Source organism: Sarcophilus harrisii, chromosome 5 (genome assembly GCF_902635505.1).
Source record: "Sarcophilus harrisii chromosome 5, mSarHar1.11, whole genome shotgun sequence".
NCBI classification, from domain to species: domain Eukaryota; kingdom Metazoa; phylum Chordata; class Mammalia; order Dasyuromorphia; family Dasyuridae; genus Sarcophilus; species Sarcophilus harrisii.
This window is the reverse complement of record NC_045430.1, coordinates 14,771,017-14,843,105: the sequence shown is the minus strand read 5'-3', so window position 1 is coordinate 14,843,105 and position 72,089 is coordinate 14,771,017. Positions and strand designations below refer to the sequence as shown.

General features: G+C 40.4%; 1 protein-coding gene across 1 annotated transcript; it reads right to left on the bottom strand.

The window, feature by feature from the left end:
• Nucleotides 1-24,462: 24,462 nt before the first annotated feature.
• On the bottom strand, nucleotides 24,463-42,626 carry PVALB (parvalbumin). The gene is made up of 4 exons (XM_003771132.3): nucleotides 42,210-42,626; nucleotides 40,415-40,547; nucleotides 38,871-38,980; nucleotides 24,463-24,695 (listed from the first exon to the last, which is right to left on the bottom strand). Exons 1-4 carry the CDS (start codon nucleotides 42,268-42,270, stop codon nucleotides 24,667-24,669), a joined length of 333 nt encoding a protein of 110 aa, XP_003771180.2. The 5' UTR covers nucleotides 42,271-42,626; the 3' UTR covers nucleotides 24,463-24,666.
• Nucleotides 42,627-72,089: the final 29,463 nt, after the last annotated feature.

Here is a 72,089-nt window from a genome sequence, read left to right as displayed (position 1 = left end):
CCTTTTGCTAATTGTTAGATATAGTCTCCAAGCACCTAACCTAAGAGCAAGTAATTAAAAATATATAAAATGCTTTTGGAGCATTATCTTGAAAAAACTCCCTAAGGTAAGTACTTGAACAGGAATTTTTAACCTGGGGCCTGTGAACTTGATTTTTAAAAGAACATAAAATCAGTACAATTGGTTTTCTTTATAATCCTATATATTTTTTATGCATTTAAAAGTTTTATTCTGAGAAAAGATTTATAGACTTCACCAGCCTGCCAAAAGGATCCATGAAACAGAAATGGTTTAGAACCCGTAAACTAGAGACATTATTGCTTCCATTTTGCAGATGGTGAAACCTTAAGGTTAAGAGGGCAAATGACTTGCTCCCAGATAGTAAGAGACAGACAGGATTAGAATTCAGGTCTTCCCTTCTCTACTTCTAGCACTCTGCTCATTATGCTACACTGGCAATGAGGGATAGTAGTTAGGGCAGTGTATTTGGAGTTGGTTTAAATCTCAGACTCAACATGCTATTCTCCTAATCTCCATGATCCTGGGAAGGTCATCCTTTCTAGACCTCAGACTCTCCCCTCATCTCCCATATGAGTAGGATAGACTAGAAGATTCAGAAATTTCCTTCCAATTCTAAATTGACGATCAAATGAACTGTGACTAAAGTTCAATGATGTCTCGTGGACTTTAGAACTAGGAGGATAATCCAGTTAAGTTGCACTTTATAGAGAAAGAAATCATCTTTTGATGAGGAAATCCAGAAGTGGGAAAGGTCTTGTGCAAATCACACATATAGGAAGCAGCAGAGTCTAGACTGGATTCCCTATTTTGAGTCCAAATTCCATGATTTTTTCCATTAAATCAGATTGTTTGCACTTTGTCAAATCCCACTGTCAAAGTGAGAGGTCCTGGGAACCTGATGACTTTGATGAGATAACTTCAATGTCGCTTTTAATGCTCAGATTTCCCTGAATTTGCTATCAATCAGGGTAATGTCTATCAAGGCAATGAGGTGGGAATTATTTTCAAAACTTTCTCAATGCTTTTAGTTCTTCAATTTCAGCTTTTCCTCAGATTTAGACAACTTTTTCTTCTGTTCATTGTAGGGGAATGAAAAGCTGTCTAAGAAATATGGGAAAACCAAGCATGAATAGGTTTAAGAATCAATGAAGCAAAAGGCATTTACTGAGATTCTAGCACATGCTTAGATGTCACCAGAATGACAAAAAAGGGAGATAGGGTATCTAACCTAGAAAAGCTTTTAATTTAATTAGAGAGATAAGACATTAATAATAATAATAGAGCATGGTTCTATAGTACTTTAAAGTTTGCCCAAAGCATTTTCCTCATTACATTCAATGAGATAAGTATTTTAAATAGAGGAACTTATGTGTGTCCCTTTCCCAAGGTCATAATAGCTGGTGTTTGAGGCAAGATTCAAACCCAGTTATCCTGACTCGGATGAGCATTTTATACATTTTACCTTGCAGCCTCAAATATATAGAAGCAGAGCAGTGGTTTTGTAGCTAGCAGTAATGCAGGGCAAATTCAGGACACTGTGCCTTGCCCCTCCAATCTTTAATAAACAAAACTTCTTATGGACCCAATATTTTTCTCTTTCTAAATCGAACCCAAACTGAACTGGCAAGAGTGTTCAACTGGATGGACTTGAAGGAGTTAAAATATTCAGCTTAATAACTAACCCGAGGATTTTTGGAGATGGGTTGACTTACTGAGGTTGTGGAGTTTAAATCACCCAAGGGTAGGGGTAAGATAGTCTAAGACCATATGCTGACACTCACTTATTTAGAAAAACAAAGTGGAAATTTAGCAGAAGATGGCAGCAGAGAGCAGCAAAGAACCTGAAGAGAACAGCCCAGGTAGAGAGAATCAGTAGATGGAAGCAGAGAGCATCCAAGTTATGGAGGACCAGTAATGGTCAAGTGGTAAAGGTCAAGCCCAGCAACCCAACATCCCAGAGGCATAATCTGGTCCAGTAGCCTGCTGCTCAAACGACTTGGGGATTAACTCAATGACATCACCAGTGCTGCTAAATTGGACACAAATTGGTTGTCTAGGAATATTTGCCATGTTTGTATATGTTTAGATTTGTGCTTTGTTCCATCCATGTTGCTCCAGACATATATATAAAACTATATATATTCTCTGCTCATGTATGTTTCTTATGTATGTGTGTTCTTTCTTACTATTGGGGAGATAACCTTTGGGAAAATATATTCCCCATTTGTATGGGGTAATTTTGGGTGTCATTTCTTGTATGCTACATATATACATATATATCTATACACACACATACATATATACACACATATGTGTATAGATATATATGCTCCAAATACATATAAATATATGTATATAACTTTCAACTGGTATCTTCTCAGATTGGTTTGGTTAAAAAACATTGGTGAGTACTCATAAACTTCAGTTTTGATTAGATGTTCACCTCAAAAATGTTTTGAACCTGGTATAACTCTCAGGGGAACCCCTATGAAGGATCCTCAGACTATACTGAATATACATAAGAGTACTCAACTAGGAATTGGGAGAACTAGTTAATATTTCTGGGGATCTCCTCCAATTTTCATGGGTTCAATTATCATCTCTAAGTCTACATCTCTGCCCCCACTTCTTGACTCATCTGTCTCACATAGATAATCAAACTCAGTATGTGCCAAACTGAGCATATCTTCAACCTGAACCTCCTCTTCATTTTCCCATTCTGTGTCTTACCCCAGATTTCTGGTTGTCCCAGAATCTAGCACAGTGCTTTGAACATAGTATTAATTATTTTAATGAATGTTAATGGATGCAAATTTCTCTTATGATATTGCCATCCTCCCAGTCATTCTTGTGACACTTTTTAGTCATTGTTAACTACTCCTTTTCCTTTGCCATTCCCCCGATCCATTCAATCCTAAAGTGTTCTAAGTCTTCAATATCCCTTAATTTATCTCTTCTGTTTCAATTATCACCATCATTCCTCAGCTTCTAGTCTTCCTTTTTATTTATTGGTAAAAAGTGTCAAATTAATCTTCTTAATCTTCCTAGATCAGATCATATCAGTTTTCTGCTCATAAACCTTTGATGATTCCCATTTGCCTATTTAATATAGTCTAAGTACTTTGGCCTGACATTTAATGTTCTGACCTGGACCTAACCTACTTTTTCATCCATCTCTCCCATCACTTCCTTTCATGTACTCTATAGTCCAAAGATGGACTGTGTAGCTATGGAATCTTGGGAAAATCTTTTCACTATTCTAGGTCTCATTTTCTCAATCTATAAAATGAGGAGATTGGGCTACATTATTTCAAGGGTTCTCCGACTTAAAATCCACATTTTAAGTTAAGGCTTTCCTTGCCATGACATTCTAAGTTTCTTTCAAGACTAAAATCTATATTCTCAGGCTTCTCTCATTTCTCACACTCGACATTCTAAGAATCCTCCTAGCTCTGATAGTCTATGTTCTAACATCTCTCTTAATTCTGACATTCTATAGTTCTGTCTGGTATTATTACTCTCTCTCTAATCTCCCTATTTCCTACTCCCTAATCATTTGAAGCTTCCCTGCTAAGCACATAGTATATGCTCAATGTATATCTGTTGACTGATCCTAAAAGCACCATGCCAATTTATAAATTGTGAACTCATTAATTGTCTCCTTTAAGCTGCCAACTTTGTTTACCAAAAGCCAGTCAGCGACAGATTTGCCATCTCATCTTTCCAAAGACTGTCTCACCTCTCAGCCTGCATCCTGCCTCTCCCAGACAGAAAGGGTCTTCAGATAATGAGTCTAGCCTCTCAATGCATAATAATGAACTAGGACTACTGGAGAAGGTTAAGACAGCAGGTCTCGCTTGGCTGAGGGGAAAGAAATCGTGACAGGGAAGAGCAATGAATGTTGACAAATTCATTAAGGGACAGAGATCAATGGTGAGTAGGACCACTTAATGGAAGAAGGAGCCTGCTTTAACTGTCACCAAGGACTATTGATTGGCACGGCTCGACCCCCGTTCGGGTAATTTCAAGGGCCTCTTCTAATGAAACTCTTTCCTGAAAATCACACGTCCAAAATATTGCAAAAGCCTTATACTCAAATTTATGTGAGCAATGCTGAAAGTCAGTTGCTTGAAAAGTAATTTTCATCAATCCTCTTAATACATTTGTGTGGTAAATTCTTTATGAAACAGAATTACAAGGATGGGAGAATGTACAAACCGAAACCCTGGAAACCTGAAATGAATTCTCTCTCCCTTCTCTCTCGTGCCAGCCAATTTAATCTGAGAATGATTTTGAACCCATTGTTCATGAAGCCATAATTAAGTGTTGTTCAGGATCCCTTAGTCTTGGACTTCTGAAGGCTACTCAAGGTTCAAGACCTTTTGGGGGTCATCCTCCACTCAAGATGGACAATTAAGTGGTGCAGTGGATAGATGACTGGGCCTGGGATGTAATCATACATGGAAAGAGTGCATGGGAATATACATATTTAGATCGACTCATATTCCTAGGGCTTCATGCCAACTGAAATACCCTCTCTATCTCCAAAGCCATTGTTTCTTCCTGTCCACTTCAACGTCGCTGCTGAACTCTCTGTTACACTGTCCACGTTGGGTTTCCACAATATGGTCATTTGTGGTATATTTTCTGGACTTCTCTCTTTTGTCACATGCTGCTTTCTTCTGCCATCTGTTCATCTTCTAAACTGCAACTTCTCTATGATCTTCCCCTCAAGGAAAGGACTCAGTTCTTTTAGCTGTAGCCCTGGAGCCTCTCTTTGTGAGTCAAACACACACCTGCACCCAGTCAACATAAGCTTTTAGGACTAAGCTTTAGCTTTTGCTCGACTTTTTGTGTTTCTGCTTCAGGCTCTTGCTCCTTCCACTTGGTTTGCTCTTTTCAATTACTTCTTGGTTGTGGGAATAAACTTCAATATCCTTGGTTATTGTCTGGGGCCATGAAAGTTATCTTAGAAGTTTTACTTAGGAAGATCAAACAGGCAGAATGGAATTAGTGACCTTTTTTTTTTTCTGCTTTGCTGCCAGAAACAAAATGGATTCTCTTCCTTTACAAATAACCAAGAAAGCATGGCTTCATAGGAGCAGAATAATCTCATATTTTTTGGATTTATTTAACCTCCTATTAATAGAATCTACCCAACTTTCAATAAAGCATTTGCCTGTCCTTTATATTATCCTTGTGGATAAGAGAATAGTATAATTAGGTACATTCAGTATTAGTTGAATGAATGAGCTTAAACCTAACATTTCAATGTCACCTTGGAGGAATATTTCTACTGGCATACCCTAGAGTTCTATCTTTGACCTTGAGCTGTTCAACACTTTTTTTTCCCATTTTCATATTATATCTTATTGTTACATTGTTTATTTTCCAATATATTCCTCCCTTTGACTTATTCCTTGCATAAAATAATAAGATGGGGGGAAAGCAATTCAGCAAAACTAATCTACCAGTCAAATCTAGTATACATAGTGCTCCATATTCATATTCATGTTTGAAAAGAAACGAGGAAAATGCGTTCTTGAATTACTTATTGGGGGCCAAGCCAGGTCATTATAATTATACAGTATTTCATTTCAATTTTGTTGTTAATGTCAATCTTTTTGTTTATATTGTTGAAGTTATTGTGCATTTTGCTTTACTGGTTCTTCTTATTTCACTTTATATTGATTCATATAAGTCTTCCAATGTCTGCCTCTACTTTTTATATTTATTGTTTCTTACAACACAGTAATATTCCTTGCCTTCTTGTACTTTCCCATACTTTCATCAGTGATGTTGATAAAGGCATAAAAGGATCATAAGATAGATTTAGAGCTGGATGGGATGATAGATGCCATTTAGTACAACTCCTATATTTAATAAATGAGGAACTGGGACCCAGAGACATTAAATGACAGCCATATTTATATTTCCAGATGACTAATGCATTCACTGACAGAATCAGTATTCAAAAAATATAATAACAGGTTAGAATAATGGAATTGAATATAGATAAATATGAACACTTGGATTAAAAAAAAAAACTACCACAGGAATTGTTGAGGGTGTTAGTAGGGAACAAAATAGAAAATGGAGGCAGGTATGACTAAGAAAATAACTTAGGAGAACTTTTGGGGGATTTAGCTATTTCAAGGTCACTAGGAATTAACCTTGTGACGTGGAACCCAGAAGAGGCAATGTAGTCATAGATTGTAATTAAAGGATTCAAGTCAGAGTGTCAGAGCTGAAGGTGGAGTTGGATTGGAGTTAGGGTTAGACAGCATTAAGGTGATAGCTAATACTAATGATAAAGAGTTGCAAAAGGAGTATCATGAAAATAATTGTAGCTTAGGTATTAACACTGGCTTGGGCTGAAGGAGTAGAAAAATTCTTTGGAAAAATTCAATAAGAACTTCCAAATCAACTCATACTCCAGTGTTTGGTGATATCACTGTAAAAGTAGAAAAATATAAGATTTAAGAGAGGCATTTGGACAAATGGAGATTAGGAGAAAGAAACAAGAGGGTATAAAAATTTTCAGAAGAGAAATCTCACTCTGCAAAGTCATGAACATATTCTTCAAAAAAGTATTGATAAGCACTGGATGTGGCAAGCACCAAATTACATCACAAGGAATGAAATTTACTCTTTTTTAATAGACACAAAAAAAGACTTATTATGGGCATGGGAATTAGCTTGGAGTCAGCTGTCTCTGCAGATCATTGACTCATCGGAGCTAAGATCAGAATTTATAATAAACAAGAAGAAAGAATAGTAATGAGGAAAGTATATTAAAAGTTATCCTTAAATTATTTAAACAAGTTATTTAAAATTAAAAATGGGAAATGGATAACAGAAGTGACATCAATATTAATAATAATAATTTCATCCAGAGCTGATACCCATTTAACTTAATTGCTTATACAATAGCCAGGAGTCCAAAAAGCCCAGAAAAAGCCATAGTCAGCAAATATTTAACTTATTCAAATCTGCAAAAATTGCAACAAATTGCTTTCATAATCAAAAACAGTGAAAACATTACACTTGGACCTTAATACCATAGTCTCGGAGGTACTTGAGGGGGAACAGAAATGTCATGAAAGAGAATAAAGATAGAAAAGTCAGCCAGATTGGATCAGACACACACACACACACACACACACACACACACACACACACACACACATTTCAGGCTGGAGGTGACAGAATTGTGAGGGTATTAAAATGCTGATCTATAAGATATTTAAAGGAGGTTAACATACAAAAAGCATGGAAAAAAATCTCAGACCTCGTTGACTCCCAAACAATATGACTAAGAAAATATTGACAATTACTAACTCACACGTTTACTCTCCTGTCTGTCCGAAATCCTTCCTATATATTGAGGACATGCTCAATGAAGGTATTACTAGGAATCCAGGAGATTTTCACAAATGATATAACAAACTTAACTTAGTTAAATAGCCTTTCAATAATAACTATCAGACAAAGCATAAAATAAGGGGTAGTATACTTGCCAACATTATTTACCACTGTAATGGAGGAGTAGAATCCAGGCTGAAGGGGAGGCTATGTGCATGATGAAGTCCTCTGAATGGGGGACTTGTTTGCAAATAATATGTATGTCAGTTATTTCAAACTCCAAGATTTTGTAGAGTTTTCTGAAAGAGAACTATAATCACTCAAGGAAATTTAGCCTGAAGAGAGATCAAATGGATGCAGAATATGTATTGCCCAGATTTCAACATATACCTGAATAGAACTTACCCTTTAGAACTTGTCCGATTCTTGTATGGCTGTAGATGTTTATATTTTCTCCCTTGAGTAGATGGCTAACTCATTGATGATGGAGAATTAGGGACTGTTTTCAGTTTTGTCTTTCTATCTCCAGTGAGTAGCACAGAGTTGGTGCTTAGTTAATGCTTGTTGATTGTTTGGCTTCATCTCTCTGAGCTCAGTTTTCTTATCTCCAAAAGAGGGATGATAATATTTGCAAGAACTCTTTCTTTCATGGTGCTAGGAGGGAAGTGCTTTTTATAAAACCTTAAAATGTTGCAGAAAAGGGCATTTAGGGGATGAGTGGATAGGCTGCCTGCCCTGCCATCAGGAGGACTCAAGTTCAAATTTAGCCTCAGACAGTGACAGTGGACAGGTCACTTAACAGACTTGCCTACCTCAGTTTCTTTATCTGTAAAATGAACTGGAGAAGGAAATGGGGTCACAGAGTCAGACATGACTGAAATGACTCAAAATGAATAACAAAGTGTTTACAGAAGTGTTAACTATTTTTCTTTTTTTTTTTCTCTTCTCCTCTTCACATCTGAATTTCTATCTGTCCATTAAAACTTAGCTAATATTTCCTCCAAGAAGCTATTCTTCATTCTCTTCCCTGAGGACAGCTTTTCCCCTTAAGATTTAAATAGCACTCTGTACCTTTATAATGAAGTAACCATATATTATTGTATAGTATAGTTACAGATGTGGTTCCATCATTAGATTGGAATCTCTGCAAGAGCAATCTTTGTCTTTCTGCTGTTCCTTGAACATGCTACTCAAACTCCATGGCTTTGCCCTAGCAGTTCCCTATCACTGAAATGCTCTCTCTCATCATCTCTAATTCTGGGCTTTTTTTGAGACTTAGTTGAAATCCTACCTTTTGAAGGAGGCCTTTCCCAGCTTATTTCCCTTCCTCCATATCCAGAATATTTTCCTCTCTGACATAACCTCCCACGTATACTGTATATATCTTGTGAGCATATAATTATGTTTTGGCTACATTATAATGGGAGCTCCTTGAGTGCAGAGACCCTGTTTTCACTGTTTACACCTTTCTTTGCATCGCCATTAATTAGACTGGGCCTAGCATACAGTAGGTGCTCAATAAATGTTTCTCATTCACTGGACCAAATCAATACTTGTTTATTGGACCAAATCGTTTCCTTTATTCTTCTTATATAGAAAATAGTGAAATTGATCCAAATGAACTCAAGAGATGAGCTAAGAGACAGCACCATTTACTAGATAGGACACTGTCATTGAAATCAGGAGGAGCTGAATTCCAATTCTGTCTCTGATACTGCTTAGACCTCAGGCAAATCACAAATCTATTTCTGCTCTAGTTTCTTCATCTCTCAGTTGAAAATATTTGATGTGATTGGCCTAAAAGGTTTCTTCCAGCTTTGGGTCTGTGAGGCTATGCTCTCATGCCTTATATTTGTTAAAAAAAAAAACAAAACAAAAACCAGACCAAGCACTTTTATGTAACAGTTAAATGCATATCAATGGCAGGAATTGTTTCTGTCCACTGGAATGGTTCTGAAAAATTAAATCATCCCAGAAGGGCTTATTCACTTAACCAAGGAAGAAAAAGTTTGTATCAAGATGAATATAGTTTATTTTTCTTACAAAATGTGAGTCAACTTTGAAACAACAAAAGATATGAAGTTAAAACAAACAAAAAAACAGACCCAGAAAAAGTCACTTAGTCTAAGAGATTTTACTTTCTCACAAGTCTAGTCCTGTTGAATCAGATGGCTCCAAGCACTGTTCCAATTCTGAATGGCCTCGTTTTACATTTTTATGGATTTAAAGGAGGAATGGATTAAGCAATAGAGGGAAATATCAAGGAGCTTTACATTTTTTATAGGTTCAAAGGAGGAATGGATTAAGCAATAGTGGGAAATATTAAGGATGCTGCATTCTGTAGTTCCCATATTGCTACTCTGTTAGAAATGCATTTTCATTCCAAAGCATTTTGCCTCATAAATGTCCTTATGCTTTCATAAGCATGTGTTTGTTACACTCATTTTAATTGTGAAAATTGCCTCTGCATGGAGTCAGTCTGGTTGCTTGTCATGTTCTATAAATCCTTTGTCCAGTGGGGCACAGTACAAAGAAGAGTTGCTTTGGAATCAGGAAAAATGGGGGTTTGTATGAATCCTGGCCCCGACTCTTACTAGCTGGGCAAATAACTAGCCCTCTCTGCCTATTTCTCATCTGTGAAATGGTAATAACACAGCTATAGTACATATTTCCCATGTTCCTGATCAATTAAACTTCACGAGCACTTACTAAATACCTACGATATGCTGGCCATTATGCTAAATGATGGCAATACAAAGACAAAAATGAAATAATCCTTATCTTCTAAGGGCTTACATTCTACTGGATACACTATATATGTGGAAAATAAATAAAGTTATCTTAAGCAAAAAAAAATTCATGAGAGGAAGAATAATCAAATAACTGCCAAGAGAGCCGTCTTGAAGGAGTTGGCATGGACCTGAGCCTTGAAGATACTGCAGGAGTCAGAGGTGAGAAGTGAGAGCATACTAGGCATGGGGGACAGCTTGGACAAAGGAATGGAGGGATGAAATAAAAATTTGAGTTTGGGGAACAACAAGAAGACCAGGCTTCCCTCTGAGAAGGTTGGGGGAAAGAAAGACTGAGAATAAAGTGATATAGAGAAGAACCAGCATGCTAAACATATCCCCAATTTCACTAGATACTTGGGGATCAGATTCTTGAGTAAAATCAGGAATACATTCTCTCGGTTGAGCTATCATGCTACCAGAGGAGAACTCATTGACTTTCTGAACTATCTTGTCTGATATATCCTAATCTGCATGACCTCTTTGATTTCTGTTTACTGTTGACTTGGATAAAAGAGTCTGTTAATCACTATTTGTGATGATTTTCATCTAACTAGCATTTATTGAAAATGGAGTCAGTGTCAAAGTATGAAAATATTATTTTATAGACAAAATGTTTTGTTTTATATAACAAAATGCATGTGGAAAAACAAAAGATCAAGAGTATCAAGGGAATTTTAAAAAGGCAAAAAATATATAAAGGAAGTGGCCTAGCCATAGCAGTTCTAAAACTATATTATAAAGTAGCAGTCATCAAAATGATTTGGTGGTACTGGCTAAGAAATAGAGTGGTGGATCAGTAGAATTAGATTAAGTATACAAGACACAGTAGTAAATGATTAAAGTTTGATTACTGTTTGATAGATTTAAAGACTCCAGCTTCTGAGAAAGAAGAACTCACTATTTGACAAAAACCAATATCTAACCCTATATAAGAAGTAACTACTCAAAATGAGCAGGTGCTTTAGATATAAAAAGTATCATAAGCAAATTAGGAGAAGAAAGAATAGTTTACCTGTCAGATCTATGGAAAAGGGAAGAATTTATGACCAAACAAGAGAACATTACAAAATGCAAAATGGATAATTTGAGTTACATTAAATTAAAAAGGTTTTGCACAAACAAAACCAATGCAACCAAGATTAGAAGGAAAGTAGAAAGATGGGAAACAATTTTTACAACTAATATTTCTGATAAAGACCTTATTTCTCAAACATATAGAGAACCGACTTGAATTTATAAGAAAACAAGCTATTTGCCAATTGGTAAATTGTCAAAGGGTATGAACAAGCAGTTTTCAGACAAATTACTTCTGACATACTATCTCATATCTATCAAGTTGGCTAATATGAGAGAAAAGGAAAATAATGAATATTGGAGATATGGGAAAATTGAGACATTGGTGCATTATTGGTAGAGTTGTAAACTAATCCAACTATTATGGACAGCAAATTTAGAGCTATGCCCAAAGGGCAATCAAACTGTGTGCATCCTTTGATCCACCAATATCACTACTAAATCTATATCCCAAAGAGATCATAAAAGGGAAAATATAACAATTCTTTTTGTGGTAGCAAAACGAGGGGATGCTTATCATTTGGGAAATAGCTAAATTAGTTGTGTTAGATGAATATAATGGAATACTATTGCTATAAAAATAATGGGCAGGTAGATTTCAGAAAAATCTGGAAAGACTTGCATAAACTGATGCTGAATGAAGTGAGCAGAACCAGGAGAACACTGTATACAGTAACAATAACATTGTGCAATGATCAACTCTGATAGACTTATATATTATATATTTATATGTGTATGTACACACACACACACACACACACACACACAATGATCCAAGACAATTCCAAAAGTCTCAGAATGGAAACCGGTATCCATATTCAGAGAAAGAACTATGGAGTCTGAATGTGAATCAAAGCATACTACTTTCATCTTGTTTTTGTTTTTTGTGGCTTTTCTCTTTTGTTCTATTTCTTCTTTCACACCATTACTAATGTGGAAATATGTTTACAATGATTGTACATGTATAACCAATATCAGATTGCTTTCTATCTTGGGGAATTGAATGGAGGAAGGAAGAAACATTTGGAATTTGAAATCTTATAAAAATGAATGTTGAAAACTATACATATAATTAAAAAAAATAAAAGGGGGTGAAGAAAAAGAGAGTGAGATAAAGAGAAAGACAGACACACACACACACACACACACACACACACACACACACAGAGAGAGAGAGAGACAGAGAGAGAGAGAGAGAGAGAGAGAGAGAGAGAGAGAGAGAGATGCCAGAGACAAAGGGAAAAGTTTTCTTGAAATGGAAATGTATCATTTATATTGAATCCTCTTATGTTTTGTTGTGCAGATGATTTTTTTTCCTTTTTTCATTTTGTATTTAAGTCTAAAAAAGAATATTTTTTAAAAAAATCATTCCTTTTTACTATGGGGTCAGTGAGAGTGGGAAAAAAAAGAAAAGAAAGAAAATGGAGTCAAACCTCTTATATAATTTAAGGACACATTTTCCTTCCCGAACACTATATAGGGCGATACTATGCTTCCATCCTTCAGACTCACAAGTTAGGACTCAACCTCAATATCTGCTATTTTCCATGTCTAATCTGTTTCCAAGGTCTGTGGATTTCACCTTTGGAACATCTCCCAAATATGATTCCTCTCTTCTCTAATTCTACCCTCCCCTGGTAAAATCCCTCATCACCTCAAACTCTGGATTATTACAATAGCCTGCTAGTGGGTCTACCTGCCTTGAGGGTATCCCTACCCCAATCCATTCTCCATTTAGTCACTAACATGACTTTTCTAAAGTACAGGTCTGATCCTACTGCTCTTTCCATGTCTTTCACCTTCCTTCCCCAATAAACTCCAGTGGCTCCCTATTGCCTCCAAGAGAAAATACACAGTCCTCTATTTGGCCCTTCATTACCTAGCCCCTTCTTACCTTTCTAGCCTTCTTCTCACTTCCCTATAAATCTTCTTCATTCCAGTGACAATGGCCTCCTGGCTGTTCCACAAACAAGATACTTCATGCTTTGGTTCTGGACATCTTCTCTGACTGTCCTCCATGTCTGGAAAGTAATTCTTCCTCTGTCCTAAGAAATGACATTCCTGACTTCCCTTAAGTCTTATATAAAAATGTATTTCCTGGAATTTCTTGCATCTATCTCCTTTTTGCATGAGAATTATACACACACAGAGTTGAAAGAGTTAAAAGAGTTGAAAGTTGGAGGTGATTATGGAGCTATCTGCATAGAGATGATACTTGAAACAAAGATTACCAAGAGAGTAAATAAAGAAATAAAATAAATATGGAAAGGAATAGAAAGGAGGAAAGGTAGAAAAGAAGATGATTCCATAGAAGAGATTTAGAAAAATTGGACAGATAAGAGAACCAGGAGAAAGCAGCAGCCCTCAAAACAAGGGAGGACAGAGGATTCAAGAAGAAGATAAGTAGTCTTAGAAAGGTTAAAAAAATGAGAATCAAGAAAAAGTCTTAAGATTTAGCAAATAGATCACCAATGATCTTGGAGAGAATAGTTTCTCTCTCTAGTTTACTTATTGGTAGGATAAATTCCCAGGGAAGCAAGGGTTGGAGACAACTCTTTCTAAGAGTTGATCTGTGAAGGAGGAAAGTTGTATACCATGACACTTTGAGGGGTCAAGTTGAAATTTGTTTTTAAGGATGGGAGAGAAATAGATTTGTGGATAACAGAGAAGAACTAATAGGAAAGGAGGGACCTAAAAGAAGAAGGATAAGGGAGCATAAACGATTGATGGAATGAGCTACAGATAGATAAAGGAGTTACAAGGAGATAGAAACAAGGATCCAAGTAGTATTGATAAAAAATAGGCTCATTGAACAAAGGAAGAGAGAAATCGGCTTGGTACTGAAGGCTTATGAGGCTTACAATAATGGAGATGAGGGAGTTCCCAGCGTTTAACTATTTTCTCAGTAAAATAAGTCTTGGTATTCTGTTGAGAATTGAAAGGAAAGAGGACAGGAGGTAGTTTAGGTGTCTTGAAGAGTGAAGATTTGCAAGAGTTGCTGTGAATAGTATAATGTAGAGTCAGCCAGAGACAACTAAAAAGATTCTAACAGTGAGGACCCAATTGAGATTAGATAGAGAACATTTGTAGGGCTCAGTAATACAGTTATACTCCTCCATCAGTTAAAGGAGGAGGATGGGAGAAGGGAAATGGAGGGAAATAACCTAAGGATGGGTTTTTTTTAAGACCACTTTAAGTTTCATTACTCATTTCTTTACAAGGACTTTTAAGATGCTAGAAGTATAAGTGTTATTATCATTCCCATTTTACAATTGAGATCATTTCAAGACACAGAAATCAAGAATCTCTCTTCAGTCAGATATGAAAAACATTAGTTTTGGAAATCTTGGATTTCAGCCCTGAATCTGCTTCTTCTTCCCTGTTTAGCCTTGGTAAAGGTGAGTGGGAAGAAGAGAAAGAAATTTTTATTAAGCAACTACTGTGTCAGCATTGTGTTAAGCATTTTATAAGTATTATTTCATTTGATCCTCACAATAGCCTTGTAAAATAAATGCTATTATTATCCCTACTTTGCATGAAAAAACTGAGGCAAACATAAATTGAGATCTAGGCTAGATTTAAACTCAGAACTTCCTGAGTCCAGGGCTAGCACTCAATCTGTTATTCATCTAACTGCCTTACTTCCTATCTCGCTAAATCACAGCTTCCTTATCTATAAAATAAGTGGGTTAGACTAGATGACTTCTAAGGATTCTTCTAAAACTTTCATCCTTGCAACCATTGAGTTCTGTTCTAATGTTCTTTCCACTGGACCACACTGTCTTTCTTTTTTTAAAATAAAGCTTTTTATTTTCAAAATTTGAATAGAAAAATTGACCACACTGACCCTTGCCTAGCCTTGTGTTTCAAATTTTCTCCTCTTTCAGCCCACCCTCTCCCCTAGATGACAAGCAGTCCAATATATGTTAAACATGTTAAAATATATATTAAATCCAACATGTATAAACATATTTATATAATTCTCTTACTGCACAAGAGAAATCAGATAAAAAAAAAAGTAAATGAATAAGAAAAAAAATGTAGGTGAACAATAGCAAAAAGAGTGAGAATGTTATGTTGTGATCCACATTCAGTTCCCACAGTCCTCTCTCTGGGTGTAGATGGCTCTCTTCAACACAAGATCTTTGGAACTGGCCTGAATCATCTCATTGTTGATAAGAGCCATGTCCATCATCGTATAATCTTGTTGTTGCCATGTATATGATCTCCTGGTTCTGCTCATTTCACTTACCATCAGTTCATGTAAGTCTCTCCAGGACTCTCTAAAATGATTCTGCTGATTGTTTCCTACCGAAAAATAATAGTCCATAACATTCATATACCACAATTTACCCAGCCATTCTCCAATTGATGGGCATCCATTCAGTTTCCAGTTTCTAGCCACTACAAAGATGGCTGCCACAAACCGTTTTGCACATGTGGGTCCCTTTCCTTCCTTTAAGATTTCTTTGGGATATAAGCCCAGTAGTAGCACTGCTGGGTCAAAAGGTATACACAGTTGATAACTTTTTGAACATAGTTCCAAACTGGTCTCCAGAATGGCTGGATCTGTTCACAACTCCACCAACAATGCATCAGTGTCCCAATTTTCCTACATCCCCTCCAATATTCATCATTATCTTTCCCTGTCATCTTAGCCAATCTGAAAAGTGTGTAGTGGTATCTCAGAGTTGTCTTAATTTGCATTTCTCTGACTAATCGTAATTTAGAGGGGATGGAGTTTTCTAAAAAATAAATGTCAATAGGACAAAGAGGCAAGGGATTCAAGGGTAGAGGACAGTATATAGTTAAACTGAGTAATAAAAGGATCAGAACTTTGAAGGGAGAAAAATCAGGAAAGAGTAAGGAAGATAGACTAAGAGAGGTCAAATGGAATGGAAGGAAACTTAAAAATTCTATAGGAATGAGAGCTATCATTACTATTGATCAGGTGAATTATAGCTACCTCGGGGAGAGGTAAAATAAATAAGTCTTAACAGTTATTTAAACTCTATGAATGAGTCAATCAGATTCTTTCCTAAGAGGAGTTTGATACCTAAAATAGTAAGGGTGTAATGTGGGTGAGGATGAAGGAAGAGGAAGGAAAGCTACCAAAATCTGTAAGGAGGAAGAAGGAGACTTTTTATTAAAGTGGGAGAGAGGGAGAAAGAAGAGGGAGGCACTGAGAAACCTCTTTGCTTCTCTGTCTGTTGGTAGGCTCTCTGATTGTAACTCATCCTTTAGTAGTATCAAAAGAATGAGATTCTTCCCACTGAGACTCAGGAATCTTAGGTTTCTTTCCTGGTTCTACCACTAACTTGCTATTTCACTTCATTTTTCTGGTCCTCAATTCCTTCATCATTTAAATGACCCCCCCCCTTTTTTTTCTTTTTTTTTCTTTTATTATAATAACTTTTTATCGACAGAACCCATGCCAGGGTAATTTTTACAACATTATCCCTTGCACTCACTTCTGTTCTGATTTTTCCCCTCTCCCTCCACCCCCTCCCCTAGATGGCAAGCAGTTCTATATATGTTAAATATGTCGCAGTATATCCTAGATACAGTATATGTGTGCAGAACCGAACAGTTCTCTTGTTGCTCGGGGAGAATTGGGGAGAAGGTAGAAATAACCCGGGAAGAAAAACAAAAATGAAACAGTTTACATTCATTTCCTAGTGTTCTTTCTTTGGGTGTAGCTGCTTCTGTCCATCATTGATCAATTGAAACTGAGTTAGATCTTCTCTTTGTCAAAGAAATCCACTTCCATCAGAATACATCCTCATACAGTATCGTTGTTGAGGTATATAATGATCTCCTGGTTCTGCTCATTTCACTTAGCATCAGATGTTCATGTAAGAATGACCCCCTTTTTTATTCTTTCATTGTGATAGTGTGTGTTTTAGGATTCTCCCCCTGAGAACACATTCTACAAAGGTGATCTCTAGGAGACTCAGAGGGATAAATGACACTTTGTGGTCCCTCCTTTTCTCCCCTCTAATTCCAAAAGTTAAATAAGGGTTTAGATCCCTCTTTTATAGATCAGGATGTGCATTTGGAGCATTAAAAATTCCAAGGGCAGCCTGTTCATCATTTTTGCCTTTTGACCTCCTAATCACAGCTCAAATACCACAACCCCTACAAAGTCCATCCTGATCCCCTAAACTGGAAAGAACTACTCAAAGTAAAGTATGTAACCGAGGGTGAGGGAGGGTTAATGAGGATGGTGATAATTATGGAAGGGGTGAAGGTTACATGAAGGCACTGGGGGACCCCTTGTGCCTCCCATTTTATGTAAGAGTGTATGATCAGGATGAGCTCATGCATTTCATTCAATGAATACTTGCAGCCCTATTCCTGTAGGTTTTTCTCTTCCAAGGAGAATGATCTTTGGTTTGGGAAAGATAGAACAAAGTGATTAACAGGAAGTTGAAACTCAAGCTAAATGAGGAGATGGTAAGAGAGTACCTCATTGACCTCAATGAATCCAGGTCACCAGGTCTGGATAAAATGCATCCCAGAGTTCTAAAAGAGCTGGCAGGTGTGATTGCTGAGGCCATTATCTTGGAAAAATCTTGGAGAGTGGGAGAGGTGCCATAGGACTGGAGAAGAGCAGGTGGTGCCCCAGTTTTCAAAAAAAACAAAAAACAAAAGAGAAATGAGTGGATTCTTCAAGTTATAGACCACTCATTCTTTTTTTTTTTTTAATTTAATAGCCTTTTATTTACAGGTTATGCATGGGTAACTTTGCAGCGTTAACAATTGCCAAACCTCTTGTTCCAATTTTTCACCTCTTACCCCCCACCCCCTCCCCTAGATGGCAGGATGACCAGTAGATGTGAAATACATTAAAATATAAATTAGATACACAATAAGTATACGTGACCAAAACATTATTTTGCTGTACAAAAGAATCAGACTCTGAAATATTGTACAATTAGCTTGTGAAGGAAATCAAAAATGCAGGTGGGCATAAATATAGGGATTGGGAATTCAATGTAATGGTTTTTAGTCATCTCCCAGAGTTCTTTCTCTGGGCGTAGCTGGTTCAGTTCATTACTGCTCCATTGGAAATGATTTGGTTGATCTCGTTGCTGAGGATGGCCAGGTCCATCAGAACTGGTCATCATCTAGTATTGTTGTTGAAGTATATAATGATCTCCTGGTCCTGCTCGTTTCACTCAGCATCAGTTCGTGTAAGTCTCTCCAGGCCTTTCTGAAATCATCCTGTTGGTCATTTCTTACAGAACAGTAATATTCCATAATATTCATATACCACAATTTATTCAGCCATTCTCCAACTGATGGGCATCCACTCAGTTTCCAGTTTCTAGCCACTACAAAAAGGGCTGCCACAAACATTCGTGCACATACAGTAGACCACTCATTTTTTATCTGACTGGTTTTATCAAAGAAACATTAAACATCTAAAAATGAATCACTGTGATGATCACAAGAAATAAGCATGACTTCATAAAAAAAAAAAAGAGGTCATGCTTGACTAACCTTACTGTCTTGTATTATTACTGGACTGTCAAAAGATTGAGTGGAAAAATTATTGTAGATTTCTGCCAAGTACATGACAAAATCATTCATGCAATTCTTGTCACTGAGATAGAGAGATTTTGGTCAGACAATTGTGTAGTAAGTGGGCTCATAGTTGATTGAATAACTAATCAAATTTAATCAGATTTAAAGAATTGTCCTAATAGATAAATGATGAGTTAGAGAGGGGACTTCCCCAGTGGAGTGTCCTGCTGATCTGACATTGACCCCAGCTGTACAACATAATAGAGAATGATTTGGAGGAAGTCACAGATAGTTTTTTTTTTTTTTTTTAAAGATAGCGCTCTTGTTAAAGGTACAAAAGACATATGGTTGGGAGAAATAGTTGCTATACTACATCACAAGAATGATAAAAAAAAAGTTCTCATCGGGTTAGAGTGTTGTGACAAATCGAATAAGATAAAGTTTAACAAGATTATATGTAATATTCTATTGTAGTATGGGTCTCTTCTCACTTTAGAATGTCTCAATGTCTGAGGTTCCGTGTGGCTGTTTGGGGAAATCAGTTATTCAACTCATGACCTGAGTCTGTGTCTGGTACATTCTTTATTGCTAGACCATACAAGGAAAAAAAAAAAAACAAATTCCGTGATGAAAATATTTAATTAATAAGTGAAATAAATGTAGATAATGGGAGAGCCATCAGGTTAAAGAGGTATTCTCTGTCCCATGAACAAAGGGACATAAATCTCTTATACCTGGATATGGGAAATGAGAAGGTAGGTAGGTAGGAAAACTTTCCCCTAGCATATGTGGGCAAACGGGATGCTAAGAGACATCAACGGGCTCCTGTCTTCTCTCAGGAGGTGCTCAATGAGTAGCTTAAGCATTGACTAACATCTCTTGGCAAGCTGGCATCTGCTGAAGCCTTTGGACTTAGTTCTGAGGTCCTGGCTTCGGGGATGTCCCGGTAGTACCAATTCTTAGATTCCTAAAGACACTGTTCGGTTTCCAGGTGAGATAGTTTATTAATGCTGAGCTTAATCTCCTTTTCTTTTTCATTGCCTTCTTCTTTTCCCACCCAGTTTTCACCTTTTCCACATATAGCACTAGCAACTACAGTTTTTAAGCACTTCCTACCAATCAATCTTGGTGACATTCTGGGCAGCCAGATGTATAGCTTTCTGGGAAGCAGAGTACAGGATTTCTCCCAAGAAGCAATGTTCTCTTGTCCCCAAGCACTGTGGGAAATGAAGTCTTAGGGAATTTTTCTCTCTGATCAATGAATCAGCCTTACAAGTACAGGAGGGAAAGAAGGGGATGGCTATGGGGAAACTCCCGTGAAAAAGAATTGTAAACTCAGGAAGAAACTCATTTTTCATTCTGAAAAATCAGAAACTCATGGGCGCCACTTGTGTGTAAGTATGTATATGTGTGTATAAACACATATATGGATATATATGTGTGTTTATATATACACACACATATACATACATATATACTTTTTGCTTCTCCTTCCACTTACCCCTGGCAATCCAGTGTCTGAGACTGCTCTGTTCAAGATTTCTAAACATCTTTTAGCTAATATAGCTTTTTCTGAGTTGTCTTGATCTCTCTGGAATTGTTGGTTCTGTTAATACTGAGATAGGATATTCCCTCCTACCTTGGTTTCCAGAGCATTGTTCCATCCTGCTTTTTCTCCTTCCCTGACAGTTCCTTCTCAGTTTCCTTTGCTAAAACCATCTTCATTTCTCACTCCTCACAAGGTTTTATTCTGCTCCCTCCTTCCTTATTGCTTTCCCTTGTGTCTTTCTTAGCAATCTCACCTTCTCCCAGGGATTCAATTATGATCTCTGTTCAGATAATCTCCAATTCTCTCTATATATATATTCATTCCTAGGTATGAACTGGATAGAATGCTGGACCTTAAGTCAACTAGACTCATCTTCTTGAGTTCAAATAAAGCACCACACATTTATTAGCTGTGTGATCCTGTGCAAGTCATTTAACTCTGTTTGCCTCAGTTTCCTCATCTGTAAAATGAGCTGGAGAAGAAAATAGCAAATAACTCCAGAATCATGACCCAAATGGAGTTATGAAGCATCAGATATGATTGAAATGACTGAATACCAACAAACCTCTCTCCTGAATTTCAACTTCCATTGCTAATGCCTTGACATTACTGTATCTTGCTTCTTCAGGCTGTGTCTTCTCTATCTAAATTTTGCTTTGACATCTCAAACAAAACATTGCGAAAAATGAATTTGTTTTCTTCAGGGCCATAACTAGGGATCTTTGTTCTCTAGGCAAGCAGTGCAAATGCTAGCTGGGTCAAGTGATAAAAAGCACATGATGGTCAGGGATTATATTCCTTAGCAGGCACTATTGGAGATCTCAGGATACTGACAGGAGATCATTGCAAAGGTAATTAAGAGAAGACCCCGCCATCTGCTAGCTTTTTGTTTTAACTAATTACTCTTGCTAAGCTGGTGTTAAGCTCTATTATTAATAATATTGCATTAGTATTATATATTATATACATTGCAATAGTATTACATAATATTATATTATTAATAGTAAGTTCTAATAAAACCCTAAATTCTCTAAATTCATCCCCCTGGGGGTTAAGCCCTAACTGCCCTACCCTAGTTCCAGCTCTGATTTTCTCTGCCTTCCCAAGCCCACATTTCAACTAAGATTCATTACCTTTGATTTTCCACTACTTCTCATCCTCCATTTCCAATACATTCTAAGTCTTCTCAAATTTATATTGCACAAATCAATCAATTAATAAGTGCTTATTTTGAGCTTACAATGTGCCAGGTATCTATCCCCTCCTTTCCACTCACATGACCACTTACTTCCCTTGTTAATACCCAAATCATTTCTTATCTATAGTCTATAATCTGTAGTTTAATACTCATAGCACTCTCCTGCTCAAACGCTTTCAGTGGCTCCCTGTTTCCCTTGGATAGCACACAGACTTCTTTCCCTGCCCTTACAAGTCCTCTACAATCTGGTTCTAACCCTCCTTCCCAAATTTTATTTCACTCTTTGTCACTCATTCTGTGATTCATCTAAATTATTCCCCAAACTTGTCATTATGTGTCCCATCTGTGCCATGAACGGACCATCTCCTGTGCCTGGGATGCATTCACTCTTACCTCTCAGAATTCTCTTCTTCCTTCAAGGCTCTTCAGGCACCACCTCAAACAGGAAGCCTTCCTTGATGGCTCCAGTACCTAGTGCTCTCTCCCCACTCCAATAATCTATTTCCCTCTTTGTAGCACCAGTCTTAGTAGAATACAATCTCCTTGAGAGGCAGAAGCAGTTTCATTTTTGTCTTTGTATTTTCAGCATCCAGCACAGTAACAACACATAGTAAGTACTTACATGTTTGTTGAATTAAAATGTAAACAAAGATAATTTTATGCTTAAAATAAAGAAAAAACCTTCCCAACAATTAGAGCTATCTAAAAGTGGAGTAGAATGTTTGGGAAAGTGGTGATCTCTCCATCCCTGAAGAATATGCTGGGAGGCTCCTTAAGCCATAGTTGGGGATATGATAGAGTGCAGACATTTTCACTTACAGATCGAGGACACTCCTCATGGAAGTAGGCTGATTTCCCCTCCCAGCAAGGATGGGGCGGATGTGTTCCAAGTTGTAACAGAAGATCCCAGAAGAACATATCACTGTCACCCTCACTCCATGGCCTTTTATTGGCCAGACTCCTATAACTGCAGAAATAGAGGATGGAGTCGTGGGCTGGGCTCCAGTTAGAGTGGAGAGGGTCTTGGGCTTTAACAGCCCTTTGTTTCCTTTGATCAAAAACCAAAACAAAACTTGAGGCAACTGTGCAGACAAGAAAGGAGCGATCGATACCTCTAATGAGGGCACCGGCATTTTGCCTGCTCTGAGACTGCCTGCGGAAGATGAAAACAGAGACCCAAAATATCTTGGCTGGTGTTCATTCATCTGTCCCCTATATTCTGGCTTTGTATATTGTCTGTCTCAATATGCGGGAGAGCAGAAGAGACGGGTAAAGTTTATTTCCGGGAATTTGGTTTTATATGCTCATATTTTAGCAGTGAAATTTTATTCTACAAATTTGGTTTTCCTGAGTTGCTTTTCCCAGGTACTTGGATATCTGAATTGCTTGTGTCCCTGGGGAAGACATATATGGCAGGATGTGCTATGAGCTGCCTGAGGTCTCGGGAACAGAAAATACCCAATGTTTTAGGGGATGACGAATTTATGTTGCAAGGTCAGCCGAGCACTCATGACAACATTTTGGGGAAACCTTTGCTTGTGACTATTTCAGAAGTCAAGGAATCTTGACACTCTTGATCAGCATGATGGCAGCAGGGAACATTAATGCCTATTTGTGCGACAGGGCCATTTCTAAGTCTGTGGGCTTTTCATTTGATTCTCTTTTGGTTTGAGCGCATCTTTGTCCCAAGTTGAGGGTAGGCCCCTTGAAGGCAGGGACTATCTTCTCTGGACTCCTCTACCTTGCTAAGGACAGGTGATAAATTAATTAAGAACAGGTGAGGCAATGACTTTTGGAAATGCTTTGCGTAACTTCATTTATACTTTCCAAATGGGGATGGGCTTAAAGGAGAGAATCTGGACTCAAAGTTTTAAAAACAAAAGTTAAAAAAAAGTTGTTTAAATGTAATTGGGGAAAAATAAAAAATATTTAAAAAACCAAAACAAACCATACAACCAAATGCAGAAAAACAGAAATATTAAATTTATCCTTTTGCAATCAAAATTATATTTTAAAAAAAGAATAGCTGAGACAGATAACCTTTAGAGTTAAAAGCATATTCTCAAAGGAATCATGAATGGGTCCCAAGAAATGTGGAGCGTTTTGTCAAAAATCTAATGGCAACAATACCCATCTCCTTGGCTCTTATTAGTCATGTGACCCTGGCTTAATCTCTCTGGACTATGGTTTCCTCACCTAAAAAATGAAGATGACAATAGCAGTGAAATGTTGTGAGAATGGGAAATGGGAAAAGTGATGAATCTGCACAGTGACCATTTATGTTGCCAGACAAGTCACTTAAACTCCTTTTGAGCCTCAGTTTACTCCTTTGTAAAAGCGGTAAGCTTGGTGGAACTCTAAGGTCACTTCCAGCTCTAACTTTCTATAATATCACAGGTTTTGAGTTGGAAGGTTCCTTGGAGGTCATCTGGAGAGAGTTCATCTCTCTCATTTACAGATGAGAATACTGAGGTCCAGAGTGGTAAAGGAACTGGCTGAAGGTCACATGGGGAGTAAGTGACCCAGTGAGGATTTAAATCCATTGGTGCTAAATCCAGAGCTTCTACTTTATTCCAGGCTTAGATGATTGCTAAAGTTTCTTTCAGATTAACATCCTTTAAGTGAGGAGACATGGCTCAGAATCCCAGCTTTGACACTTATAAACTCTGTGATCTTGAGAAACCATGTCACCTTTCTGGACCTCAGTTTACCTACCTGTAAAAGGGAGACAATCCATTTATTCTGCCTACCTTCCAGGGGTGTTATGAAGGCGAAATAAGAGAGTTCAGAGGAGGGATCTTGCAAAGCCTGAGTTGTTTTGATGTTGAATCTTGCCTTCCCCAGACCACTCCCTGCTCCCTCAACTCCCACCGAAAAATGTTCTTTTCCAAACCAAAAGCAAACCCAATGTGAAGCAAGAAAGGCTTGGCTCATCACAGTCCTAGGAGTCAGGTGGATTTGACCTTTATTGTTTCTACCAGCGTTTTCCAGAATAGTGATAGAGTTACAGGGCTGCAGGGAACAGTTGGAGTAAAAAATAGCATAAATAAAAAGGAGAGAAACCAAGGAGGTCCGCAGGAGGCGACTGGAATCCGTCGTTCAGGGGCAGTTGAAGGGCCTGGGGTGGTTAGAGCCGTTTATGATTCAGCCACCAAAGCCGAGAATTCTGCAAGAAGCAACAAGGACAGTGGGAAGTGGCAGAGGAGAGACAAGGGGAGATGGAGCCAGGGGACATTGGTGAAAGTGGGCCTGGATGAGTCCTAGACCTCCAGTGCACACTGCACCTGGACACTGCTGCTCACACGCCCAGAAGCAGACCTGGCCCTGACCTGGAGACCAGAGGTCTCAGGGAGTCCTGTTTGTTAAAAAAAAAAATGGGGTGGGGGTGCCCTCAAATATCATTCCAAACCTCCACGTCTGGTTCAGGAAGTGCTGTACTGATGTAAGACTCCCATTGGCTTGGGAGACTGAGGAACCGAGTTCAGATCCCAGCTCTGCCACGTTGTAACTCTGTGACTTTGGGCCCATAACTAAACTTCTCTGAGATGAAGTTTTGAGGAGGTTGGACTCAAGAGTATCCGAGGTCCCCAAGTGTGACAAATCTGGGCTCTGTTGAATTTGACCTATGTGACCTCAGACTGACCACTTTTTCTTGGACTCAGTTTCCTTATCTGCAAAATGAGGGGATTGGACCAGCAGGATTCTGATCTCTTTTGACTCTAGATGGTCACGTACACAGAGCACCCTACCTGGAGTACAAAGACTCATCTTCCTGAGTTCAGAATCCCAACTTGGACTCTTAGAAACTCTATGACCTTGAGAAATTTTGTTTCTGGGTCTCACTTTACCCACCTGTAAAATGAGACAACCCGTTTATACTATCTATCTTCCAGACATTTTTACTAGCTATATGACCCTGGGCAAGTCCCTTAACCTTGTTTGCCTCAGTTTCCTCATCTGTCAAATGAGCTGGAGAAGAAAATGGGAAACATTCCAATTCCTTAGCTAAGAAAACTCCAAATGGGATCATGGAGAGATTGAACGAGAAAAATGATCCTTTAACAAATCTTAGTTCTCTGTGTATAATCCACAGGACCGTGGGCAAAATAGTTCATCAGTCTGGGTCTTTTGTTTTCTCATCTATGAAATGAAAGGGTTTATGAGGAGACTTTCATTTCTAAAAACCTGTGCTCAACCTGGAATAACTGAAAGCCTTCTGGCATGGAACTGGAGACGTGACTTTTAATCACGCACTACTCTGTGATCTTGGGATCAGTTTCCCCATTTGCAAAATTAGGAATTTGATCCTGGTGAGCTCTGAGCTCTCTCCCACCATCTCTAAGTCCGAGGCCCCCTCCTCCAGGAAGCCAAACTTGACCATTCTGTACGTTGTGCCCTCTCTCTCCTCTGAGTGCACAGCAATGATCTCCTGTCCCATTCACTTGGCACGGAGCAGACATCTGCTGCATCGTGACGTCTCTGATGCTGTCGCCTTGCCTGGCTTTTTAACCCTTTCCTTGCTATTCAATTTTTCTTGTGTTTACTTCATGATTCCCCAGTCAGATTGTAAATTCCTTGAGGGCAAAGCCGGGGCTTTATATTTCTTTGCACTCTTTACAGGACCTGGCGCAGGCTGGACATCTCCTGGCATCCAATTAACGCACTGATTAATGAAACCCTCCTGCCAACGCTATTTCCCCCGAGCTTCCCTTTCTCCCTAACCCTCCAGTCCACTACACTGCACAATCATTTCATGCCTGAAGCCAAGGGATGAGTGCAGGAGGGATCAAAGGATCAGAGATTAAAACTGGAGGGAACCGCCATTGAGTCTCTCTTCTCATTTTTTCAGATGAGGTAAGTGGGACCTAGAGAAGCAAGGTCACACAAGCAATAAAAAGGCACAGGAAGGATTCAGATCCAGGCCGCTGTCTCTAGAGCCCCCTGACTTTTGTCGCTCATCTTCTCCCAAGTCCTCTTTCTCTAAGATCACCATTAACACCCCAATCGCCAAATCCAATGACCTTAAAAGTACTCCTCCTCCTTCATAAGCCCTCGGCAGCATTTAACATTAACGATTCCCTTCCCTCCTCCCCCTTTCTGGCTACTCCCCTCCCTTGCTTTCAGAGAGGACATACTTCATAGTTCCTTCCTCTCTCGAATTTTTCCTTCTGTGACCTTAAATGGCTCTGAATCCTTTTCCCGATCCCTTTAGGTGAGTTTCTCTTTTTAGAACTCTTCCCTTTTGTACTCCTCCCCCATGGCAATGTCATCCACTCCCATTTGTGTGTGTGTCTGCATGCCAGGTCTAGCCATGGTAACCTCATTAGTATGAATTTGACTTTTCCTGGCCTAAATTTTCTCATCTGTAAAGTGAGCAGATAAGACTGGATGGATCCTCTGGGCCTTTTCCTATCTACATCTATGATCACATGGGATATGGCCAAATCATCTCTCTCTCCCTGGGTCTCAGTTTCCTCAGCTGTAGAAGGAAGAACTCATGACGAGATGGCCTGTGAGGGGACATCTTATCGCCGATGATCCCCTGATTCCTCTCAGCCTCAGTTTTCCTTTTCTGAGAAATAAAAAGTTTGGAGTAGTCCCTGGAGTTCCACACAGGTCTAAACCCTAAGGTTTAGATCATAGGATCTAAAGGATCATAGATCCCTTATTATCCTCCCTAATGTATTCCATACTCTTAGCCATGCTGTTGTATTCCCTGTCCCCTAATGTCCTCCCAAACCCCACATATTCTTCCTATGCTTTTGGTTCACATAGTACCCTTATTTTCTTACCTTCTCACCATCTGTCAAATTGCCACTCATATTTGAAAACTTGACTCGAATGGCAAGTCCTCTGGGAAGCCTTTGTTGCCTGTTGCTCCCATTGGCAACATCCATGAACCCTTCCCAGAATATTTCATCTGGAAGATTAGGTTAGCACTCCTTTTGATAAGGTTGGAATGGATCCCCATGTATGTATATGTAATTTACATTTCTGGGGCATCTAACTACATTTTTTTCTATATATAACCTGTTTAAGGGCAGGCCTAGTTTTATTTTCTATGTCTTCCTAATACTTAGAATGGTGGTTAGCATATAGTAGATGCTTAATAAATGCTTATTGAGTGTGCTACACTCAATAACTGTCACTGATTCTTGAGTCTGAGGATCTGGGTTCAAATCTCAAATAACATCTTTCTCATATATAGGACTTTATCTGACTTCCCTGGGTCATAGTTTCTTCATCTGAAAAATTTAGGGTTTGGTCTGGATAGCTTCAGAGGTCTCAGGAGACTCAACATTTTATGGTTCTATAAATCAAATTGGATTGACTTGTATATTCTTTTATGTGATTATTTTTGATATGCAGATCAAATCCTTTTCCCTGTGGGCCAGGACCTACCAAACTGGCTGCATCAAGGAGATGATTGCTGAATTGAAATGAAATCCTTACTATGTGCAAGGCACTATCTTCAATACAGGATACACACACAGACATGTGTGTGTGTGTGTGTGTGTGTGTGTGTGTATTTGTATATGAATGTAATATGTGTGAATCTGTTATGTCTTGGTGACCCCATTTGAGATTTTCTCAGCAGAGATAGAGGTGCAATTAATAAGACAGAATGGAATTGAATTGCTTTAAACTGAATAGTTCCTGCGTTGAAGAAGCTTATAATCATTATCTTTAGGACTATAGTAGAATTAGGGATCTATTATCATGGAGTCTTCAGAGGCCAGAATGACATTGAGCAGATGGAAGTTATGGTTGCAATGATCCTATCATCCCCAAATCTTCTCTTTTCCAGGGTAAATACTTCTTAGTTCATTTAACCAATTCACATGAGATATGGGTCCAAGACAGGCCATCCCACTTATCAGCTTCTCTAATTACTCAATGCTGTTCCTAGAATGTGGTATCCTGAACTGACCACTATATTCCAGACATAATCTGAACAGGGCAGAGAACAGGTGTCTATAAATCACATCCCTACTTGGGATGTTAAATTTCTGCTAGTGCAACCTAAAAAGGAATCGGTCCCTTTTTGGGGGGAGAGGGGGCTTCCATATTATACTACTGACTTGACTGAAGTTGTAGTTCACTCAACATTTGACTCAGACTTTGTTTCCACACTGGCTATATCTCTCCCATTCTATACTGATATGATTGATTTTTTGGACCTAAGCACATGACTTTACATTTATTCCTTTTAAATCTTATTGTTTTAGATTGATCCCATTATACCAGCCTTTTGAAATCCTTTTGGATTTTGATTGTGTCCTCCAATACATAAACTACTCATCAAGCTTTGTGCCATCTACAGAGCAAGACTAAAATAAGAGCCCTGTAGCACATCATTAGAGAATTCTGTTCAAGTCAATAGCACTCTATTAATCATCTCTCTCTAGGTGTGAATAGGTAGGCATTCTTGGGGAATTGGCGAATTTGTCAAAGAAAATAGACATGGAATTATTTCTATCTAGAAACAGACAGTAAGCTGCTGGCCAATAGGTAATATCTTCTTTTCAAGGAAGTAGACTACGTCAACCAGAAGGTTTACCATATACAGACAAGATTAATGTCAAAAGAAAGTGGGATCCTGGTAGATGGCAGATGAATCTCAAGGAACTAAGAGTGAAGTTGGTAGGGAGCTTGATAATGTTGCACTTCTCTTCCCCATTTAACAAACATGGATAGGAGCTCCCTGTCACCTCTAGGATCAAATAAGGCTCCTCACTTTGGACCTCTGCCCAGCCTTTTCCCCAGTCCTACCTGTACCTGTACCTCTTAGAGTTTCTACTTCCCTTCAAGACTCAGTTCAGTTACCCCTTGTCCCTTTGCCTTGTCCCCTCAAATTACTCTGTACTTATTTTCTGGCTGTTTTACACAAGGAAGCTAAAATCATAGTGGGATAAAGTTCTGGGCAACCATCCAGGCAGCCCTCAATTCAAATCCTGCCTCAGATCCCGTACAAGTCAATCACTTAACTCTGCTTCCTCTTCTATAAAATTGGTCTCTAAGGTCTCTTCTAGCTGAGATTGGACGAGAAAACATTTGTAAAACCTTGGTATGCTTTATAAATGCTCATTCCCCATAAAAGTACATGTTGTCTTCTTTGATAGATTGTAAATTGCTTAAGTCAAAAAACCATTCTGTCTTCTATCTTTAGGAACCAGTAAAGTCCCTGGCCCAGAGTCAATGAGCATTTATTAAGCACCTACTATGTGCCAATAAGTACGCTCAGCACTGATGGTATAGTGAGACTCATTCTCTTAATAATCACTTGTTGATTGATTGATATTGATAGAAGGATACTCAATGATGGATGCAGAAAATGTGGGCTTCAGGCCCAGTTTTGTGACACTGATCCGATCATTGAAAAACTTACTTGACTTATCCATCAAACAGGGAATTATTTAGTTGTATCTGTAGTACCTACCTCTCAGAGGTGTCGAAGGACCAAGCAAGCTAATCTGGCTAAGTCTTTGAGAGCTCCAGATGCCATATGCATACAGGTTACTGGTGGGAAATTTAAGGAATGGCCTTTGAATCTGATTTGATTCAAAATTTGATGCTTAAACTGTATAGCTCTGTGTAAATCACTCACTTCTGAGCCTTGATTTCTTTGTCTGTAAAATAAGCCCGAGAATAGACCCACTTCTTACTTTCATGCATCCCTCTGAGGAAAACACTTTGGGAATCTTAATTAATGAGTCACTGTGATTAAGCCCAGAAAGTGAAAGTGACTCTGGAGGCCCAGAAAGTGGAAGTGCTTTGCCCAAAGTCACACAGCATAGGCTAATAACCCTTCCTGTCTGTTTCCCAGGAGGCTCAGTGGCATAAAAACAGGAGCTTGTTTTGCCTCCGACACAGGAAGATCTCAGTTGAATTCTCCTCTTGGATAACTGAGCAAGTCACTTAACCTTAACTTCATCTGAAAAATGGGGATAATAATAGCATCTATTTCCCAGGGATGCTGTAGGATAAAATGAAGAAAAAAATGGCTTCAGGCCATATTCTAGGTCTCTTAAGTTACAGGTGAATTACCAAATTGCATCTCAGAGAGGAATTTCCTTTTGATGAGTTCTCCCCCTGGCTGAAATCACAGGTCTGAATCTATCTACTCATAGATTGTAGGGTAGATGGATCATTGAGCCACACTGGAGGTCATTCAGAGCAATTCTATCATTTTTTTGGGTGAGAAAATGGAGATCTGGGGTACCCCCACATCACACAGGTAACATATGGCAGGACTTAGGTACTAACTAAAATCCACCAGTTCCAGTTGGGAAAGTGTTTATGAAAGCCAGTGGAGACGTTTTGCATAAAATATTGTAATGTAATTTGCTGATATGAGACCATAACTTCTGTCTAATATTTTATTCTAATATAGAATTTTAGTATATTATGGTAGGATTTTTGGGGGGGGGGCTATGATTTCCTTGGTGGAGAAAATACCTTTGACCAATACAAGCGAGCCTCTTTTTTTACAACTAAAAGTCTTGGAGGATTGCTTAGAGGTGCTGAAAAATTATATAACTTAACCAAGGTCACACAGTCAGATTTGAACTCAGCAACTGGCTTAATTCATCAGCCTTGACTGTCGCTCTTTTAAGCTGTACAGAACAAGTATTCTATACGGTGATTGGTCTATATTATCACAGATTGTGGGCAAGTCTTCCTTCAGAGAAATGGACTAAGTAATTAGCCATCCCCTGAATAAACCCAAGGATCATGGCCTACCCTCTTTGTCCCAGTGGGCCTGAGACTTCTCCCTTCTTGGAGCATCCTCCCCACACCCTCATCCTTCCAATCAGTAAAGACCCTGAGGAAGAAGAGAAGGAGGAGGAGGAGGAGGAAGAAGAGGAGAAAGAAAAGGAGAAAGAGGAAGAGGAGGAAGAGGAGAAAAAGGAGAAAGGAGGAGGAGGAGGAAGACGAGGAAGATGAAAAGGAGAAGGAGGAGGAGGAGCAAGAGGAGGAAGAGGAAAAGGAGGAGGAGGAGGTGGAAAAGGAAAAGAAGAAGGAGGAAAAGGAGGTGGAGAAGGAGGAGGAGGAGGAGGTGGAAAAGGAAAAGAAGAAAGAGGAAGAGGAGGTGGAGAAGGAGGAGGAGGAGGAGAAGGAGGAGGAGAAGAAGAAGGAGAAGGAGGAAAATCACAAGGCTGTCCTTCATTGTCCCTTAGGAAACTGAAATTAGCCTAATTTTATGTGTTCTCCTATGTCTCTGTGCAGATCTGACAAATTTAGACACTATTGACAGGCGGATTAGCCAAAAGTGATGGCTTGGAACTTAAAAGGAGAAGGGATAGTGAGTGAGAGGTTGGGAAGGTGCCCATTCTCTCCTATCTGAGGGCCAGGATCATGGATTCTGAGCTGAGGCTCAGAGGCTATCTAGTCCTACCTCCTGATCTCTACATCCTGAAACCTCAGTGACTTGTCCAGGATCTCATAGCTGCTAAATGTTTAAGCTCTGACTCACGGGCAGCAGAGTTATACCACCTTCCTTTGCCGTTTCTTGTAAAATGTTGGGGCAGTTTTAGGATTAAAATATAGAATATTACATTTGGCATTAGAGGACCTTGGTGTGAGTTATGTCTCCTTGAGCCTCAGTTTCCTCATTGACAAGGAGATCGCAAAGGGCTGGAAGCCATTGATTAAATTTAGAGCTGTCAGTTGTCTTAGAGATCATCTGGTCTGAACTCTCTCATTATCCAGGTAGACAAAGGGAGATTCAGATAAAGTGCTTTATCTAAGGTCACACCGCTTGCAGCAAAAGAGCACTGACTCTAAAACCAGAGGATCCGGGTTCAAATCCCACCTCAAACACTTTCAACTTTTGTGACCTTGAGCAAAAGTATACGTACCTCAGTTTCCTCATCTATAATATAAGAGTCCTCCGAAGCCAGAGCTCTAAATCCATATTCCTGGGATATTCTGACTCCAAATGTGGTGATTATCCCACTATACCCTCATGGAAACATGGAATAGAAGGGTTAGATCCACCATTTTGTGGTCTAGAGGCTACATTGACCTTGGAATCAAGAAGACTTGGATTCCAATGAACTTCTTTTTCCTCATCTGCTAACTAAAGGGGTTGGATTAATTTCTACTGAGTATCCTTCCAACTCAAAATTTATGATCTGATATAATTCTTTTTCTAAGGGAAGGCCATTTCTTTGTTTTCAAGCATCCATGGTCATAATCAACAACTGTGCCATCATCCTACTAAAAAAGCTTTTATGTATTGGATAGGGAGAATCAGGTCACCCTTAACCACTCACTGCATGATCCTGGGTAAGACATTAAACTGCTCTGAGACTCAGTTTCCTCCTCTGTCAAGTGAGGATAATAATAGCTCCTACTTCCCAGGGTAGCAATGAAGGTCAAATCAAGCACATGGGAAGCCCTTTAAAAGTGCTTTATAAATGCTTAGATTATTTCTGTTACATGATTCCCAGTGCAAGAAAAATCCTTTGCAAACTACAGAAAAGTATAGAAAGGGACACTTCCTCCTCTCTAGAGACAGTTTTACACAATGGTCAGGGCTAGAGCAATGGGTGATCTGGATTCACCTCCAACCCCTCCTGTTTTTTAAACTTTGTGACATCTGGAAAGTAAATTTCCTTTGAGCTTCAGTTTCCTCATCTGTAAAATGGGGCCAGGAATATTCATAGCTTCCCAACCCGGTTATGTTGCTAAAAATGAGCCGATGTGTGATGTTTAAATGTCATTTAGCATCAACCCAAACAAAGAGTATTCCCGAGAAGCAGAGGAGGATGCATATACCCAAAGCAGCGGCAGGATCAAAATAATTACACGGTAATGGCAGCCCTCCATCACCAGCTCTGGCTTCTGTCCCTGTGCCCCCAGACAAATGACTCCATTAGCACAATTATTCAGAGGGAAAGGGGAAAGCAAAAAAGAAAGAGGAAGCACCTTCATTCCTCCTAACTAAAGTTACTTTTTAACCCTAGGCTAGTTACATAATGACATCTTCTGCTCCCTCCGCTACTTCTTATCTGGTGCAGAGACATAATGTCTCAAATGCAAGTCCACCTGGGAATATGAATGAGCCACTGGCTCTGCACCGGAGCCATTAATAACTCTCTAATTTGGGCTCTGCCTCGGTGGAAGAAGGTGTAGAGGAGTCAGGGGATCTGAGTTCTGGCCCGGCTTTGGCTTTGGCTGCGTGACCTTGGAGGGAGCCTTTGAATTGCCCGGGTCTCCATATTTTTATCTGACAAATGGGTAGAGGAATCCCCGCCCCGTCCACTTCACTGGGTGATTGTGAGGCTATGGAAGAAGAGGCAGCAGGATTGGGAAAAGAAGGTAAAGGACAAGGATCTGAATCCTGTTTTGGCCAGTGTGACCTCAGACAAACTGCTGGGTCTCCTTCAGCCTCCGTGTCCTAACTTATGGTCAAGGTTCTAGACTAGATCAGGGTTCTTAACCCAGAATCTGTGGCCCTTTCCAGAGTCTGTGGATAGATTTCAGGGAATATGTAAACTTGGAAGGGAAAAAAGAACAGCTTTACTTTCTCTGACCTCTAACTGAAATGTAATATTTCTTTCAATTATTTAAAAGCATAACTCTGAAAAGATGTCCATAGGCTTCATCAGACTGACTGCAAAGGGAGCTGGGACACCAAGCTCCTATGCGAATGCATGCTCTTTCTTTCTCTGTCTCTTGTCACTATTTCTCTGTCACTCTCTCTGTCACTATTTCTCTATATCTGTCTCTTGCTATCCCTCTGTCTCTGTGTATGTCTCTGTGTATCTCTGTCTCTTTCTCTGTCTTAGTCTGTCTCTCACTGTCTCTTTGTTTCTCTCTTTATCACTTTCTATTTCTCTTTCTATCTCTGTATCACTGTCTCTGTCTCTTTTATCTCACTGTCTTTTTCTGTTTCTTCTCTCTCTCCTCTTTTCTTCCTTTTCTCTGTCTTTCTGCCTTTCTGTCTGTCTCTGTTTCTGTCTCTCTGTCTCTGTCTCTCTTTTTCTCTCTCTGTCTCTGTCTCCCTCTCTGTCCATCTCTGTTTCTGCCTTTCCTCTCTCACTTTCCTTTTCTCTCTGTCTCCATATCTATCTCTATTTTTGTCTTTCCATATCTGTCTCTAGCTCTGTCTTTCTATCTCTGTCTGTTTGTCTCTTTCTCTCTCCTTCCCCCCTCCTTCCTTTTCCTTCCCTTCCTCTTTCTCTCTGGTGTTCTCTCTCTCTCCCTCTGTCTCTGTCTCTGTCTCTCTGTCTCTGTTTGTCTGTCTCTGACTCTCTCTCTGTCTCTCTCTCTCTCTCTCTCCCTCTCTTCTTTTCCTCCTCTCTTCTCTCCTTCCTTTCTCCTTTTTTCTTCTTTCTCTGTTTCTTCTCTCCTTCTTTTCTCTTTCTTCTTCTTGCCCTTTCTCTCCTCTCCTCTCTCCCTTCCCCTCTCTCTTTCTTTCTGTCTCTCTCTCCTCTCCTTCCTTTCTCTCATTCTTCTTCTCACTCTTTCCCTCCTCTCCCTCCCTCCCTTCCCCTCTTTCTTTCTGTCTCTTTCTCTTTCTCTTTTCTTCTTTTCTTTCTTCTTTTTGGCTCAGTTTCCCTAACTGTAAAATGGGGACATTAAAAGTACCTGCCTCCCAGGGTTGTTGTGAAGATCAAATGAGATCATTGTCAAGTGCTTGGCATCATTCCTGACATACAGTAAGCACTGAATACATAATAGCTATTTTTATTATTATGGAAATGAATACCTTATATAGACTGTGATGGTGGGGAAGGACCTTAAAATCACTTGGTTTAGACCTCTCATTTTACAGATCTCTGAGAGATGTGGATACGGAGGCCTAGATTCAGTTATAGGTAATAGGTTCTATCTCACTAAGAGTTTTTAAGCAGAAGCTGAATGATCTCTTGTTGGAGGTAAGAGGAGAGAAAGAGAGACAGAGAGGTAGAGACAGAGATAGAGAGAAAGAGACAGAGACAGACAGAGAGAAAGAGACAGAGACAGGGTGCTACTCAATAGAGAAAGATTCTGTGGGCCTGAAACCTTTAGATTTTAACCCCTAGTTTTAGGGATTAAAATACTGGGCTGGGAACTGTGATGCCAGTCTTAGAACATGAAATGTTAGAGATGGAAGTGACCTGAGAATACACAATGTCAGAGCTTAGAAAATGGGATTTCAGAACTGGGAGGAGAACAGAGAAGGTGAGCTGAAAGTGACCTTAAAATGTAGAATTTCTGAGTTGAAGGGACTTTAGGATATATCTGTCAGAACTGGAAATATCCTAAAAAGAGAATGTCAGAGCTTGAAGGGACCTTAAAACATAGAATGTGTTTGAAGAGTTGGAAGGGATTTTAGAACCAAGAATGTTAGAATTGAGGAGAGGAAGGTCCTTAGAACAATGCATGTTAAGAGATGAAAAATGCTTTAGAAACATCTAGTCTGACCTTCCGCTTTAGGGATGGAGAAAGTCAGACCCAGAGCTGGAAGACTGGTCCAAGGTCACAAGAGTAGTTAGCAATTAAATCACGATTTGAATCTGTCTCTCTTCCTCCAGTTCTAGTCTTCTTTTTTTCCATGTACTCCCTCCCTCTTGAATAATGGGGCCAACCTCTTCTATATCTCAGTTCTACTTCCCCTAAACAAGATTTAGAATACTTATATGACCTGCCTTTCAGAAAGGATTTTGGGAATTCACTGCCAAGGCATGTCTGCGAATGACTTTGAGTTTCCTGGAAATCGTCACTGAATAGAGATGAGCCCCTAATTTGAAGGGGTTATTTGTAGGAGTTGGGGCTTCAGAGAACTGAAGAGCATCATGGATACCATCTGTAGGTCAATGTGCTCAGCCCTCATCCCCTGTAGGAGAAACTGGGTCATGGATTGGAAAAAAGGAGCGGGCACCACTTGTCCAAGGTCACAACCCTGAGCTGGTGAGGGCAGAGTGAGGAATGCTAATTAGCTAGCTGCTTACTTAGCTTTCTACCTGCTAGATCATTTATCCAGTTATTGAAAGTTGGGTCTGAATGGGGCCTTAGAGACCTTTTAAGTCGAAAACTTTGAAATTATAGATGGGGAGGCTGAAGAGGCTTTAGGACTGCTTCCTTTCTCCTCATCTCAGGGACCTAGAAGCTGTTAGTAGGAGAGGATGGTTTTGAACCTGGGAATCCTGACTCTTGGTTCACTGCTCTTTCCACTTTTCATTCAGCTGCTTTGAAAAGAAAGATATTTCTCAAGGGCACACATAGATAGATAGATAGACAGACAGACAGACAGACAGATGGATAGATAGGTAAATAGGTAGGTAGATAGATAGATAAAATAAACCTTTTCTCCTCTCAAGGAAGCCAGAAGGATAAGAAGTAGAATGAATATCATAGGTCATCTTATTCAACCTCCTCATTTAACAGATGAAGAACTGAGGCTTAGAATGGTTAAGTAGTTTAGTAATACAGGGCCATCGATTTAGAAGTAAAAGGGTCTTTGAAGCTGAGTCCAGCTCATCATTTTATATATGAGGAAACTGAGTCACAGAATAGTTAACTGGTTTGCCCAAGGTCACTCAACTTGTCCCAGTACTCATAAGTAACAAGTAGTACAGTAAGGATTTGAACTCAGGGCTGCAGATTGCATTCTTTCCCTTCCACTACCTTGATCTGAAACATACTCTTGAGGGTCTTCTTGGGAACCTGAGACCTCTAGAAAAACCAAGGTGAAGATGGAGCTGGGGTCATAGAATCATCATTTCACAACTATGAGGACATCAGGAATCATTTAGATCCCTTCCCTCATTTCCAGAGGCAGAGACCCCTCTTGTGGGGCTGGAAATGTTTCCATTTCCTGCACTGTTCTCAGAAGTTTAGAAGTTGAGGAAGGATGGTTTGAGGGAAACAGCAGGCTATGGGGAGACAGAAGCTCTGTATTCTAATCCTCCCGCTACCACTTTCTAGCTTTGTAACTCTGGGCAGACCCCTTCCTTCTATCTGGGCCTCAGTTTCCCTCTCTATAAAGAGAGGTTTGGATTAGCTGATCTCTGAGGCTCCTCCCAGCTCTCCCATTCTGTGCTTCTCTGATAGGGATATCTGATTCATTCTACTGAGCAGCTGCAGAAGGCAGAATTTCACCCTAGTCACCAAATGATTAATGAGTCTTTAGTATCAAAAGCATAGGACAGAGAAAGAGGGAGGGAGGGGGGGCCCACGGATCGAGTACTTGTTCTGTATTCTCTCAGGCAGTACACAGAAACCACTCATATCCAGTCAACCATTCCAGCCTTCCTTGAGCATTTCTGAGCAGCCCAAATGGACTGTTACTGAGAGAGGCAGAAAGTGTGACATGGACAGAGTTTGGATCATTTGAGATGCTGTTGAGATGCTCTGCTTTATCGATAGCCTAGACCAAGGGGTCCAAAAAGTGGACACCCAACCTACGAATTTCCTTTGGGAAGGAATTCCAATTTCCCTACTTGGTATCATAGATTTCACATTGAAAGGGACCTTAGACACCATCACGTTCAGAGTCCTCATTTGACAGATAGGGAAACTGAGGCACACAGACGTTAACCCACTTGTCCAGGATCTGACAGGCAGTAAATCTTTCTACTTTGTTGCTTTAACTCTGATATTGGAGAAAAGAAGGCAAAGGGATCTCTGGAGTCAGGAGTGGAGAGGTGCTATTAGTGGCCACTCCAACATCAAGCCTGGACACAAAAGCCAAGATAAGCTTTCTTTCCCACTTCCTAGCAAAGCAATGAACAGCTTCTCACAGAAATAATAAGGATAAAGAGATAGAAAAAGGGACAATGAAGGGAGGTAGAATAGGGTAAGGGGCAAGGTAATCAATTGGAAATTTGGAGATATAGGTTCAAGAGCTCTTGTTCAAGAGCTGTTTGTGCTGTCTGTGCTACTATTCTCAGTAGTGGTTTCAGCCATGAGACCACTAGAAGTCACTTAACAGTCTAAGCCTCTCTATGTTAGTCTATAAACTGTATATAATAACTGATGACTTACCCCATAGAGTTATTGTGAGATTTTTGTAGATAGGACCTTAGAACTCAAAAAGTTCAATCTTCTTATATTACAGATGGGTAAACTGAGACCAGAGGAGGGAAGTAACTTGCCCAAGATCACAGAGTTGGTCAGAGTTGGACCTGGTCTCAGTTCTAGGCCATCTGACTCTTAAGTCCAATGCTTCCCCCACCATGGCATCTCTTTACTTTTGTGAGGAAAGGGGGGGGGGGTTTCTGTTCTCTCTGATCTCTGAGAAACAAGAAAATCTATCCTTTGAGCTTGTAATTCTGCTTCAGGGACCTCCACTCCTTCCCAAAAGCCCAGGGGGTGCTTGGCACCCAGCCCCTCCATCACTACCCACCTTCAGCCCCAATTTTGCCATCGCCGTCCTTATCCCCGGCAGCCAGGAGTGCCTTGGTTTCCTTGTCGGACAGATCCCGGCCATCCGGTGTAAAGCCTTTCAGGATGAATCTAAAGCAAGGAGACGGCAGAGAAGGAGGGTCAGGCTGAAGTTGTGTGGGCCCCAAGTTCGCACACAGGCCAGCCAGACTGAAGAGCATGATGGAAAGCATTCCAAAGACCCAGACTTTAGTCCTGCTTCTGCAGTTAATTCTCTAGCTAAGTCATTTCCTTTCTCTGATCTTCCATTTCCTCCTCCTCCAACAGATAGCCTTAGCAGCATCCAAATTTCCCTCTCGGCTCTCGGATAAAATACAAATCCCCGTGTCTGGCATTCGCAGCCCTCCATGGTCTGGCTCCAGCCTCTCTTTCTAGGCTAATTACTCATTGTTCCTCTCATACTCCAAGCTCCAGCCAACCTGCCCTCCCTGCCATTTCCCACATTCCACCTTGGTGCCTTTGTATTTTCCTCTGTCTAAAACGCTCTCCCTCCTTGCTTCTGCCTTCTGGAGTCCCTAACTCTCTTCCAGGCTCAGTTCCAGTATGAGCTTCCCCAAGAAGCTAAATGTCCCAGTCACAACTGGGATGACGGATATTTTTCCTCTAAGAGAAAGCAAACTTGACTGCAGGGTCTATCTACTTTTGCATCCCCATCTCCTTTTGCTGTGTATCTGGTATACAATAGTTGCTTAATCAATGCATTAATTACTGGGATGCATTATTGGAACGCTCAAGTTCTCAGAGCCAAGGTGAGGGTGCCTTGTTCTACGTGTGGATGAGAGGATCTGGGTTCTGTTCCCAGGACTGCGTGACCTTGCATAGGGCATGTTACCACCTCTTTTACCTATGTCATTAGTAAAATGAAGGGATGAGACCAAATAACCTCAGAGCCTCCGATTAGTGGTCGTGGTCGGAATAGAGCCACGTACATATCTAGATGCAGAGCCTGAAGGGGCCTTAGTTGATTCCCTTCTTTTTGTGGGTGAGGAAAATGCATGACTTCCAGCTAGCAAATGGCAAGGCTGGGATTCAAACCAAGGAGACTGGGTGACAGTGGAGGCTGGGAGTGGGGGGGGGGGGGGGGCTGCTGCTGACACAAACGAGACTGACTTGGAACTTAAGGGCAATTCTCCTGACTCTCAGATCCTCTTGAGGAAGAGCCGAGCTCTCCAAAGTGTTTAATTATTGAACGACAGCATTCCATTAGAAATATTAAATGCCTCCAACTTAACCCAGTTAGTCGTGCCCGCTTCCAATGACCCCGGCCTTCCCTGAAACCAAAGGGAGAGGAAGCATTTGTCTTCCAGCCCATTAGGTCTGGCTCCCTCAGTAGCTGTGGGTTGATTGTTGCCAGAAAAGTGTGCAGATGAGGCGGCCAGGCCCATCTTTGCCGGGTACCTCTGGCCAGGAAGCTGCCCTCTCCACCCACCTCCCAGCGGCCTCCCGCCTCCCTTTCGAAGCCTCCCGGCCCTGGGATGGGGGAAGGACGGGGGGGGGGGGGCTCACTTGAGCTCATCCTCCTCGATGAAGCCGCTCTTGTCCTTATCCAGGATGTGGAACACCTTCTCCACATCCTGTTTGTTCTTCTTCTTCAACCCCACCATCTCAAAGAACTTCTTGTGGTTGAAGGACTCGGCAGCTGCAGGGAGCAGGGCAGTTAATCAGGACGGGAGGCAGGAGACATATGGTGTTCTGCAGCAGGCAGCCTCTCCCAGCCCAGGCGATGGGGACTGATCTCTGGAGTGTGCCCTCCGTGGATGGAGAGGCGGTGGGGTGGGGAATCTCAACCAAAAGGGGACTTTTTTGTCTCCGTAATCAATGCAATGAAATATAGAGGGTAGGAGGAGATTAAAGGCAAGAATATAGATGGAGAACTGAAAAGAACCTTAGAGGTCACCCTTCAATTCAGCCCAAGAGAAAGAAAACATTCCCCTGAACTTAGGTTACACACCAGTAAGTGGCAGGGGTTTGAACTCAGGGTCCTCTGAATATGAATAAAGGGCTCTTTTGGGCTAGGGTGGAAGGAGCTAAGGCTTCTTGGTTTGTGTGGGGAAAATAGGAACAGGTCGGGCAAGCAGCTCTTTTAAGGTCAAACAGTAAGGCTAGGAGATGATGCTGAGAAGGGAGAGATGAGAGCTCTTAGCAGCCCCCCTTCTTAGGCTCGGCTGCAATTCTGGTTAGCCCAGGTGTTCATGGGGCTTCTAAGGAGGTACCAGAGAAATCAGGGTGGCCACGATTTTGTGTCCTGAGAGTTAGAAGGGAGAAAGAAGTTCCCTTAGGACATCAGGGAAAAGATGCCTGCCATCTGGAGCTGGCCTTCACCTCTGGAGTGGCTGCGAGGAGGTGCATGTGAGTGGCCATAGAGCCAGACTGGATGACTTAGAGATGAGGTTGGGGGTCCTGGGAGAAAGTTGTGAGTGGCTTCAGGGTTGAGGGACAAGGTTCACGGATGCTGGTCAGAGCTTCCCATGCTGGGGAAACTTGGGGAGAGAAAGAGGGGGACAGGCAGGGAGAGCGTCCACCCCATTTCTATCCTTTTTGGAAAGCCAAAAGTTGGCTCCTGGGAGAATGGCCCTGAACAATTCATGTATTAGCTGAGCTCAAAGCTCCAATGAGTTTGGGAAGGTCACCTCCCCTACTGTCCAATCGGCAGAAAAGAGGATGCTAGGGTGGGTTGAAAGACATGAACTCCTAAAACCTTCTCTGTCCATTTGGGAGACTATGGTTCCTAACTCCGGAAGGGAAAGGGGATCTGGAACTGGGATCTGAGGCGAAGGACGGGGGTGCATGGTGCAAAAATGGAGGGCATGCCAGAAGGGAGAAGAGGCTCGGGTCCCTCACTGGACACTCTCTCTCCATGTTAACTTGAAGGGGGGATTCACAGCATCTCCTTAGCTCCTGCACCTGGGCTGAATTCCTCCTGGATTGGGGACCCCCCACTCTACCCCGCTCCTTTCAGGTCCCCACCCTTTCCCCTGGAGCCGGGTCGTTCTGGAGACCTGGGCATGAACACGCACACGGGGCTGCTCCTCCAGAGTGCGGGGAAGTTTCTGAGCAAGAGCAACTAGCCCCAGACAGGACCTCCGGAGCTGGCCAGCGCGCTCCCGGGGACGCCCGGATCCTTCTTGTCCCGGGGACCCCCTCACCGAACTCCCCGCTGGAGCGCGCGGGCATACAGCCCGGTCCCTCCCCGGGCTGCGGGAGCCAGGATGCTCGGGATGCCGGGGCCGGTCCGAGGGGAGGACGGGGGATCGGCCGGGGAGGGGACGGTCCCGGCAGGGGTGCGGAGGGAGCAGCTCACCTGCAAAGGCTGCCACCGCCTTCTTAATGTCCTCTACGCTGAGCAAGTCTGTGATGGACATGGTGCCGGTGCGGGTCGGAGCGGGCTAGGCGAGCAAGTACGAAAAGATTAAAAAGTGCCTCCCTCAGCGTTCCTGCTCATATGACCAGCGCTGCAATGCTGCGCCGGGCTGCGCGCTGGGGAGGGCGAGGGCGGGAGGCTGGCACCGGGCCAGCCGCGCTCCAAGGCCCAGCCCCGGGGCGTCGAGGAAAGAAGGGGGGGGGGGGGCTGGCCCCTTGAGGCCTCCGGGAGGAACCGGGAGGAGCGGAGCACACCGGGCTCGGATAGGTCAAGGGCACGGAGGAGGTGCTGCCCTGGAGGGCTGGAGCAGACCACCCTGCTCCCCCGCTCGGACCGACCCCGAGGGCGCTTTGTCCCTGGGCGCAGAGAGCACCAAGACTGCAGCAAGCCCCCCCCCCCTCCTTCCCGGCCCGCCCTGGGCCCCTTCCCCTCAACTCCCTTCCTTCTACTCCCTCCCTTGGCCAGGCTAAGGACCCCAGAGGGGAGGCCGTCCTGCTGCGCCCCTCTGTCGGCCCAGCCTTGGAGAATTCGCTTGGCCTCCCGCGGCTGCCAGTCCCAAGACCCCCCACCTCAAAATGAGACTTGCTGCTGCTTCTGAGGCATGGGCAGGGGCGCGGGTTCGGATACCCCTCTTCTTCCCCCCCCCCCCCGTGATGACTCTGGAGTCTGTCTAAGCATCTGTAACTTGCATTAGAGGGCGATTTGGGAAGCTTTTTTTTGATGCTCTCTTTTCTTTATCCTTCCTGTTTCGGGGATCCATACTCAGGCAGTCAGAGGCAAAAATTGCTTCCAACCTTTTCCCCCAACTCTCTTCTGCTGACCCCCAACTCCCTTCTGCTGACCCCCAACTCCCTTCTGCTGACCCCCAAATCCTTTCTGCTGACCCCAACTCCTTTCTGCTGACCCCCAAATCCTTTCTGCTGACCCCAATGGAGGCGTAGGATCCTCAGTTTGGAGTGTTGGGACCTCAGTTCGAAACCTGCCTCTTTAATGTGGCCTGTGGGATCTTGAACAAGCCGCTCTCTTTTTCTCAGTTTCCTGTCTTCCTGAGGCGGTTAACTAGATGGCCTCTGAGGTCCCCTTTAACACCAGATTTATGCTCCTACTCACCTCCTCTGGACCCGAAAGACTTCCTCTCCTTTTTCTGCCTACCCGGAGGTGTGCCTACAGCAAGCAAATTGGTGGGAGTGAGGGAAGTACTTTAAAATGGAAGAATATTTAGAAAATCATCCAGGACAAATCCCTCTTTACGCATAAGGATGTGGAGGTTTGGAGAGAAAGTTAAAGTGGATTCAGTGAAGTCTTAGCCTTTTTACTGAAGCAAAAACTGAAGTTCAGAGACAACATCAGCTTCAGAGGTAGAAAGGAAGGGAAATCATTGGCCCTGAGCCTAGGGAACTGCAATTCAACCCTAAATCTTCTGACCTGGGCTTTGCCCTGTCTACTTCTCCATCCTGTGAGCAGGTGGGGCTTTCCCCCATTTTGGTGGGAGACAGACCAAGGAAGCTTATGTAGGGAAAGTGGGGAGCAGGAGTTCTCTGTAGATCAAAGAGTTTGGGGGGACACGATGCCCTCCCCAAAAGAGCTCCTTCCAAGCTGGTGAAGGACACCCCCACTCATAAAACTCTGCTCCTCCACTAGTCTGTAGAACACCATTAGGTCCAAAGAGAGATGCCCTTCAATACTTATACTGCGGCTCCTCAGGGCGCTGGGAACTAAGTTTCTTTCCTCCCCAAACCCAAGGAAAAGCCTTGGGTCCTAGTCTTGACACCCTTTGTGACCTACTGTACCATCGCACTTTGTGGGGCCTCAGTTTCCTCATTTGAACAGTGTGGAGGTAGGACTGGATGGCCTCTCAGGTTCACTCCAGCTACCACCACAATTCTCCTGACTCCCGGGCCTTTTGCTAGGTTTTGAACCTCTGGGCAAGATCAGAAATCCCAAAGGGATGCTCACACCTTCCAGCATATTTTGAGGGGGCAGCACTGTACTGGAGAGTGTATTAGGCTTGGATCAAGGAAACCTGGGTTCAAATCCCACTGTAGATACTTGTCAGCTATGTGACCCTGACTGAGAAAGTCAGCTGACTTTTTGGGTCTCAGTTTCTTCACTTGTGAAATGAAAAGCGTGCATATATGGACTCTAAAATCCCTTCCACTTCCACCTCCGTGATTCTATCATCCTTTTCCCAAGTAGGCTTTGGGGTTTAGGGGTAATAGGGGAAAAAAGCCAAGGGAAGGAGCTGGTGGGTTGACTAAGATCTCAGGATCCTTATGCTTCTCCCCCTTGCTGGTCCCGTCTCCTCCTCTCCCCTCTTCCAGTGCTGGGGCGCTGGACAACTGCCCTGAACTGGGAACCTTAGCAAGCTTGCCTTCAGGCATGCTTGAGGTGAGTCAGCCCCTTTGGACCCTACCAGCCCAGCCAGCTGGCATGGATGGGGCACAGGCTGAAGCGTTTGACCTGATATCCCCTGGCATTCTGCCTTTCCCCCAAATTCTGCAGCCGTAGCTGCTACCAACACCACCTCCAGTACCCTCTTCCACCCTCCTTCTCTGGACCCACAGAGAATCTGAGCTGGAGAGGGAGGAGTGGGGAAGGGTCATCTCCCTCACCCATCTTCACTTCTACTTAACCCCCTCCTAACCCTCACTGGGCTACCTCTACCATCATTTAGAATCAAAGATTATCACAGCTGGAAAAGATCTCAGAGGCCATCTTGTCCAAGCCCCCTACCTCACAGAAAAGGAAACTGAGACCCAAGTTGACAGCAGAACCATAGTTATAGACCCCCATCTCCCCATCTTTACACTCCGACTCTTTACAGACCGACTCTTATTCTACAACACACAAAGTTTATTTAGAGTTCAAGAGTCAGTTCTGGGGAAGTTAGGGGGGCTTAAGAGGAGGGGTGAGAAGAGAGAGTTGGGGATCAGAGGTACTCTTTAACCCCTTATAACTGGACTCTACTGTTGCCCTTTCTGGAGCTTCTAGCCCACTTTAACCCTCAAAATCTCAGATACTCATCCATTCAAAGACCCAATTGCAAAAGAGCCTTTCTCATGCCTCTATTCTTTTTCTTATTTCCCCCCTCCTCTTTCTATCTAACTTACCACTTTCTGGGACTTTGGACTTTTTCTCTAGGACTTTTCTCAGACCATCCCCCTGCCTAGGCACCTGTTGGAGCTGGACACAGTGCCATAGAAAACAAGAATAAGAAGAGATCTTTGAAATCACTCTACTATCCCTCCCATTTTATAGATGAGGAAGCAACCTCCCTGCCCCTTCACAAGTTAGTGATAGTCTCCAGATGGGATCCCAGATTGTCCTGACTCCCAACCAGTCTCCTTTCAGTTATACCACAATGCTTTGTTCTCTATTCCTTTCACCTCTATTTCTGCTGTTTTCCCCCTAGGCTCATTGAATCCCCTCTGCTTTATTCTTCACTTACATGAGACTAAATAAAGGAAGACTCCTTTATCCTCCCAGTCTAGGCTCCCCATCCTTTAGGATCCTCCCCCTCCCTTCTTCAATTGATTCCTCCAGTCTCCAATGGCTGTTCCACTCACCTTGGATTGGGTGGGGAGCACAAGCTGACTCAAGCCACTGAGAGGGTGAGAGAGAGGAGGTGATCAAGGGAAGCTAAGCCCCAGTGCAGGATCTCTTCCTATATAGGCTCCTGGGGTCCAGCTATTTTGAGCAAGTGGTTCTCCCTCTCTTCTTGCCCTCCCCCACTGGTGTCAGATACTCCTGGGCCATGGTGCCTGGTGCCTGTATCACATTCACCCTCTCCGGGCTGATCAAGTAGGGCCTATTAATAATCCTTGGCATCTGCCTTCCTTCAGCACCTAAAACCTTAGGCCCAGCTGAAGGCCCACCTAGAATCGCAGAATCTTGAAACTGGAAGGACCATAGATCCCTAGCTTGGTCATCTAGTCTCACCCCTACCTGTGAATTTACTCTATAAAAGTGGCCATCCTGTTTCTGTGTGAACACTTCTAGTGATGGATCTCACAAATCACCCACTCTCTTATTTTAAAGCCTTAACTATTAAGAAGTGATTCTTCATTCTGGATAAAATTGGTCCTGGTTGTGTTTTCTGAGGTCAAGTGGAAAAAGTCTAATGCTCTTCCATGGGACAGCTTCTAAGAAACTTCAAGAAAATGATCCCATCCTTCTTAAATTTTCTCTTTACCGAGCTAAAGATTCTTAATTGCCTTCAACTGGTGTCTATATGACATGATTTATAGATTCCTCAAGATCTTGGCTATCTCTTTCTGGAGTGAGTTAGTGTTGCAGCCAAGCCTACAGGATGACAGGAGACAGAGATGTTCAAGAAGAGATGGCTGAGACCTCTTACTGTCAATGCTACCATTCTAGGACCAGTTGGAGAAACAGGAGTGGTACTGGCTAGGGAGACAGATCCTGTCATCCTAATATGAAAGGGATCTCTGTAGCTCTGAAAACAGACAAGTTCTTTGAGGGAAAGAACAGAGGGCCAAGATCTGAGCCTTGAGAAATGCCCACAAGTAGCTGGTAAAGGGGAAACTTGGACTCCCATGATTTAGTTCTAGAGTGAATTCTTGGTAGCCAGCTCTAATCCCCACTTCAACCTCTGTCATTCCCCTGTTTACAGTGAGTCATACTCCTTGTCTTTCAAAAGTTGTCATCCCCAGTGACCTGAAATTAAGTAGCTTAATGGGGTGATACTACCAACTACAATCTTTCTAGGGAAAGCAAGGAGGAAGAAAGAAAGGGGGGGGGAGAGAGACACACAGAGAGAGACAGAGACAGAGACAAATACAGAGACAAAGAGACAAAGACAGAGACAGAGAGACGGAGACACACAGAGAGAGACAGAGACAGAGACAAAGAAAGAGAGACAGAGAGACAAAGACAGAGACAGACAGAGAGACACAGAGACAGAGACAGAGAGATACACACAGAGAGACCAAGCAGAGAGAGACCTAGAGAGAGATAGAGAGAGAGACCAAGAAAAAGAGACTGAGAGGGACAGACAGATAGAGAGAGGAGACTTTTTTTTTTTTGAGTCATCTGTTAATCATAAAGGTAAATAACTAAGTTAAATGACTAAGTTACTAAGTATATAACTAAGTTAAGTAATTGACTTATGTTACCAAATAAAAGAGTAAACTACACCAGGCCTGAAGTCAGGAGAACCTGAGTTCAAATCTGGCCTCAGACACTTAACATTTCCTAGCTGTGTGACCTTGGGCAAGTCACTTAACCCTAATTACCTCAGCAAAATAAGTAACTAAGTTAAGTTCTTAAGTAACGAAATTGATATTAATTAAAGTAACATTAATTAATTGATACTATTAATTAATATAAGTTGCTATTAATTAAATGAATTATGAATAAGTTAAGTTACTAAGTAGATAAGTTATTTAGACAAATAAGTTGTTACCAAATAAATTATAAGTAACTCAGTAAATAAAGTAACTTAAGCTACCAAATAAATAAGTTATTAAGTAACTTAACTAAAAGGTTAACTTAGTTGTCTTAGTAGGAATTTAATGTTGTTCCTGGAAGACATACTGGGAGTAGCAGTTATTTGGGAATAAATGCTAAGAGAGTTTAGGGCAGGTAGGTGGGGAAGAGAATAGAGCACTGGGCCTAGAGTCCAGAAGACATGAATTTAAATTTTAGCTTTAGACACTTTACTAGATGTGTGACTTTTGGCAAGTCACTTAACCCTGTTTGTCTTAGTTTTTTTTTCCATCTAAAAAAATGAACTGGAGAAGAAATGGCAAACCACTCCAGTATCTTTGCCAAGAAAAAACCAAGTGAGGTCACAGAATTGGACATAATTGAAATAAGTGAAGAACAAAAAACTAACATTGAGAGTGATTGATCCAATTCTTTGCTGTTGGTTTGTTAATTTGTCTTAATTAAATAGGCTTTATTAAACTTAATTTTTACTTAATTAAATTACTTAATTAAACTCATTTTACTTTACTTTGAATTCATTTTGAATTTGAATTCATCTGTCTTGGTCTGATATAAAGAGACATATTAGTGGGGGCTCCTAGCTGTGATTTTGATAAATTGTTATTTTGCCAGTCATGAACCTGGATTTGGGTAGTTGAGAAGGGGACTTTCCTATTAAAGGTGATGTAGTTTAGAGTGGCCTGAGGCTAACGGCCAATTTCTTTAGTGACTTTGAGAAAGAAGGGTTCAGTTAACAGAGCCTTCTCTTCTACTTAATCTCTCTACAAGGATTTCTTCCTTTTCAACTCTGTTCTCTTTGCCAACTGGCTACCATTGATGCTTCTACTCTCTAACTATTGTGTCCAGCTTATTCCTCTTTTGCCTTTGCTTCTGGCTTTGTCATTCTGCTTAAATGTGCTTGGGGCCTCCTCATCCTGGAACATGTAGAAGCCCCTGTGACCTTCTTTCTCTGGAAGTCCCTCTCCTATGCTGGCCAATTCTCCCATTGGTGATTCCTCCTGGGATCTTCATTTTGAGAAGGATCTTCTATTTACTTTGCTTCTGATGTTCCAAGATTTGACACCATACCCCTGATAAGGGTAGTTTCCCCCTGCCCCATTAGAGGGAAAGCTCCTCGGAGGTAGGGACTATCTTTATTTCTTCTATTTCCATGTCCAGTATTTATTTACACAGTGCCTGGCACATAATAGTGCTTAATAACTGTTTATCATCTTGACTCATAGCTGGTTTCCAGGATATTTCTTTCCTGGCATAAATGTAGATATTCCTCTAAACCAGAGTTTGAGTTTTTCAAGTGTTTTCCCAAATTCTGTCCCTCTCTCCCAGCAAAGTCAATCCATCAAATTAACAGTCTATTAACAAATGTTTATTAAGTTCCTACAATGTGCCAGTTAGTATGCTAGGTATCATAAAATCAAAACATTTTATTTCTTTTCTTTCTATATATATATCTATATATATCTATATATATCTATATATATCTATATATATAAAACCGCTTTTTATTTACAAGATATAAGCATGGGTAATTTTTCAACATTGATAATCCCAAAACCTTTTATTTCAACTTTTCCCCTTCTTCCCCCCATCCCCTCCCCCAGATGGCAGGTAGACCAATACATCTTAAATATGTTAAAGTATATGTTAAATACAATATATGTATATATATATATATATCCATATTTAATTAAAGTTTTTCTGCCCCCAGGCAGCTTGTATTCTGTTGTGGGGAAGCAAGGTGCACAGATTAAAAAGAACAGATCATTTACCTAATGAACTCAAAGTGATTTTGGCTCAGGGGAGGGGTGGCCCCAACAATTGGAAAGGTCTAGAAAGACCTTTTGTCAAATCAGCCTTGAGTTGAGTTTTGAAGGCCACTCATAAGGATTCCATGAGGTGGAGATGAGACAAGCAAGCATTCCAAGTTCGGGGGAAGCGTGCCAGTTTAAAGGCATCGAGATGGATGACTGAATCTTGTGTATGGGGAATAGCAAATGGGCCAGTTTGGATGGAAGGTCGAGCGTGTGAAGGAGAGTAATTTGGAAAAGTTGGCTGGAGCCAGGCTTTAAATGCCAAACAGAAGAATTTGTGTTTGAGCTGAGAAGCAAAATGCAGGCTCAGGAGCTTCTTGAATAGGAAAGTGACCGGGTGAGGTCTGTGCTGTAGGAAGAGCCATTTGGCAGAGAAAGGTGGATGGAGTGGTGAGGGGAAGATGTTAGAGGCAGGAAGACCGATAACGAGGCTTGGAGCATGGCCCAGGTGAGAAGTAGAAAGGGCATGAGTGAGAATGGTAACTGTGTGAGTGGAGAGAGGGGGATGGATGTCAGATTTTATGCAAATTAAATGGATGAATCGTGCTCAGTGATTGGGATAAACAAGGTGAAGAAGAGTGGAGAGTTGGGGATGATCATGGGTTGAGAACTTGGGTGCCTAGAAAGATGTCCCAGGCTGCTGTACCAGAAGAAAGTGTGATTTCATATTTTTAAATGTCATTGTTCTATCAGGTGTTTCATTCCCACCTATTATTTTCAACCCTCTCCAGGGGGTCCTCAAACTACAGCCCGTGGGCCAGATGCGGCAGCTGAGGATTTTATCCCCCTCATGCAGGGCTATGACGTTTCTTTATTTAAAGGCCCACAAAACAAAGTTTTTGTTTCTACTATAGTCCGGCCCTCCAACAGTCTGAGGGAGAGTGAACTGGCCCCCTATTTAAAAAGTTTGAGGACCTCTGCTAAACCCTGACTTTGACTAATAATTGATATTGGGGTAGTGTTTCAAGGTTTGTATCGTTATTTACAGAGTTCCCTCAAATCCAGTTATTCCAGGTCTTATCTACATTTACAGATGATCAACCTGGGCCTTAGGAACGTTAGGGCTCTTGCTCATGGTCACTCAGCTAGTTCATGGGAAGGGAGATATTTTGGCTCTATGTCTAGCCCTCTATTTTCTATACTGCCTCTGTGAGGAAACTGTATATTTGGCTTCTCTATTATTAAATGAAACCCAGTGTATACAGGACATTGTCATATTCTACTGTGAGCTAAATAAAGGTCAGACATTATTTATGGCAGGTTGACAAATGAGGAATTTAGGTCAGAGGTATTTTCCTAAATACTTGGTCACCAATAATAGAAGTCAAAACTTTTGACTTTCAAGTCATATGGCGCACTGAGGAAAATATTGGATATGAAGTAGGAAGGAAGATCTGGATTCAAAACCAGTTGTTTCCACTTAGTACCTGTGTGACCTTGGGAAAATCTCTGCCTCAGTTTCCACTGTAAAACTAGACAATTAGACTACACTATGGTCCCTGAAGAAGAGTGTCGGACTTGAAATCTGAAGACATGGATTGAATATCAATTGTTATTAGTTGTTTATCCTCTCTACCCCTCCGTTTCTTCATTTGTAAAAATAAAGGAACTGGACTAGATAACCTCTAAAGTTCCTTCCAATTCTAAATCCCTGTTCCTGTGATCCCATCTAACTAGCATCTCAACATGGCCTGGCTTTTCCACATACCCACGACCCCCCCCCTCCAGGGCTTTTGGGAAACTCCCCAGGGAGTGAGGTCATCCCAGTGTACTTGGCCCTTTCTCTCTTCTTGTTCCAATCTGTTTTAAAGCTACTCTTGTCTGGTCTTGTCTCAATGCTGGCTCCTGCTACTTTCTTGCCAACTAGGTTGCCTCAAACCCCTCACAGGTTAACTTCTAAATATTACTGACAGCCTATAGTCATACCCATATATAATCCCTCTTTTAAAAATCTCGAACTTAAATACTAAATAAGATGGGTGTTTTCATATCAATAAAATACCAGAAAGAGGACATTGTGCAAAGAAGGTCATTTATCTTTAGATTTCTATTATGTATAGCTTACTTTACTTTTTGAATATATAAATTCAAAGTATACAATAAATTTAATAAATACATAGACAAATAAATAATCAGTATACTTATAAATTATTAAACTTATTTATAAGTATATAAAGTTGTTACATACAAAATAATAACAATAAGTTTCAAAGTCTTTAAAGTGTTTGTCTGGATTTCTTACTGGGTCTTCTGCATTTAAAAAAAAAAAAAACCAGTTCTCTAATGATCTTCTTTTCATTATTAAGTTCCAAGGTCATCTAGTTCAATCACATAACTTTATTGAGTTCCAGAGGTAACAGTGCCAGAGGTAACATGGAATAATCAAAAAAGCTGTATTTGGGTTTAAAGCATCAAGATCTGATTCTCGGTTCTACTTCTTATTGTTGGGAACCTTACCTAATCTTTCTAGGTTTCAGTTTTCTTTTCTGTAAAAGCACTTTAGACTAGATGACCTCTTAATTTCAATTGTTGTTTAGTTATTTTTCATTCATGTCCAAATCTCTTTGGAGTTTTCTTGGCAAAAATACTAGAGTGGTTTGCCATTTCCTTCTCCAGCTCATTTTACAAATAAGGGAACTGAGGCAAATAGGGTAAGTGACTTGCCCAAGATCACACAGCTTATATATATATATATATATATATATATATATATATATATATATATATATAGCTGGATTTGAACTCAGGAAGATGATTCTTTCTGATTCCAGACCCGAAACTATACACAGCACCTCTTAGTTGCCCAATTAATTCTAAGTCTGTGGTTCTGGGAGAGGGATTGTTCAGTAACAGGATATGCTCAGTTTAGTAATCATTTTATTTTGAGAGCTTTTCATTTCATGTAGTTTGGAGGCTGGAGCATCTATCAAAAACGTTCTTAAAATTTTATGGGTCAGCGTTAGGTCTGGCAATAGTTTTGTCAATACCGAAACAGCCATACCAATTCACCAAAATAGGCGAATTAATTTTTACCAGTGAGATCCAAGCCATGTGGGAGCAGGATGAAGTACATCTCCTTCTCATCCTCCTGTCTGCCACTGGAGTTGTCCCAAGGATGTTTGCAGCAAGCCTACAGGAGATGAACTTACTCGCAATACTTGTATTCAATTACAGAGAGCAGTTACTTTATCTACTTGTGTCAGAGTCTACAGAACATGGACTATAAGAAGAAATAATAGCAGGACAGTGATTTATTTCATGACTGTTGATAGCTGAATGCCATAAAAATAAGAAGAAAGATAGATGAATAGCTGAGAGAGAAACAGGTGAAAGACAGAGGGGAAGGGAAAGGGAAGGAAAAAAAGAGAAACAGAAAGAGAGACGGAGAGAGGAGGGGGAGGAAAAGGAAGAGGGAGAGACACTATTCATTATGTATTTACAATAATCAAGCATCTATGTCCTAAGTGCTCAAGGAGTTTATTTGATGAGGGAAGACAGAATGGAAAGGGACTCTGGGAAAAGGAGGGGGTATATATATACATACTAAGTCCTGAAATGATAATCTAAGCAGGATAAGAAAATAACAGTATTAATAACCATTATTATTATATGATATAATAATACATAATTATAATAATTATAGATCGAGAGGAAAGAGACTTTAGACTCAAGAGACTAATTAAGAGACTATGGCAACAATCCAGCTAAGATATAATGAGGTCCTACATAGGATTGGCAACCAGAAATTTTGTCTGGTCTATCTCCTTTATCTTGGGTAGTCCTAGCCCGGGTCCATGGGCACTTAGTGAACGTGCTGTGAGTTGGAAGGATCCCCTCCTTTCCTCCATTCCCCCCTCTTCATGTCCCTCTCCTGAGGGAGGTGGTAGGTAGGAGGAAGGGTGTGTGGGTCACTTGGCTCTCGGCAAAGCAGCAAGCAGGGAGAAGAGACTGTCAGCTGTTAATTTCTCTGTGATATTTCATTAGTTCACACTATTTGCACCTGCTACGGGAGGGAACAGGATACGGAGCTCATCACTTCTTGGTCACTGACCAAGTCAACAGAGGCTGAGTTGTTATGAGATCCATGAAGTAGGCTGTGTGCTCTGTCTGACTCTTCTCTCCCCCTCACCACTCAATTTCCCGGGGCCAAGTCCTGTAGTATCTATCTTCATCTCCTCTCCATTTCTAAGGAGATGCCCCCAGCCTCACCCATGTCACCTCTTCCCCAATAGAGTAGAAAAGAAATTGTGCTGGAGTGAGATCTGGCTACAGATCCCTCATCTGAGACGTCCTACCTGTGTGATCTTGGTCAAGTCATTTTACCCCCATTGGATCTGTTTCCTCATCTGTAAAATTAGAAGATTGAGTAACATGGCCCCAGAAGTCCCTTCCAGATTTAAATCTCTAGTCCTGGTATAGTCTTAGCCTCTGGTCTCACGACTTCACACAATTGCCAAAGTAATTGTCTCTTGTGCTCCTCCAATTATGGCACTCTAGTTAAAACAAAACAAAAACAACTTTTTAATGGCTCTCCATTACCTGAGAAGCAAAATCAAACTATCCTGACATTCAGGGCTCTCCATCAATTGCTTCCAACCTAACTATCTAGATTTACTGTTTCCTTTTGCATATTTCTATTTTAACCAAACAAGATTTATTTCCATATTCCATTCTTATCCTTATGCTCTCTCCTATCTCACTCCCTCCTTCACCATCCCCCTCTCTTCCTTTCTTTCTCTCTCCCTCTTTTCCTTCCTCCCTCTCTCCCCCTCTCTCTTCCCCTTCCTCCTTCTCTCCTCCATCTCCCCTCCTCTATTTCTCTTCATTATTCATTCATTATCTGTTAAAATTCTCCCTTTCCCCTCCAACCCAACACAGAGTTGAACACCCAGTTGAACTTGGTCTTTCTTTTTGAAATTCCATGTTGCTTTTCTTTGCTTCACCCTCTGAGGTGCAGAGGAAAGATGGCCTTCTCTGGAGTCTGCTAACTGAAGCAATTAGGAAAGGACTGTTGGACCCAGTTAGAGACCTGAGTTCAAATCCAGTTTTAGACACATATTAGACATATAATCTTCAGTGAGTCATTAAACCTCCATCTGCCTCAATTTTCTCATCAGTAAAATGGAAATAATAATACCACTTACCTCCCAGGGTTATTGTGATGAAAAAAAATGAGATAATGTTTGTAAAATGCTTTTATAAATCTTAAAGCACTATATAAATACCGATTACTATTGTGAGTCAGAGAACTCTGAAGACACTTTCATTGAAACTTGTTACCTTGAATAAGCCATTTAAACATCTCTGATCTTCAATTTCATCTTTTATATTGTGGAGAGGCAAGGGGTTTAGACTGTTCACAACAACAACTACAACATCATCATTATTAACAACAACACTAATATCATCATCAACATCATCAGCATCAACAACGGCATCATTATCAACAACATCATCAACAACAATATAATCATTATCAATAACAACAAAAACAAACTACAAAAAGCATTTATATAGGACCTAATATGTGCTAGGTATTGTGCTAAGTGGTCTATAAATATTATTTCATTTGAGTTTACATCTGAGGTTCCTTCCAGATATTCTTAGGATGTGAACCTATTCCTGGACCTTTTCCTATTACCTACCACGTACTGCTTTATGTCTCAATCACCCATTTAAATTTTAGAATTGGGTATATGTCTGATTTAATCTTTGACTCTCCATTGCCCAGTGTAGGTGCTATGTAAATTCTTATTTGTGTTTATCTGTGTTTTAACTGCTTGGGTGGGAAGGTCTCGGGTGGAAACAGCCTGAAATCCCTTTGGAAGGTTTCTTTTCTTCATGAATAGACCCATTTCTTAGAGCTCTTGAGAGTGAGCCGAGTGGTAACTAGAAAGGGGCAAAAATGACTTTGTTTCTTAGAGAACTGGGAAGGTATACTTCCCCCTCAAGAGGAATGGTTCCTTCTGGTGGCAACCACTTAACATATTCTTCATTCTCTGTTAGTTCTTCCCAAGGCTCATGCTGCCATTTAATGAAGTCGTCATCACCAAGATCCATCTCTGTGCCCATCATGTCCCCAATCACCGCAGGCTCACAATTACCCAATATGATTGATAGTCATGCTCCCTACCTTTTGTCTTTACTGGGAGGGAAGAGAACATTTCTAGTACTATCTCTAAGAATGATTTCAGATACGATAGCTAACTTGGGGTTTATACTTGGAGTACTTTGATGAACTTCTTGATTCTCTTATCCCAGAAGAAGAAAAGACAAAACTTTTTCCTTTGATTCCACTGAGAAAGTGGATTCCATCAGAGAAAGTGCAAGGATTGTGTCCAAAACTTCATTGGGTGCTGGAGCCACAGCTTCAATCCTAATAGAGTGAGTTAGATGGTACAGTGGGTAGAGCACTGAACTTGGAGTCAAGAAAACCTGGATTCAAATCCAACCTCAGACATTTAAGTGGGAAGTCACTTAAATTCAGTCACCAAAACTGTAAAATGGGAATAATCATAGCACTGATCTCTCAGGTCTGTTGTGAGGATCAAATAGCACAGTGCCTGGCACACAGTAGGCACTTCATAAATACTTGTTTTCTTTTCCAGTAGGCAGGCAGTCAGTGCACCACCAGGTCTCCTTCCTGAGAAGCTGTTCCCTTGGAATTTCCTTGAATATAAAGGCTGTCTCATTTTTGGTCTCTGTACCTTCAGCCTGTAGTAGTAGAGCACCAGAGACCTGGTAGATGCATAATAAAAGTCTGTTGATGGATGTTGAGAGAGCTGAGTTCTAGATTTGGGTCTGCCCTTCATTTAACAGAGATTTAGTAAATGCCTGCCCTGGGTATTTGGGGTATAAGTACAGAAATGGAAGAGCCCCTGCTCATGGGAGCTTCCCTTCTCCTGGGGCTGGTGGCCCCCACTCAGGAATAAGTAATCACTACACACATGCACACATTCACACACTCACATTCATGCACATAAATGCATGTGTACTATATACCCTTACAGAAACATAGTGTACACAACTGTACACATATACAGACACATGTGTATTGTATATATATATATATATATATATATATATATACATAAATACGCCCATGTCTGTAATACACTTAGATGTGCACACATGTACGACCCCAGCAAACACCCATTTTTGTGCATGTGTACTATGTGTGCACATATGCCCAGGTAGACATGTTTGCCTGCGTTGCAAATGCACACATGTGCCCACACTTCTACAATGCACTTATATGTGTATATATACCTCACACACACAATGCATGTACACGTATGCATATGGGTCATGTACACGTGTGTATGGAGATTCAGACATGCATATATACACACTTGTGTGCATGGGATAGCAGCACAATCCTATTTAAGAGCCCATATCAAAAATTAGGGTTTATGACCTTGATGCTGGATCAGGACATCCAAATGGTGCGATCATTATGAATGGTTCATTTGTTCAGTGATTAAAGTCCTACGTGATCTGAGTTCAGACTGGAAAAATTCAGGTCGGTTTCTATTTGTAAATTTATTTCTACATGTATATATACACAAATATGCAATACACTGTGTATATGCATACAGGTTTATTCATGTAATATACATATGTATTTATATAGATACAGTGCATTGCATAGACACACATAAAAATTACATATATAATATCTAATATACATGTATACATTTATTTCTATATATACATAGATACTCCTGTGTGTATGTAAATGTGTGTACAATCTAGACACACATAGAAATTACATATATAATATATAATATACAATATACAATGTATAATAAATGTACATTTATATATACACATAGATACTCTTGTATCTATGTGTGTGTACAATCTAGATACACATAGACATTACATATACAATATATAATATATATGTATACATTTATTTCTATATACACATAGATACTCCTGTGTGTATGTAAGTGTGTGTACAATCTAGATACACATACTTATACATGATACACATACTTATATATGCATTAATGTATACATGCATGTGCATGCATAAGCGTACATATACACACATCTATATCCCAAATCACATTTCCCTTAAGCACTGGGACAATGTATAAAGGCTTCCTGGAGGAAGTGACCCTAGAGCTCGCTCTGAAGGCAACTTGGCTTCTGGGAGAGGGAGATGAGAAGGAAGCTCATTCCAGAAGGGGTGGGGGCAGCCTGCTCTACTGCAAGGAGCTAGAAGAGGGAATGTCCTGTGTGGGGAACAGCGAGCAGCCAGTTTGGCTGGAACGCAGAGTATGTGAAGTAGAGTAATGAGCAGTACACCAGGAGAGGCCAGCTGGAGCCAGACGATGAAGGGCTTTCCATGCCAGGGAGAGATGTTTGCATTTTATCCTAGAGGCCAGAGAGGCCCCCTGGAACTTCTAGCAGGAGAGTGACAGTTGTCTGATCTATGCATCTATATCTATTGCATCAAAAATTGTCACAACACGTTTTCTTTTTTTTTTATTTTTATCCAGAGGTATAGTTGAAACAGCTTCAGAGGTTGCCTTGGGACAAGATCTTTAAAAAAAAAAATCAAATAAACCTAAACCTGTTCACGTCCCCTAGTTTTTAGTGTGATGCTTTCTCTGCTCTGAGACCCACAAGGAAAATCAAGGACATTCAGGCAGTAAGTTTACCTCCCTGCATCTCCTAAGTTTTAGCTTTTATGAGGGAACTCTCTTTAACTCCTTGTGGACTGTTAGATATATCACCATGACCACTTTGCTAAGTGGAGATATTTTTTCCCCTGATAAATTTTTGCTACAATCATAGTGGAATACTTGAGCGACATTGTTTTAAGTGGGAACTTTCAAGCCTCAGCTGGAGATCTTTCTCTATCTCCCTTCAACAATTCAAGAGGCGATAAGAGAGAGAGATACTAAACAACACTTTTAGAATTATCCACAGCTTAAGATTTCCAGAATTAGAGCCCACAGAGTACCTTGAAACTCTTAGGATGCCACCTGGAATTTCTTGCATTCAAAGCAGAAATTTCCTTTGACCTTGGATTTTCCTCTGTTTCCATTCCCTAATTAAACCACCAATCAAGATGAGGCTCACTGGAGATGGTATAGCAACCAATGAAAGGCATTGATAGTTGACTTGATATTTGTTGGCAACTCGACCAGCCAGTGTCATTTTTAGAAAATGGGAGAGCTAATGTAACCTTGGGGTAGTGGGAAGAAAAGTTTGCCCTTTGTTTTTGCCATATCTGTAAAGTAAATATCCCCTTCTAAAAGTTAATGGATGTTAATTGATGACACAGCCCTAAGGAATTAGTTGCTCACTGGTGGCAGTGATGGGGAACAACCCAGAATCACAGGGAGCTCAGGCTGATAGTATCACAATTAGGACAAGCAAGCAACAAGGATTATCAAACATTTATTATGTCAATAAGAGTCAATAAACATTTATTAAGCACCTCCTATGTGCCAGGTGCTGTGCTATTTACAAAGGATACAAATACAAAAAATACAGTCCCTAAAAACAAGGAACTTACAACCTAATGCCAGAAGGTACAATATAAAAAGAAGCTGAAAAGGGGAGAGGGGTTGGGGGAAGTATCCTATGTAAGGGTCTGGTTTGGAGTTCATGGATCCAATCTCCAATCAGAGAGACGAAAGGAACTGATAAGGTCGAATATTCAGTCAAAGGTACCTTTGGAACAAAAATTCTTAGCCTGTGAGTGAAATGAGCAGGACCAGGAGATCATTATATACTTCTACAACAATACTAGATGATGACCAGTTCTGATGGATCAGGCCATCCTCAGCAACGAGATCAACCAAATCATTTCTAATGGAGCAGTAATGAACTGAACTAGCTATGCCCAGAAAAAGAACTCTGGGAGATGACTAAAAACCATTACATTGAATTCCCAATCCCTATATTTATGCACACATGCATTTTTGATTTCCTTCACAAGCTAATTGTACAATATTTCAGAGTCTGATTCTTTTTGTACAGCAAAATAACGTTTTGGTCAGGTATACTTATTGTGTATCTAATTTATATTTTAATATATTTAACATCTACTAGTCATCCTGCCATCTAGGGGAGGGGGTGGGGGGGGGGTAAGAGGTGAAAAATTGGAACAAGAGGTTTGGCAATTGTTAATGCTGTAAAGTTACCCATGTATATATCCTGTAAATAAAAGGCTATTAAATAAAAAAAATAAAAAAATAAAAAAAAATTCTTAGCCTGAGGTATCTGAGGGGCAGTTCTCATTTTAGAAACCATTGCTTCTTTTGTAATCCTGTGTATTTTATACATTATAAACATTATTCTGAGAGAGTCTATTAGTCTGTCCAGACAAGGGGTTCATTACCCAAAGATGTTAAGTACCTACATGTTAAAAAGTTCTAATCACATCTGGAAGGGAAAGAATAATGATGCTTTGGTGATAATGGTGGTAGTGGGTGGTTGTTAGGAATTGGTGGATACTGGGAGTTGATGATTATAATACTGCCTTTGGTAGTGACTGGTAGCCCATAGTGCTTGAAGTGTTTGACCTCCTGAAGGGTACATTTTAGCTTTCTTAAAACGTTTACTTAACTTCCATTTTGCAGATCCTTAATTAAGCCTTCCAGTGTCTCAATAATGGGAATTCAGCATGTCACCTTTTGACCATTAAGCTGACATAACATTGGGTTGCATTTCCCCAAAGCTGTTTTCGGCCTCTTCCTCTTGTACTCACATAACAATCATTTTGAGACCACTTTTCCAAGGTACAAGAGACCCTTGTTTGCTATTGTAGATTCCCTTGTGATGTGCAAGCTGGCTGGTTCCCATTACAGTCGCTTAATGAGTTCACTGGGGAAAATATTTGGAAGGAAGCCCTTAAAGTGCAATGTGGCATGTTCTGTGCTATCATCTGAGTTATCCAGTCCCTAACACAGTGCTCTGCACAGAACCAAATGGTTTATTGAGTTTATTCAAATTTATTCAAAATTTATTGAATTTCAGTTCTGTGAGTGGGAGTCAGACGACATGGTTTAAGGTATGCTTTTGCCACATATTACCTGCATGGCCAATAACTTAATTCCTTTGGGCCTCAGTTTCTTTATTCGTGAAACAGTTTATATTCATGCAACAGCTGATGCTTTATGTCTTTGATTGGTCTCTTCAGAAAGAGCAGAAGAGCTTGGGGTGGAAATGAAGTAAGGCCAAACCATGACCATCCAAAGAATCAAGGGATAGAGGAAGAAGAATGGGGATGGAAGATTTTTTTTCTGTTAGGACTTTTCCTTTATCCATTGCCCCATTGGCAATGAACAAGTCATCAGATGATCCGGAGTCGTATAAAGCTTAGCTGATGACATATTGATATCTGAAAGTCATTGCAGGGCAGGACCAGAACAGAACAGTGACGAGGAAAAAGTTGCTTTAGAAAATCTTTCCATTTCAGTTTCCCTGATAGAATATAAGCTCATTGAGAGGAAGTGTCATTTCTATTTTTCCTTTGTATTCCTAGTACCCAGGACAGTGCCTGTCAAGCATTTATCAAGCTTGTGGGTTGATTGATGGATGGATAATTCAACTGACTGTCCATAAGCAGAATGCATAAAAGTTAAGAGAAACTTCCCAACTTTAGCTCTGGAAACATTTGCTGACTCCCCGTGGGAATGGTGAATGGGGGAATATGAATCCAGGCATCCAAACTATATGTTCCAGAACTCCAGAATTCGGCTCACTGCTTTAAGTGTAGCTAAAGGTTGCCTGAGTGAGGCTGGGGGACCCGGCTGCGCTGCCTAATCTATATAAATGCAGTAATGGTTTTTGTATTACATGCTGCACACTGTTCTAAACACTGCATAAATGTCTCATTTGATGCTCACAACAACCCTGGGCAAATACCCCCGATTTAGAGTTGAGAAAATTGAGACAAACAAGGTCCTTCACCCAGTAAGTGTCTGAGGTGGAATTTCAACTTTGGTCTTCCTGACTCCAGTCCCGACGCTGTTAGACACTGTGCCATCTAGCTGCCTTAATGATACAGCTTTGCCTTTCCTTCAGTTTATGTCTAAAATGACAGTTCATTTGTTTCTCCTTAGAGAAATGTAAACATTTTTCCCCTCACAATTATCTGGTGAGGGAAGCACTGCACATATTATTTATTATTCTTGTCCTACAGATGGGGAAACTGAGTATCACATAGGTGAAAAGGCTGTGATGCTCATTTGTTGTATCTGACTCTTTATGGTCCCATGGACAATATTGTTTGTGGAATTTTCTTTGTAAACATACTGGAGTGCTTCGCTGTTTCCTTTTCTTTAGGTTCATTAACTTCTCTAAGAGGTTAAATCACACAATTAACTAGTGAGTGTCTGAAGTCAGATTTGAATTCAGCTCATCCTGACTCCAAGCCAATGTTTTATCCCCTGTGCCATCGAGTTGCCCCTTGATGCTCACAGGCAGGATCAATTTTACCCAGAAGTCCAGTAAGTTTGCCCGTAATGGTAGCATTTAAAGGATACTTAGTCTGGGGAACTAAGTGAATCATCCCCCTAAGGAGATGCAGTGCCTGAAATTCCACCATTTGACTTCAGAAATGGTAAATTAGGGATGCTCTCAGTACATTTTCCCCAGCTTCCAAAGAACCGAGGGAGGCTTCTTTGAACTCTAAGCTCTGGAGAGTCTTATTAAATAAGAGTTGAGTTGAATTATAAGGAGCAAATGACATCTAGCTGGGACAGTACTTTGTGAAGGTAGCAGGATATTATAGAAAGAACAGTAGACCTGGAATCGAGGCACATTTGAGTTCTGATTCTGATTCCTCCATAAGCTGGGTAGGAGAGTTTGGGGAATAACAAATAGCCCATTTGCTAGAATGTAAAGTGCATGAAGAGGGGTAATAAAAAAGTCTATAAAAATAATCTGTAGCCAGTTTATCAAGAGTTTTTGATACCAAGCAAAAGAGTTTGTCTTTTATCCTTGGGAGCAATAGGGAACCATTAAAAATTCTAAAGGATGAGAGTAACACAATGGGATTGCTGCTGTTGTACACAGTAGAGGCTGAAGATATGTTTATCGAATTGAATTCTTTTCAGTAAAGCACAGTATCAAAGTTAGGATTTCTTTGTCTCTATTGTTGGCTCGATTGTTAGAACTGTCTGCGGGGGTAGACAGGTGGCTCTTTCTTTGGGAGAGTGTCTGCAGCTCAAGCCCAGTTCATCCTGACTAAGTGATAAAGATGGACTCACTAGGGGACCAAAGGCCCCAATGCTGATGCCCCGGAATATGATCCTTAGCCCTTGAAATATTTCCCCATCCATCAGTTCCTGGCTCCCTCTTTTTGCTTGCTCCCCTCTTTGTTTTCTCCCGTTGTGCCAGCATCCCTTTTAGTAGAAGGTCTGAGACATCCACAGTGGTTTCTACCCACTCCAGGAAGCCTGCCAAGGAGAATCAGTCAAGGTGAAGGTTTTATTTTGGGTTCTCTCTCTCTCTCCTTCCCTCCATATAGCAATTAGTTTATAAAATATTACTGGGTTCATAAATAATAACACTAATAATAGTTATGATAATAATACTCATAGCTCATTTTTATGTAACTCTAAGACTTTCCAAGCATAGAATTATAGATTTAGAGCTCGGGAGGGAGCTCAGAGATCATTTAGACCAACCCTCTTTATGATACAGAGGAGGAGATGATGGTCCATTGAGGGGAAGAGGCTTATCCAAGCACTTTTATGTACATTAGCTCATTCGATCTTCACAAAACCCTGTGAGGTAATTAGCACAAGTATTATCACCTATGTTTTACAGATAAGGAAAGTGAGGCTCATTGATTCCAGAGACAGTTCATAGCAGAGCTGAGAGGCTCACCCGAGTCTTTTGTCTCCAAGACTAATATTTTTTTTAATCATTACAATTAACCAATTAAAAAGAAACAAAACATCCAAGTGGAAACAGGAACTCTATTTAGCAAAGTTTGTCTGCTGGCAACTAGACTCCATCAGCATTTTTCACTCAGATCACTGACTAAGCTTCGCCCCAATAACTTAGCCACCCTTGCTTTTAATGTCAATTTCCTCCCGAATCCCCTTTGCTCAGCTGTGAACTAGCTCTATTTTTATCTACACCGATTTAAATAAGTCTGAATTAGGTAGTTATTTTTGTTTTATTTGTTTTCCACAGTGGAACTTTGATTTATTCATTTCAAAGATATCTGATTGAATTACTGCACATGACACTGTGGGGAATACAGAGATGAAAAAAACATAGTCTTTGTCCTCTGCTAATTTATAATATAGTTGGAGAAATGGATTACATTTGCAAATAATTAAAATTCAGGGAAGCTACAGAAGAGGCATCAAATATCATTAGGAGGGTTCAGGGAAAGCAGAGCCCTTACTCATTATTTTGTTGCTCAGACCAAATGTTATTTGACTTGAATAACAAATCACTTTTACCATGCATTCAGCAGAACTATGATTATATCAAGTTAAGGAACTATTGGTGAAGAACTTCCTTTATCCATGTAGATAAGAGTCTTCCCTACCACTTAAAAATAGAAAGTTGTTTGAGGCTTCAAGGGGTAGGTGACTTGCCCAGAGTCACACAGCCAACTTGAGCTTGGATATTCCTCATGCCAAGGTGAGCTCTGTAGCCACTATACCATGGTACCCCTCATCTTTATATATACAGATGTATAAAAAGGCAGAAAGAATTTAAGGCAATCTCCGTTGTCTGGAAGAAAAATATTAAGTGGTTTTGAACAGAGGGTCCCAGAAACACAAATAGGTCTTGCATGGCAACCTTTCCAATAAGTGGGGTTTGGGGATCCTGTGCTCTATTACTCAAGAAGTCACAGTTTGTGAGAAAGAAGGTAGCATTGGTAATATCTACCATGGGTTTGGAGAAGGGGGAGACATTACTTGAAAAAGAGGCAGATCCATTTGAAAAGGATGGAGAGAATGGGAAACATTTTGGTGGGAACAGAGCAGGGAAGATTAGGGATTTCTTAATAGGGGCAGAGGAAGAAAAGGAAGGATTAAACAGTTCAAACTTCCTTTGCCCCTTTTATCCAACAACCTCTGATGATATCTGGTAAAAGAATCTTAAAGGAGAAAACTCCAACATGGACCGATATTCTGAAATGAAACTCTCTCTTTTTAAAAACAAATATTTAGTATTTTATTTTTCCCCAATTACATGTAAAAACAATTTTTAACAATTGTTTTTTTTAATTTTTGAGTTACAAATTCTCTCTCTTCCTCTGCTTACCTCTGCTCATTGAGAAAGTAAGCAATTTGACATAGTTTATGCATGTGTAGTCATGGAAAATGTTTTATAATAGTTATACTGTAAAAGAAAACATAGACCCCCCAAAAAACCCAACCCTAAACCCAAAACAAAACACCTCAAGAAAAATAAAGTTTGCAAAAAGCCTGCTTCAATCTATATTCAAACAGCACCAATTCTTTCTCTGGGGATGGATAGCATTTCTCATCATAAGTCCTTCAGAATTATCTTGAATCATTGTATTTCTGATTATAGCTAAGTTGATCACAGCTGATCATCTTACAATTTTGCTGTTACTTTGTACACAGTTCATTTTGCTTTGTATCAGTTCATCTAAATCTCCCCAGGTTTTTCTGAGAGCATCCTGAACATCATTTCTTATAGCACAATAGTATTCCACCAAAATCACATATCACAATTTGTTCACCCATTCCCCAATTGATAGGCATTTCCACAATCTCTAATTCTTTGCCCCCAGAAAAGACCTGCTTTAAATATTTTTGTACATATATATCTTTTTCCTTTAAAAAAAAAATCTCTGTTGGGATCCAGACCTGTGGTATTGCTACGTCAAAGAGTGTCCATGGGTTTATAGCACATTTGGCATTGTTCCAAATTACTTTAAGGAATGGTTGAATCAGTCTCCAACTCCACCAACAATGCATTAATGTCTTATTTTTTCCATATCCTCTCTACCATTTGTCATTTTCCTTTTCTGTCTTGTTAGCCAATCTACTAGTTTGAGATAATACCTCCAATCAATAATGAGTTGGGGCATTTTTTTTTCACATGGCTATATAGCTTTGATTACTTCATTTGAAAACTATCGGTATCTTTTGATGATTTATCAATTGGGGAATGGCTCTTATTTTATAAATTCGACTCAGTTCTCTGTGTGCTTGAGAAATAAAACTTTTATCAGAAAATTTGCTTCAAAATTTTTTTCACAGTTTCTATTGCTAACTGCATTTCCCTTTGTCCTATTTTCCCCCTCTTTGTTTATTCTACTGTCTCTCTCCTTTTACTCTGTTCCTTCTCAAAAATGTTTTGCTTTTGACTACGCCGTCCCCTAATATTTCCTTTCTTCTATCACCAACCCCCTTTTATCTCTTTCACTTCCTACTTTCCTGCAGGGCAAGATAGATTTCTATACCCAATTGAGTGTGTATGTTATTCCTTCTTTAAGCCAATTCTGATGAGAGTACCCCTTACCTCTCTACTCTTTCTCTTCACTGTAAAAGCTTTTTCTTGTTTCTATTCTACCTTTCCCTTTCTCTTCCTCCAAATACATTTCTATCACCCCTTAATTTTATGTTTTTAGGTATTATCCCTTGGTATTCAACACACAAACACACACATGCATGCACTCTTGCATGCACACAACTCATGTGTCCTCTGTCTATATACACTCTTAACTTCCCTAATAATGAGAAAGTTTTCATGAGTTATAACTCTCATCTTCCCATGTAGGGAAGTTTAATTTTATTATGTTCCTTATGATTTCCCTTTCTCTTTTTTAATGCTTCTCTTGAGCTTCCCATTTGAAAGGCAAATTTTCTATTCAGCTCTGGTCTTTTCATCAAAAAATGCTTGAAAATCCTCTATTTTGTTGAATGTTCCTTTCTCCATCACTCCCAGATTTTACTCCATTTTGCTGGATAGCTGATTGTTGGTTGTAATCCTAGTTCTTTTGCCTTCAGGAATATCATATTCCAAGTCCTCTGATGCTTTAATGGAGAAATTTCTAAACCTTGTGTTATCCTGACTGTGGTTCCACAACACTTGAATTGTTTCTTTCTGACTGCTTATAATATTTTCTTATTGACCTGGGAGCTCTGAAATTTGACTATAAAATTGCTCAGAGTTTTCATTTTGGGATCTCTTTTAGGAAGTGATTGGTGGATTCCTTCAATATCTATTTGACCCTCTGGTTCTATGATATCAGGATAGTTTTCTATGATAGTTTCTTGGGAAAATGATATCTAGATTTTTTTTAACATGATTTCCAAGTAGTCCAATAATTTAAAAATTATTTCTCCTGGATCTATTTTCCAGGTAATGTTTTTTCCAATGATATATTTCACATCATCTTTTTTGTTTGTTTGTTTCTTCATTTCTTATAAAGTTATTATCTTCCATTTGCTCAATTCTAATTTTTAAGGAATTCTTTTCTTCAGCAAGATTTTGTATCTTCTTTTCCATTTGGTCAATTCTAGTTTTTAAGGAGTTTTTTCTTTAGTGAGTTCAATGAGTTTTTTCCTTTTGTGCCTCTCTTTCCACCTTGTAATTCTGCATTTTTTCCAATTCTGCCTTTTAAAACATTCTTCTCCTCATTGGCTTTTTGTACCTCCTTTACGATTTGACCTAGTATGTTTTTAAGGTTTATTTTCTTCAGTATTTTTTGTGTCTCCTTTGCCAAGCTTTGAATTGTTTTTCATGATTTTCTTGCATCACTCTCGTTTCTCTGCTCAATTTTTCCTTTATCTGTCTTACTTGATTTTCAGAATCTTTTTTGAAATCTGAATCTTTGTTTCATAGCCTGAGATCAATTCACCCACTTGGAATCTGTGGATAAAGGAGCTTTGTTTGTTATATTTTGGCTCTGTATTTTCATCTTCCTTATTATAGCACCTTTCTGTGATCAGAATCTTTTTCTGTTGTTCACTCATTTCCCCAGATTATTACTTAACTTTGAATTTTTTGGTAAAGTAGGACTCTGCTTCTAGGCAGCTGCCTTTGGACAGCTGTTTTCAGAGATGCTTTCAGGAACCTGAGTTTTCAGTACTTCCAAGGTAGCATGAGCTAAGGAGCATTTTTTAAAAACAATTGTCCTCGTCTGTGTTCTGGTCTATGAGTGACCACAAGAATTCTTTTTCTGCCCTGTAATCGGGAGGAAGATTATTGCACCACTGTGTCCAAAAACTCTGATGTGCTAGTGCTCCTCCTCATCTAGGACTTTGATTCAGATTTGATTGTGGAGAAAACAACAGAGTTCTGCCTCAGTGCTAGCAAAGAGACCCCTTGTAATCCCTTTTTGGTGGTCTCCTTCTGACCAGTTATCTGAACCCCTTACCATCTGTGGGTCAAGAACTCCAGAAGCAGCTGCTGCCACTGCTAAAGAAGTGGCTCCCAAGACCTACTCCTAATCTGCTAGGGCTAGAGCTGTACTGGTGTAGTCTGCATTGGACTATACTTCACTCTCATCCTTGAAACAGATCTTTATTGCTGACCTCCTAAGTTGTCTTAGGTAGGAAAATTGCTTCATGCCAACTTTTTGTGGGTTCTGCTTCTCAATAATGTGTTTGAAGTCATTATTTCAAAATACTTGGAGGGGTTTGGGGGAGAGTTCAAGTAAATCCTTGCCTTTACTCTGCTATCTTGGCTTTGTTTCTTTGAAACTCTCTTATATTCTTTTTGTTGAAGGAATGTATATTTTAAATTTATGTATCCTCTAAATTCTGGTGGGAAAAGCCCTGACTGCCTTGCCTTACTCACAGACCCTAGCAATAAATCAATAGAGCTGGGGGTAATTAGGGGAGCTTTTATAGAGTATGTGGTTCAGTTATTCATTCACTATATTTTTATTTAGCACCTATTCTTTTTTATAATTTACTTTATTTGAAAAAACAGAATAAGAAAAAAAGAAAAACAAAAAAGGAATACAAAACAAAATAAAACAAAGAACAGAAGAACATCAGTGAGGATTCAAAATATATAATAACAAATTACCAGATCAAGGAATATACACACACATATACACACAAATATATATATATATATATATATGTATGTAGAAGAAATTATATTCATGAATCTCTAGTTTTTTCTTTACTTACTTGTAAATTGTTCTTTGGTTCTCTGCTGTGCACCTTATTTATTCTTTTTTATGTTTTTCATTTCCCTCCCACCCCGAGCAAGCTAAGAAAAAATATATTTATGTATGCATATGTAGATATATACATATATACAAACACTGACACACACACATGCACCCCACATACACACACGTCTTTCCTATTCCTGCTGACGTTCTAATTAAATTCTTCTTCATAAGTTGGCTCTTCTGAACAAGGTACAATGCTAGGTTCAGTAGGTGGATATAGAGATGTTAAGATATGCCACCTGTCCACAAAAAGTTTACAATCTGGTAAAGGAGGTGACTGATAATTGAGTTGGACCTTGTAATACAAGTAGAATTTCTAGAGATGGGAATAAAATGGCAGAGTGGGATGTGTGTATAGAACAGAGTAACAATGTAAATTATCCCATTTGGAGATTGTTGGCTATTATTTTCTTATTTCCTGATATAAAACTGTGACCATAGGGGTAGCTAGATGGCTCAATGGATAGAGAGCCCTGCCCTTGAAGTCAGGAGGACCTGAGTTCAAACCCAACCTCAGACATTTAATACTTCCTAGCTGTGTGACCCTGGGCAAGTTACTTAATCCCAATTGCCTCAGCAAAACAAACAAATAGATAAATAATAAAAAAAAATTATGGCCATCTATACAGATGAATTTACAGAGGCTGTATATATAGATAGACGTTATATAATACCAGTCCCTCATTTTTGACTTCCTCGTAGTGATATATCATCATCATCATCATCATGTCCCTTAGTTATTTTGTATATGTTAGTTTCAGATATGTTGATTTCATGTTTGCTTCAATAAATGAAAAATCATTTATTGTTTTCTATATGTCAAGAACCATTCTAAGCCAATCCAAAACAACCCATGGAAGTTAACTTGCCCAGGGTTTTGTAGCTTGTAAGCAGGGAAGATGGGATTTGAATCCAAATCCCTCCCATTTCCATGTCCAGGGCACTTTCCACTAAGTTTATCTAATTCCAAGATTCCATCACTCCCGGTGCTCTCTCCAACCCCTGGTGGAGCTCGCATTACATTGACTTACTGGAATACTCAAAGGTCACTCTACACCACCCATGTCACCAGCTATATTATTAAAGTGGTTTAAGGGGAGAAGTAAGCAAGAGAAATACAATTCCCATTCACCCAAGCAGCACATGGTCGTAGCTAGAAAGGAGTGGGGTCCGTGTGTATGTGCGTGTGAGGGAGTGTGTAATGGGATGGGGAGAGGGAGGCAGTCCTGAACCACAGGGGAATTTGTCCAGGTCAAGGGGGCTAAGACCCCCTGTTTAGCCCTTGGATTCCTTCTAAGAGCAAAAGCAACATCCTGAGTGAGGGAGAAGTGTTATTCTTAGCAGGCCAGTGAAAGCTGAGCTGGCTCTCCGAATGACCCCAAGGGGTCAGGGCTTGATGTCTCATCCGCAAAGCAGATGAAGTTAAAACCCAACACCTTCAGGACTTTGAGTCTCAGGACAGGGGTAGGTAATTGGAGTGTCCCAAGAGCCTTGGACTAGGCTTCCACTAACATGGGGAAACCCCATTATGACAGGCCAAAGTATTGAAAAATCACTTCCCTTCCTTCCTCTCTTCTTTCCTCTTCTCCCTCCTGCACAATGTTAGATCTATTGCTACCATCCATCTTTCCTCATGCCATCCCCCCCAGTCTTCTCTGACTCTAAATTTTATCCAGCCTTCAAGGAGTTTTTGACTATTCCAAACCATGCTCACCTTTTGCTGAAGATTTCCGAACCCTTCAGCATCTATAACCCATCTGGCACAATTAAACATGGAATTACTATCTTGGGGATATTCTCTGAATCATTTTCATCACTGACAACATTCTCTCTCCAGCTTCGGTATCTTTCTCTTTATTAACAAGTACCATATTCTCATATTCTACGCAGAGCCTTTCCGAACACTCCAACTTAGTAGTAATCTCTCCCACAAATTAACTCCCATGTATTAACTTTATCTACATTTGTCTACATTTATGTATATTCACTGTCTTCTCCATTAGAATAGAAATTCCTTATAAATAGAGATTTGTTTCTTTCTTTGTATTTTTATCTCCAGAACTTAGCACAGTGCCTGGTACATAGTAGGTAGCTTTTTTGTTATTTTGTTATTTACTGGGAAGATCATAGAATCTCAATGTGGGAAGGGATCTCAGAAACTGTTAAGTCTAATTGTTACCTGATCCTCTCTAGAAGAGTCTCAAAAAAAGTTTGTTGATTTCTACTGAGGGGAAGCCCACTGCCTCCCAAGGCATTCCACTTTGGAGTAGCTCTGACTGCCTAATTTTTCCTGAAATTGGCCTTCTTGCAAATTCTTCCCACTATTTGGGGTTCTGTCTTTTGGGGCCAAGTAGAAGAGCATTGACCTCTGTTCCATAGAAGAGCTCTTAGTAGGTGCTTAATAAAAGCTTATTGATGAAAAGAGGTTAAGTATCTTGCTCAGGGTCACAGCTGGTAAGCATTCGGGATTGGATTTGAACTTGGAGATACCTATTTCTTGTTCACTTATCATCAGCTGTCTCTGTCCCCATTTAGAGTTTTCTTGGCAAAGATACTGGAGTGGTTTGACATTCCTTCTCCAGCTCATTTTACGGATAAGGAAAAAGAAGCAACAGGGTTAAGTGACATGCCTAGGATCACACAACTAGGAAGTGTGAAGCTGGATTTAAACCCAGGAAGATGGGTCTTCCTGACTCCAGGTCTGATGCTCTGTACACTATGGCACCCTCTAGCTGTCCTGAGGCACTTCCTAATGTTTCTTTCTAATTGGTTCATTTGTTCAGTCTTTTCTCTCTTTTTTAAAAATATAAACTCTTGAGGTCAAGAGGTTTTCTCTTTCAAGTAAATATCCTCAACTAATCTTCCTTATGTAGAGATCTGGTCATGTCCTGATCACTCCTTTGCCTTCAAAGCTGTAGAGACTTTATATTTCTAGCTAGTGAAGTTTTAAATGCCAAGGCCCTTCTCAATAATGCACTACTCTACATTTCCAATGTCATCAACATATATTCTTCAGCATCCGCCTTATGCATCAGAGAAACTCTGCTCTCCACCCCCAACTTTTCCATCTTTATTCCTTTACCCACAGTGACTCTGTGTTTGAAATGTGCTTATTCATCCTCTTGTCCATCCATGAAAGTTCAACTCTCTTGCCACTTCCTTCAAGAAGCCTTGGGATTTGGATTTTGAAGAGAGTGGGAAGTGGGAAGTCTATAAAAAAGAGAAAGGGAAGCTAGGTGGTGCAATGGGCTTAGAATCAAGAAGACTCATCTTCATGAGTTCAAATCCAGTCTCAGACACTAGTTGTGTGATCCTGGGTAAATCACTTCACTCTGTTTGCCTTAGTTTCCCTATCTGTAAAATGAACTGGAGAAAAAC

What these genes read in the sequence shown, in the direction of transcription:
- PVALB (XM_003771132.3), bottom strand. Translation starts at nt 42,270, where the DNA reads ATGTCCATCACAGACTTGCTCAGCGTAGAGGACATTAAGAAGGCGGTG. An exon ending in GGCGGTGGCAGCCTTTGCAG is followed by an intron (nt 40,548 to 42,209) that starts GTGAGCTGCTCC and finishes TGCTCCCTGCAG; the next exon opens with CTGCCGAGTCCTTCAACCAC. An exon ending in ATCGAGGAGGATGAGCTCAA is followed by an intron (nt 38,981 to 40,414) that starts GTGAGCCCCCCC and finishes TCCTTGCTTTAG; the next exon opens with ATTCATCCTGAAAGGCTTTA.